The sequence below is a fragment of the Lepidochelys kempii genome, chromosome 10 (assembly GCF_965140265.1).
Source record: "Lepidochelys kempii isolate rLepKem1 chromosome 10, rLepKem1.hap2, whole genome shotgun sequence".
NCBI lineage: Eukaryota > Metazoa > Chordata > Testudines > Cheloniidae > Lepidochelys > Lepidochelys kempii.
In genome coordinates, this window is record NC_133265.1 from 51,057,515 (window position 1) to 51,119,918 (window position 62,404).

The window sequence follows — 62,404 nt, forward strand, 5'->3', positions numbered from 1 at the left end:
CCACCAGTTTCACTATCATTTTTTGGAGAGGGTTTTTGGCCCCACTGAAGAAATGTTTTGAGGGGGAACTTGACCAAGGAAAAGGTGGAGGCCAGGCCAGGGAGGGAGGCCAGGAATGGGGCAGCCATAGAGGCAGCAGGTGCAGAGAGGAAAGGGGTGCGGCGGCGGCAGCTAGCTAAGGGACTGGTGAATGGCTGGACGGAGCAGGCTGCTCGGCAGGTGCTATGTGGGCAGGAGGCCAGGAACAGGCGTCCGGGTGTGAAGTAGAGGCGAGGGGCTGGGATTGGTGAGGGGCTGGATGTGGCTGGGGAGGACTTTCACGGCAGCATTTTGGCTAGACAGCGGGCTGAAGTGATGGGACTTTCCTAACTGGCCACAGCCCTGCGTGGGCCTGGCTGGGCCTGTGCGCAGAGGCACTTGCCTGGCACCCTGGATGCCCACCCACTGCGCCCTGCAGCCCAGGCCAGCCCCACCCCGCCTGGCTGCACATGGCCCTGGGCTCGGTGGAGTCGCGCTCGGGGCGAACAGGGCCCGTGCGCTGCTCTTCTGAAAGGAGAGAGACGAGGAGAAGAGGGGCCAGCGGGGGCGGCGCCGTGGGTAGCCCCCAGGGCACGTGGAGGGCGGCTCAAGGGGCCTTCTCAGCCACAAGGCGGCAGCACGACGCCCCGGCCGCGTCTTCCTCTATGATCACTGCGGGGAGACAGGCACTGAAGTTGGACGCTCTAGCCTTTCTCTCTATGGTAAGAAACCTCATCATAGGGCGCCGGCGTCGCGGGTGCTGGTTGGGTGGCAGCGAGTTCGGGTGGGAGGAGCAGGAGCGGCGCCCAGGTAAGAGATGTGGGGTCTCGGGGCGGGCGCCAGGCGCCTGTTGGGGTGTTAACTGGTGCGGGAGAGGGGAGCTGGCGCCGCGGACGGCGGGTGCTGGAGGGGGGGGCCGCTGGGGACCCGGGGGGGACCCTCAGGCGGTTTCCGGGGAGGTGGGGGTGGTACAGGATGTCGAGGGTCCCATGTCCTGCGTTCCTCTTGGGCAGTGCCCACCCGCCTGCTGTTACTCCCGCCCCCAGGATCCCAGTAACTGGCCTGGCCCTCCGTGCAGTTGGCCGCGCTCTGCGTAGTGGGTGTCACTCCCCCCCCCCCCGTGTAATTAGCCAGTTCCCCCTCTTCTTCGTGTGAACCTTTCACCCAGCCAGAGGGGAGAGAAGCATTTCTTAAAAATTAGGAAAACGTGATTATCAAACCCAAAGAAGTGGTAGGGGGACCCAGGAGTAGGTGTAGAACCTGGAAGTGTTTTAAACTCACTTTTAAAAATCAGCTTGATTTCAAGATGACAGTGCCCATTTAATCTGTGACAATACAGGAAACCGCAGATTTGAAATTAGAAAATTTAAGTAATGAAAAATGGATTTCATATTTGCTTTACTTCCACTCACCCAGCTCTGTCATATTTCTGTTGTTACTTTTTCAGGGCTATACATGTGCATTGTATTTCATCTTTCACTCTTTTCAAGTTTCTCTGCCCTGAAGTGTTTACAGCCTAAGGCCTCAATCTTGGAATGAGCTCCAAGTGGGTTGGACCCTCATTCCCATAGGATGCATATTGCAGGATCCATTGTCCTGGTCCCATGAATCTGTACAAAGTCCAATTGATTTAAGTGGAGAGGTATATGGTACTGGATCCTGATGCAGGACTGTGACCTTGGAAAAATAATATCTTACTGCATATCAGAACATGATATGATTACTAGAGGCTTCTTATTGCTGACACTACTTTATATGCCACTGTTTGAATCCCAGGTAGGGCTCAGTGGCAAGTCTTGCTTTGGAAGGTTAAATAGTACTTCTGCCCTTTTAGTTCATTCTTGTGGTAAACCTGGGGGAAGAAAGAGGAAGGGTAAACTGTCTTGTGAAGATTTATTTGTATTCTTATTTGGGCTGTCAGTCGCAGTTAACTCACGCAATTAACTAAAAAAAAATAATCACAATTAAAAAAATTAATCGCACTTATAACAATAGAATACCAATTGAAATTTATTAAATATTTTTGGATGTTTTTATACATTTTCGATATTGATTTCAGTTACAACACAGAATACAAAGTGCACAGTGCTCACTTTATATTATTTTTTATTACAAATAAATGCACTGTAAAAATGATAAACAAAAGAAATAGTATTTTTCAATTCACCTCCTACAAGTACTGACATGCAGTCTCTTTATCATAAAAGTGTAACTTACAAATGCAGATTTTTTGGTTACATAACCATACTCAAAAACAGAACAGTGTAAAACTTTCTACAAGAGCCTACAAGTCCACTCAGTCCTACTTCTTATTCTGCCAAACCTCTAAGGGTTTGTTTACATTGACGGGAGATACTGCTGCCTGCTTCCAATTTAGTGTCACCTGGAAGTGAGAACAGGCGTTCGTGTGGTACTTTTATAGCCAGCATTGCAAGGTATTTACATGCCAGGTATGCTAAACATTCGAATACTCCTTCATGCTTTGGCTACCATTCCAGAGGACATGCTTCCATGCTGATGATGCTCGTTAAAAAATGTCAATTAAATATGTGACTCTTCTCCTTGGGGGGAGAATTGTATGTCTCCTGCTCTGTTTTACCTGCATTCTGCCATATATTTCATGTTATAGCAGTCTCAGATGATGACCCAGCACATGTTCGTTTTAAGAATACTTTCACAGCAGATTTGACAAAACGCAAAGAAAGTACTGATGTGAGATTTCTAAAGATAGCCACAGCACTCAACCCAAGGTTTAAGAATCTGAAGTGCCGTCCAAAATCTGAGAGGGACCAGGTGTGGAGCATACTTTTAGAAGTCTTAAAAGAGCAACACCCTGATGCGGAAACTACAGAACCCAAAACACCAAAAAAGAAAATCAACCTTCTGCTGGTGGCATCTGACTCAGATGATGAAAATGAACATGTGTCAGTTTGCACTGCTTTGGATCATTATCAAGTAGAACCCATCATCAGCATGGATGCATGTCTTCTGGAATGGTGGCTGAAGCATGAAGGGACATATGAATCTTTAGCACAACAAGCACGTAAATATCTTGCGTTCGCATGGCACTGTTGTAGCTGGCGTTACCTGTCCTCACTTTCAGGTGATGTAAACAAGAAGCAGGCAGTATTATCTCCTGCAAATTGTCACCAAACTTGTTTGTCTGAGTGATTGGCTGACCAAGAAGTAGGAGGAGTGAGTCAACTTGTAGGCTGTAAAGTTTTACATTGTTTTATTTTTGAATGCAGGTTTTTTTCCTAGTTAATTCTATACTTGTAAGTTCAACTTTCATGATAAAGAGATTGCACTACAGTACTTGTATGAAGTGAATTGAAAAATATTTTTTTTGGTTTTTACAGTGCAAATATTTGTGATAAAAAACAAACATAAAGCGAGCACTGTACACTTTGTATTCTGTGTTGTAATTGAAATTCATATATTTGAAAATGTAGTAAACATCCAAAATATTTAAAATAATTGGTATTCTATTGTTGTTTAACAGCACAATTAATCGCGATTAATTTTTTTAATCACTTGACAGCCCTAATTCTTATTTCTGACCTTAATTTTTTTCTTTTTGTTTCCAGAGTATTCCTATGCATATTCAGCTTATATAAAGAAATGACCACACAGGTAAATACACAGGAGTAATTAAACTAATCTCTCTAGTTTGATTTTTGACCATTTCTATAACGTGGATGTTCTTTTTCATTTCAGTACAGTATTCTCTTCAAGCAAGAACAAGGTGAGGAGATACTAACATGGTATTGTGCTGTTAATTTTTCTTCTCTAAAATCTTTATTTCCTTGGATTTAAAATGAGTACTAACAGATTGTATTCTCACTAAGTCTAAATCTATGTGAAATGTTTCACAAATCTGAGTGGGTTTTATGGTATTTTTAGCTGCAGTAATCACGGTAAATAAAATTGGATTTAATGCTGCATGGGCATGATCCAAGCACACCAAAGTCAACAAAAGGACTCCAGTTGACTTCAGTGGGCTTTGGTTCAGGCCCTATGAGAACATTCCCAATCCATGTTACTTTTTTGTAGACTGGTTCAGGTGTACTTGAGAATGTATGGATTCATAGGCAAGCCCATGATCCCTGAGGCCGTTTACTGTGACCACGGCTCCCTGGATTCTGTGGTTCTACAGCATGTGCCACAGAATTCTGCCACAGAATCCCATGCTTTCATGAGTGATAGTATTCCCAACTGCAGATACCAAGAGCTTCCTCCCTGACAACTTTTCCATTATAGTTATGAATTGTCAATACGAACATCTGCAACGTGTTTGATTTACTGAGCTCCTAGATTTCTAACACAATGAATGCTATACTGATTTATTTTTCATTTTTGAATCTGATTGGTTTTTGTTAAATGTCCCTGTTTTGTTGTGTAAACTACCTAAACCTGACGCAGAATTTCGAAGTCTTTTGGACTGAACTGCCACAGTAACCAGAAGCTTTGCTGCAGGATTTAGGTCCAGCTGGCTACATGGTTCACGTGGCCTTGACCGGGGCTTGCATTGTGCTATGGGTGGAGTCTAACATGGCTGCTGCTCAGATACCATGCTTGCTAGCAGCTTTCTATTCTGTTCTTTCCATAGTGTATATGTTCTCAGGATGACATGAGAATTATAGGTGAGAGGGGAAGGTATTGTTAGCCGATTCAGCGCATTATTAGTGCTTCCGTCTGCTTATAGCAGGAAGTAAGAACAAGCAACTGCTGTGGGTAAATATACCTGCTTGATTCCAAGAAACACCATTGTTTTCTCTCTAACATTTGTGCTCTCTTTCAGCACATGATGATGCCATCTGGTCAGTTGCATGGGGAAAGAATAAAAGAGATGGTTCTGAAACGGTAATCTCTGGATCATTAGATGATCTAGTAAAGGTCTGGAAATGGTAAGTGAGGGGTTCAATAAACATTGGTTAAACTGATTAACAATTGGAAATACAATGTAAACTAGTGCAGAAATACAGTATTCTTTCCTTTCTCTAGCCCTAGAACATCAGTAGCTGTGCACTGCACAGTAAGTAGCAGAGCACTTTGCTTTGCTGAAATGGGGGCTGGGCTTGGGAAACAAACTGGAAAAAAAGGTTGTAAGTAGTGCTACGCACAAACTGTCTGCTTTCACTCTTCACCTGCTGTGCAAAAGGTAAGAAATGCTTTTTAAAAAAAGAGAGACCGATAAAGAAGGGGGAGGTGGGAAAGCTGGAGGTGGGTGCAGTATCTGAAATTACTGTTAATTAGTTTGTTTTTGTTTGTGGTTTTTAACAAAAGGACTGATGAAAAATTAGATCTACAATGGACTTTAGAGGGCCATCAACTGGGTGTGGTATCAGTAGATATCAGCCACACCGGTACCATTGCAGCATCCAGTTCCCTAGATGCTCATATTCGTCTGTGGGACTTAGAAACTGGCAAACAGATCAAGTCCATAGATGCTGGTCCTGGTAAGATCTTGGTGCTAATTTGGTTTATTTGTAATCTGTGTAGTGTGTGTGTGTGTGTGTGTGTATACAGTACAGTAAAGAACTAACATACTAGCTGGGAGTGATTAGCTTTTTTTATAGTGTCACAACTGTCTCCTTCCTTTTGCAAAACAAGGATATGAGATTAACAGACATTCACTTGCATTCACTTTACCAGTGCACTCTATACTGGTATAAGCCAGTGTTAAACTGATGTGTCTCTATTTGGGGTTGCACTGATAACAATCTATTTAATCAGCCGGTGTGGCTGATTTTAGTTAAACTAGTGCAACTTCTAGGTGTAGACAAGGCCGTCATGTAATCTTGCTGGTTTTACTCACTGTCTCATTAGAGTTCTGAATTGCACTAAAGTGACTTTTGTTGAGAATGCATAAGGCAGAATAGAATCCAGTTATCTCATAGGTGTAGTGATCAGAAAGTCTAGTGGTGGCAAAAAACCCTATTCAAATACATAGTGATGGCTGAGATTTGCATACTAAGAAGGCCCCAGGTTTGCTGCAGGTGCACTTTGAAATTCAGTACTGTGCAGAGAGTGCTTGTTTATGGAATGCATGGCTATGTCCGAAGGTGCAAATCAAAACAAATAAGGCGTAAGCCTAGATAAGCCTTGACAAGCACTGAATTTCAATCTGGAGGGCACAAGATCTTAACCAAAGGATTGAAATACACCTGTACCTCGATATAATGCGGTAAAGCAGCGCTCTGGGGGGTGGGGCTGCATGCTCCAGCAGATCAGCGCATCAGCATGTCTGGTTCCGACACTGATCTGAGCGGCGTGTTAAGGGTTCTGGGCCGGGGCTGAGGGGTTGGATAAGGGGCAGAGGGTCTCGGGGACGCGGTCAGGGAGTAGGGGGTTTGGATGGTTTGGAGGATCTGGGGGCAGGGCAGTCAGGGGACGGGGAACGGGGGCGTTGGATAGGGCATGGGAGTCCTGGGGGGCCTGTCAGGGCGTGGGCGTGTGGATAGGGGTTGGGGCAGTCAGGGGACAGGGAGCAGGGGGGGTTGGGTAGGGGGTGGAGTCTTGGGAGGGGTGGTTAGGAGCGGGGGTCTCTGGAGGAGGTAGTCAGGGGGCAAGGAGCCAGGGAGGGTTGGATGGGTCGGGGGTTGTGAGTGGTCAGTCGGGGGGTGGGAAATGACTATTAATAACGGAAATGCTCGAGACCAAAGCAAGTTTGATATAACGCTGTAAGATTTTTTTTGTCTCCCAAGGACCTCGTTATATCAGGGTAGAGGTGTATTATAACAAGGAATGTTGGTAGATCAACCTTGTAGGGTCGGGGAATGAATGACTAAGCACATATATAATAAATCTGAGGCACGCAGCACCAGGCTAAGTAGATAACTATAAAAAGTCACCATGTAATTCTATTTCAATGAATAATGATCTGCCCGGCACTCTTTTCCCTTCTGTCTGTAAGTGCTTTCGGTCTCTGTTGCTGTAGTGCTGCTTCTGACAAAGGCAACCGTTCTTTCTTCTAATGCTTTTCAAGCAAATAGGAGGATTTTTTTTTTTTTTTTTTTGAAAGGCAGTGATAGCTACTGCTATTTAACGCACTTAATATGCTGCTGTTCTAGGAGGATGCCCTAGACTAAGATATTTCTGGAAAATGTGATCTGTGATTCAGCTGAAAAACAAACACCTTAAGCGTTTATTCTGTCAGCTTTTGTTAGCTTGGTGTGAATTTAACTTTTGTGGCTGAAGTACAGGGGAATAAACTATCTGTGAAGAGGTATACGTGGAATTAACATTGTTGGCTAAAAACTATAAACAAGATTAAATATACCAAATATTTTTTCTTTTTCCGTACAGTTGATGCCTGGTCGTTGGCTTTTTCACCAGATTCCCAGTATCTTGCAACAGGAAGTCATGTGGGAAAAGTGAACATTTTTGGTGTTGAAACTGGAAAAAAGGAATATTCTCTGGACACTAGAGGGAAATTCATCCTTAGCATTGCATATGTAAGAACTTCTCTTCTGTTAAAATATCATCCTTGTAATCTGCTGTAAATCACTCATTTTCTAACACTGTAGTAACAACCTTAACAGGAACCTTTATTTAAAAAACAACACCGACTTCCTTCCTACCTATCCTCCACTTCTAGGCAATAACCTCCTAAAGCAAGCACTTTACTTCTGCTTATAATTGCCATTGCCCTTTCATGTATGTATAATGATCCTTTGCTCCAACTTAACTGATGAATTGGACCAGCCTTAAAGGTAATACAAGCTTTCTATAATGCCCTTGCTCTTCCAGCAAGGATATCCGACCATTACAGATACCAATTAAATCTCTGAATTCCACATTAGGAGGTAACTTTGTTGATGGTGAAACTGAGGCATAATAAGTTTAAATGACTTTTCCTAAGTGAGACACAAAACTATTGAAAAGCACACACTCTTGACTGTAAATTATTACAATAGAAAATCCCCTGTTGTACATTAGAATGAATAGTGCATCTAGTAAAATAAAGAGGCAGATGGACATTAAGGACAACATGCAGTCTGAAAACTGTCTGGAAAAGTCGCTCTTGCTCATGCGCTACTTATGAATATCAGTCTTAGATCTTCAGATTTTTCTGAGCCCACCATACTAAATATCTTGCATGGCAGATTGTTTTGATGTCATCTTGTCTCTTTGCACCTTCCCCATCCTCCCAATACAAAATAAGAGTCGTTATAAAATGTGTAATATATGTATTGTTATAGAGTCCAGATGGAAAATATTTAGCCAGTGGAGCAATAGATGGCATCATCAATATTTTTGATATTGCAACTGGAAAACTTCTGCATACGCTAGAAGGTAAGTCTTGGAATGTTTGCAGTGTGCAAGTTATAGCTTTAGTCCAGGTTAAAATGTTAGTTAAGAAACACTTTAATATTGTTTGATGGGTTGAAATGTCATGTTAATTTGTCCATCTTGAATGTTCACTTGCAAGCTTACACTGATGGACAGGTTTCCAAGCTAGTCCACCTATATCTGTGCTCTCATTTAGGCACCATCATTTTTATGGTTCTAAATCAGGGTGGGCAAACTTTTTTTTTTTTTTTTGCCCTGAGGGCCACATCGGGGTTGCGAAACGGTATGGAGGGCCGGGTAGCAAAGGCTGTGCCTCTGCAAACAGCCTGGCCCCTGCCCCCATCTGCCACCTCCCACTTCCTGCCCCCTGACTGTCTGCTTCAGAACCCCCGACCCATCCAACCCCCCCCCACTCCCTCTCTCCTGACCGCTTCCACCCTGAACCTCTGCCCCAGCCAGCCAGCCCCTGGGACCTCCTGCGCCTTATCCAACCCCTCCTACCCCTGCTCCCTTACCATGCTGCTCAGAGTGGCAGGACAGGCTTATTGGAAAGCCTGGGAGGTGGGTGGGCGCAAGCCGCGCTGCCCGCATGGATGCGGGGGAGGGGGAGACAATGGGGAAGGGACCGGGGGCTAGCCTCCCCAGCCAGGAGCTCGGGGGCCAGGCAGGACGGTCCCACAGGCCGGATGTGGCCCGCGGGCCGTAGGTTGCCCAGCTCTGTTCTAAATGCTGAAGTATGTGCAGGATCCAATTGTAAATCTTCAGCATGCACCATGGATGTGTTTTAGAAAGGAAAACCAGTTATGCTTAACTGGATTCTTCCTAACAAATCAGTTTAACTTTCCCCAGTGCTAGCAAATGAAGCTGGTCTCTCAATGCTGCCTTACTCCTTCCCCCTCCCCCCCCCTTTTTAATATCGTTAGTTCCCATGGCTAGAAGAGTTCTGGAACGTTGAAACTCTCTAACAGGGATGAAGAGATACTCTTAAGTAGTTTATGCAACTCTCTTTTTAATGTAGTCTTAGAAAATATGTAAAAGACTGAAGATAAATGACACACAGGGCACAATATGACTTCTGATACCACGGTGCTGAATTTTTTTCTGTAGTTCTTCTAAGTAAGAACCATAGCTGTAAAAACATGATAATCCTGTGTGGAAATGAGTATGCTCTGCCATGACAGAGACTAGTGCTCAGGAACCCTCCAGATTACTTGTATATACTTATACTGACTGTATTGAGAAGAGTTTTGGGGGCAAGGGCGGAAGTAGCCTAAGAATGAGGAGCTTTAACAATTGTTCAAATATGTAAATTGAAGAGTATCTCGTTGCCTTTTTTTTTTTTTTGAGGAAAGATATTATCTTGACTAAAACTCGCTTTAATAATTCTTCTTTCCAATGATAGAGTATTTACAGATCAACCATGCCTATTTTGAATTTTAGGCCATGCGATGCCAATTCGCTCATTGACGTTTTCTCCGGATTCCCAGCTGCTCGTTACAGCTTCAGATGATGGCTATATCAAAATCTATGATGTGTAAGTTGTTTCACAAGACATGTGATATAAAACTAATATTCTAAGAGGCTGTAATGTCCCAGGACAAAATACTCTTGGGGGAATTCTGCGCTACAGCGCATGTGTATATTGAATGAGCCCTGCAGATTTCTAACTTTTTGCGCAGAAAAAAGCTGCTGCCAAAATGTTGCTGCAGTGCTGCCTTTTGCCCACCAGACGGCGATGTGGCAATAGAATAAAGTTGCAGCTCTCCACAGTGATGGGGAGAGCTGCCTTCCCAGCGCTTGTCAGGCCAGGTCAGGAGACGGGCTGTGGGGTGCAGGAGGAGGGGGGGCTGTCAGATGGGGGCTCATAAGGGCTAGTGGGGGAGGACTGACTGGGACAGAGGCTGAATGGGAGAGGAGGCACGTAGGGAGGGAAGTGCAGAGACATGGGGACAGGGGGAGGGAGGGCAGAACTACATAGGGGCAGGGGAGTGGCTAGGTGAGGGCACAGAGACACATGGGGATGGGCAGATGTGCCTGACTAACTGGGAGAGGCTACGGGTCATCCAGGGTCTACATGGGAGAAGCTCCCTAACAATTCCTCCCTGCCTTGTGCCCCAAAAACAAAACACCTGTTCCGTACTTTTCCCACCCATACCCAACAGCCTTCCAAGTTCACACCGAGGCTCCTTCCCAGCAATTTACTTCCCTCTCCCTCAGCTTCTCCGTTACCCTGACTCCCACAAGCCTTTGCTCTGCTTCTGAGGTGTGTGGGAAATACGGTTCTGTATTGTAGTTTAAATGAATTATTACGCAAAGTTCTGTATTAATATGCTCAGTAAGGAATCTATTTGTTAAAAAACGTGTCCTGAATCTTTTTTGCTGTCTGTATTGTTACAGACATACTTGCTGACAGGTATTTTGAAATAAATGACCAAAAATAATTGAAACTGGTGTGATTATATTGTGTTGTTTTGACAAATAAAATATGCAGAATTTTGCAAAATGTTAAAATATTGTGCATAGAATTTTTATTTTTTTGTCACCAGAATTCCACCAGGAGTAACAAACCAAGCATTCTGCTGTATGGAATTATCTTAAAAGTGTGGTTGAATAACTAACTATTTTTTAAAAATCTGACATTTTAAACTGTAAAACACTAAATCCTGTGAACTTGGACTCTTTTAAAAAGGTGCAAGGGTAGATGGCGGAACTGGCTCAGAAAATTGATGCCCACTCACTGTATTTGGTAGTTCAGTATACCTACTAGCCTCGTTCTTCTCCTGCATACATTTTTTTTTCTGGTCCACCTTTAGAATTTCTGCTTCATGCCTAAGATATGCTGCCTCATTCATTGTCTTTGTCTTCACACTTCCCTGAAGCCCTTGGCTTTCTCCCTATCGCTGCCCTCTTTTTTTGCACAGCCTATCACTCTCCCGACTCTCTGTGGCAATACGTTCTTCCTCCTGCTATCTGGGCTTTCTTTGATTTCCACCAGTCTGGCTTTTGTCCTTTCCGCTTTGCTGAAACTTCTCTCAAAATCACTACCTACCTTTTCCTAGCTAAGTCCAAAGGTATTTTATGCTCAAATCCTAGGCCTTGTTAGTTCAAGCACCCTGCCTGACTCTCTCCCCAGTGCGGGAGGGGCTGTGTCTCAGATAACTGTGACCTAGGCCCCCAAGAACTTACCTGGAATTAGCACATGAAATTTTAATGCATTTTTTTTTATTATATGGTGTCTAACTAAACTTTTTGTCTCCTGTAGACAACATGCAAACTTGGCAGGCACACTAAGTGGTCATGGATCCTGGGTATTAAATGTGGCATTTTGTCCAGATGATACTCATTTTGTTTCCAGGTATTTAGCATTTTTAATGAGTGAAAGATCTGTTATAAATTACTGTGGGCCAGACTGATATCCTTACTTACATAGAATAGGTTTCAGAGTAGCAGCCGTGTTAGTCTGTATCCGCAAAAAGGAGGACTTGTGACACCTTAGAGACTAACCAATTTATTTGAGCATAAGCTTTCGTGAGCTACGGCTCGCTACGTCGGAATAGTGCCTTATACAAACAATCCCATTGACATCCAGGGGGCTTTTTGTGCAGTTGAGGTACTTCTGCATGTAAATAAGGGTATCACAAGCTGGCCCTAAATTTTTGTAAAGTAGCAAGTAAGTGAACATACCTAATTGAAGGCAAAGATACTGATTCTTAAAATGCATGTTAATTTATTTTAACGATTGTAGCTTAGCTTCTCATTATTTAATTGATGCATCATCCTATTGTACTATAGTATATTGTAAAAATAGTATCTTGGTAATAACCCTTGGAACAGTACAGACTAGTAAGAGTCTACTCAGTTGTGCTTTCTTTAGCTAACCAATGTGCTTCAGAGAATTGGTGATTGCTGTGTTTGGAATTCTCATTTATTTTTCATGCTGTTCATATTAAAATAATTGCAAATTGAGGCCAATGTTTCTAGAACCTGCTGGTAGATCTTCATTTATTCTGTTGTCTTCCCCCTAATTTTGAGGTTTTTTTAATACTGTAGTATCAGATCTTTGGTCTTTTAATTATACTATAATCGAATTGCTACTAATTCAGATATTGATCTAAAATATTTTCCAGTTCATCTGACAAAAGCGTAAAAGTTTGGGATGCTGGAACAAGGACCTGTGTTCATACCTTCTTTGATCATCAGGATCAGGTATATTAAGAATGTAGGACATGTATAATTCTCTTATCCGGTCTTCTTATCTAGATTGATTTACTAGTATGAAAACTTCCCTTCACTTAGGGCTTGTCCATACAAATGCTTAGTTTGCAGCAAGCAGGCATGTGAACCCTGCTGCAGTACACCAGAAGTTCCCTAGTGTGCTTTAATCTGCTCCAGTTTTGAAACAGGCTAGAATGGGGTTGATTTACACCCTGGCTTGCTGCAAACTAAGTGTTTTGTATTGGCAGGTCCTTATGTATTTTAATTGAAATCCAGGCTCCATTGAAGTCAAAAGCCCATTGAAATCAGTGGGGCCAGGATTTCACCACTAGTCCTTGGGATAGTGCATTAACATTTTAAAGATTTGATGGTATTTGACAGTTGCTATCCTAGAATCTATTCCCCCTAGCTCCCAGGCTGACCTTTTCTAAGTACTGTAATACTTTTTACAACCCCAGTCAAGAGGCACCCTCTAGGGTGGTGAAATGGAATCTCATCAGTCTGTATCAAATCAGTACATCTTTGCTACACTCCTATTTTGGTTCATAGCAAACAGGGTGAGTGTGCTCTGTATGTAAAGGAAAAAATATAGACTGTTAAAGGGAGTGGGTTGGTGCCTTTCCCCTAATTATGTAGGAAGAAATCCTGAAAGCTTATTTCTTCTTGAGGTTTTTTTCTCAAAAATCAGGGTTATCAACTCATTTGCTGGGAGGCCTTCTTGGAATAGGCGCTCTCACTGGAGTGGTAGCTGTCTTTGAGACAGCGTGGGGGCTAAATCTTTCCCAAACTAACCTCTTTCCTCCCAAACATTTTGGGCTTTTGAATGTAAGTGTTAACAAAAACAAACCAAAGAGAGGGGTGTATTTAATTAAAAACAAAATCATTAAAAACAAACCAACCCTATCTTCCCTATTAGTCAGTTTTCACTTCCTTGGTAATTTGTGCTGTCATCGCTACTAATTTCCCCCAGTCTTTGAGGATAAACAGGGTAGATAAGACCTGGATATCTAATTTTTAAAAAAGTAAAATAAATTATTCTTTTTCTTTTTGATAACTGTCTGTATTGATGTCTTGCTCTCAGGAGACTAACACACAGTAGTGCCCTTCCAGGTGTGTGAGAGGAGTGTTAATGAAAAGTGGTGGTGCAACTGACAAAGACTTCCCAAAATAGACTGAAGACAGAGCCCTTTTGGCAATAGCCCGCTAATGTGCTATTTTTAAATTTTTATCTTAGACCTTGTAACATGATAGGAATAGTTTAAGGACTGACCAAACCTCTATAGGGTTTGTATTAGTACTTAAGTCATTAGATAGCTGTCTGGGTTTACTTCTGCTGAAGGTGGCCATCTTTCAGCCTGTGCACCCCTCCATTTCCTTTCAGCCTTGCATTTCTCATGCTTGGTTTCCTTCCTCTTCCCCTTCCCGAAATTACTATAAACTAGTTTGGCTTGGAATGGAGTAGGTTACCACAGCTACTGAGAGAACCGAACTTGTTGAAATCGATTCACATTAGAATGACCATTGTACATACCTTTCATTCCTCATTCATCCAAGTTATTGGAGCATAAACTGCATATTCAGCTAGATGGGTGCAGTGGGAAGATTATTGGGTTTTTATAGTATTTAAACAATATCAGGGTTCAGAAGATGAAAAATGAGGCTAGTGCCTTTTTCAGACCAACGGCAGTCTCCTACCGTGCCTAGGTCATCTCAACAGCTTTACACTAGTAGTGGAAGTAATATATTTAAATACTATCCCCACTACTTGGTGCCTACTGAAAATGTGAAACAATGGCATCTTGTTACCCACTTCAATGAGCTATTGTTTGCACTCTTCTGTTTGCAGGTCTGGGGAGTGAAATACAATGGAAATGGTTCCAAAATTGTATCTGTTGGAGACGACCAGGAAATCCATATCTATGACTGTCCAATTTAAATATGCTGAGTCAGGCGTATTGGTTAATTATGTATGTACAGGTTTTCAGGAGAACTGCACTTCTCATATGTTGCCACTTACTTAAAGATGCTTCTGATTATTTTGTTAATGTGATAATATATTTTAACAATGCTGAGATGAATCTTGGACTCTATTGACACAATAGAAAAATCAAAATATACATAAGGTTTATATGTATCTTTATCACTTTACATTTGGCATGAAAGAACTCTACATTTTAAAATAGAAGTTACTATTGTAGTTGCATATAACTAAACTACTGCTTTCTCTTAAGCAGTCTCAGGTACATATTTCCAAATACATACTGTTCCAAGGTGAAGTAACTGCTTACTTAAGCTACCTCCATATTTTTCTCTCCAGAACTATATAAATAGATTTGAATCTGAAATTGTTGACTGGCTCTGGCTGAGACTTAATTTAAGAAACATTACTGGCTCTTAAACCATGTATATGTGTCAGATATGGCAGCCAGCATGCTGGTTGCTAAACAGTTGTCCTGGTGATGTGGGACAGGGTCATTTAAGTTGAACATATTCTAGCACCTGTGCTCAAGGCACATGGTTCACTAGTCATGATGTATCAACTTTAAATTAAAAACAACCACCCCAAACTTAAATTTATATTCTCTTTTTACTGGAAGTGTATTAGCTGTAAAAGTTATAACCCATTTCCTAGTCCTGTCTCCTGACTGTGAACTGATTCTTGAGGGGGGGTGGAATTCAATGTGACACATGGAAAAACATTTCCTCAGTGTTCCAGTTAAAATTCAACTTTTTTTTTTTTTTAAACCCATAAAACCAAACTGTAGAGGAGAAGTTTCCTTTCATGTCAGTGCTTAGATGACCTGTTTCTGGGAGCTCTTGTAATACAGTCTCATTGTAGGGCATATAGTAGGTAAGCTATTGATGCAGAACCTCTGGATTGTTTCAGCTTCAAATTTCCCTCCTGCAGTAGGTTTTACTAGAGTTTTTTTTTCAATTCTATCTCAATGCAGAACAGTTATATACAAAGTAAACCATTAATTTCTTGCATTCTAAGGTTGATGCTACCATTTGCTACTTCTATAAAATACAGGCTTAATTTCACATTTTCCTCTATCATATGTCCTCCAGACAAGAAGTATGTATGGTCATATCCTCTGTGTTAACTACCAGTTTGAGGAAATAATAAACATTTAAAGGTGAGATACTCTAACAGTTCCCAGCACTATGTAAGACACATTTTAAGGGTCCCTGTTTCCCATTAAGTTTTTATCGACACTAATGCTGTGAGTGGCAAAATCTTAATAAAATAACTTCCATAATTTGTGTTCTACAAATGTTACTCTTCCTCCCCACTCCATGTAAAAACCCTCTTCCTAGCTCTAGTGCAGGATTAGGTATAGGTTTTTAAGTTTAACATCTATTCTGCATAGTCTAATAAGTAGCAGCCTATGCCTGTACCGTGAACTGCAAGCAGGCTATCCCAAATGTGTAAGACAGCTACCTAATTATAAAATGGGCCAAAAGTAAAAGTTATACTATGCTTCATGTAGTGGTAGACAGGTATTTACAAGCGAAGTATGACACTCTGTGGTCAGTGGTAATGTTCAAAGGGGACTTTTTTTCCTCTTCCTAATGCAGGGGTGGGCAAACATTTTGGCTAGAGGGCCGCATCTGGGAATAGAAATTGTATGGTGGCCATGATCACAAAATTGGGGTTGTGGTGCAGGAGGGGGTATGGGCTCTGGCATGGGGCCAGAAATGAGTTCAGAGTGCAGGAGGGGCCTCTGGCGTGGGACAGGAGGCTTTGGGCTGGGATTGTGGGGTTCAGAGGGTGGGAGGGGGATCAGGGCAGGGGTTGGGGGCATGGGGAGAGGCTCAGGTGTGCCGCCTCTAGGCAGCACTTACCTCAAGCAGCTCCCGGAAGCAGGTCCCTTCTCTGGCTCCAACATGGAAGCATGGCCGAGTGACTCGACATACTGCCCTATCCACAGGCACGGCCTCTGCAGCTCCCATTGGAGCGTCAGAGGGATCCATTGGAGCATGTAGGAGCTGAAGCGGGGCCATGCTGTGGCTTCTAGGAGCCACATAGAGTGGCCCCCGACCCTGCTGCTCAGCTGGAGTGCTGGAGCCAGGCAAGCATGAGACCCTGCTCCCCAGCTGGAGCTTATGGGCTGGCTTAAAACGGCTGGTGGGCCAGAGCTAGCCTATGGGCTATAGTTTGCCCACCCCATCCCACTGCAAGCAAGAGCTGAAGGTTCAAGTCTTTATTCTGCAGGTTGAAGTCATATGTAAGATCAGCTCTTTTCTTGTCTGAAGCTAGGAATTCCTTTAGTGGAAAAAGCAGGTAAATAGAACTGATATAGGGGGTTATGTTACAGAAACTAAATCAAATTGTGTACAAGGGTGTTGCCTTTTATACCATGTGGGCATATGGCCATATGTTTTTATGTGAACAGCAGCTATATGCTGATCCCTAGTGCCATCTCAGATCTTGCTGATTCTCTATACAAATACCCTTGGATAGAGATGTATACTGCTATAAACACAATAAGTCCTATCAGCTGCATAAATAAAAACAGCTAGCTACTTTGAACTTAAGCATGACTGGTGTCATTCTGTGTTTGTAAAATTATGTATGAGGCCCTGCACATTGCTGTTACAGTTACTACAGCACATCAATGAGAATTTGAAAAGCTCAGCTACAGGAAGCACCCATTTTTCCATTCAGCAGTAGTACATAAATCCTACACTGATTTAGACAGTGGAGCTATCTCATGTGACTAAACTGCTAATACAGACCATCTCGACTACTTCTAGAAATATAATTGACAAGTGCTGATAGCCCCTGTGCATTTCATCTGAATACAGGCTGGAGATTTTAGAACCAATGGATTCTGAATAGGGACTTGTTTGATATAATCCCCCTTCAGAAAACTTATGACTTTACTGTAGGCTGCTGTAATCTGAAACAGTCCTAGCTTTGAGAGAGTAAATGAGCTAAGAAAGGACCTAAAACATAGGATAGGGAAACCTCTGCTACCTGAAGCTGGAACAGTAACACTAATGTTTTACAGGATTATTATTTTAACTTGGTGCTGGAATAAAATCTAAAGAGATCACTGTCAGACAAGCCCCTGTAGTTACTCTACAGCCTAAAGTACAAATAGAACAGATCTTAAGGTGGAAGAGTACATTTGACAGTATGGGGAGAGGAAAAAAATATAGGTCCTATTAAAAATACAGGACATAAGTTCCCTTGGCCTGCTAGTGTAAGTGGCAGGTAAACCTAACTTCTCCACTCCTTCTAAAGGTACTGTGAATTACAGAGAGGAATGGGGGAAGTCTCAGGGCCTCTATGCACTGTTTGAGGCAGGGTCATGTACTTGGTTTGTGGAAAAGAAAAAGCTGAGTTCTGGCTATAATGGCCCCTCTAGGTACTTATTCTGGTGGAAGTGCTCTTTTTCCAGTTTAGCTTATCATTTTGGCAAGTGTTTCAGCTAAACTGACATTACTTACCCGATTAAGTGTATTCATCACAAGGAATTATAGTTGTAAAAAGCTTTTCCTAGTAGACTAACTTATAGACATACCATGCCTTATCCTATTTGAGTTTTTGCTACTTAGCCATACTTATGCTAGGTGGTAAGACAGGCAAACAAAGCTGGTGCTCAAGTAAATGATTAATGAAAAGCTTGTTTTGTGTAGCAGTATGTTTGCCTAGAATCCATTATACTTCTGGACATTGTTGAGGAGGTAAAAACATAGTATTACTATACTAAACAGTCTAAAGGCTTGTTTAAACTAAACCTTAAAGCCCTAGCCTGAACTGCCTAGCAACAGAGGAATAAACTTTGAAAAGTTAACATGGAGACACTAAAGCAAGTTCGTTCTGAGATTGGCTACTGGACATAACACAGCCTCAGCTCAACATTTAGTTCTGGGCTGGCATACAGAACAAAGATTTATAGACTTATAACAGGCTTAATGATGAAAGGAGCATAAGACTCTACTTTTCAGACAGACTTCTGCTTGGTCCTAAGATGTTTTTATTGTAGGAAACAAGCTAACTTTACCATATGAAAAATATTTACATAAGACACACTAAGCTGGTATTGCAAGAGTCTTACATAAAATAGTAAAAATCTGCTTCCTGAGCGGTACTTCACTAAAGCTGTGGACCTTTATAGCAACTAAAAGATATGCACAGTCCATTTTCTCAGCTGCATAACTAGGAAATGTTAAGTTACATATAAAGACTATGAATACTTAAATATGAATTGGTTACAAACATATGGGCAACACAGCAACTCAATTTGCTGAAGACAAAAAAAAAAAAAAAAAGAGGTAGTGGCTATTGAAGCCATGCAGTTTTCATTGTGAAAATTAACATTCCAGATGACTCATCCATTCAATTTCATTTTAAGACGTCTGGCATTGCACTCCTGTTCTGGGACCTTCTTCATCTTCTTCATATACTTCTCTACTATTACGGCAAGTTTGCTCTCTTGGATCAAACTCTGTAAGTTCAACCTGATCCATGTCCTCTGTAATCATTACTTCTTCTCGTGGAGGAAGCAAAGCTTCCAATATAGGCAGTTTCTCCATGGGAAGCCACTGATGCTCTGGAAACATGACCTACAAATAAAAAATGTTTTCCCTGTAAGTAATTCCTTGCCTTACATTTCCATTAAACATGAAGGTGAATAAGCAGTGAACTTACCATAAACTGTATAATTAAATAGCCTTTGTCCAGTGGAGACTTGTAGATAGGCATCCCTTCATTAAGGATACATTTTAGAGCACCATGCTTTATCACTTCACCTGCCCACAAAGAGGGATCTGGAATCAGTATACATTTTGGTATCTTTACATTTGGGTTTACAGCCATAAAAGCAAAGCTTTGTAACAGGAAACATTCCTGGGTTTATGATTTTCTCTTCACCATTGCTGCGAAAGCCCATACAAACACAAGGGGATGCTGACTGTACACAAAGTGTAATGAGAAAAAAATGAAGTCTGTTCTCCAGTCTTAAAAGTAACCCTTAAAGAACAGTAGGTGAAAATCCAAGGGGGGGTAGAGGTGTGTGTGTGTGTGGGGGGGGTTAGTTGGTTTCTCTTTAAGGGATTTTCTTGCAGAAAGTGTTTCAGCTGTATATGGACTCAGTAGCTTCCTGGTTCTTCACTCCAATTTTTAACTTCATAGATGTTTGACTCCCATTTTAGTTTTAGCAAAATTATAAAGCAATCAAAACCAGGATCTTATACTGGAAAGTGTCAAGCAACCTCATCTACAGGCAGTGCTATCCACTCCACCTGTAATAAAGGAAGCCAACAAGTTGGAGTTGGAAATAGAACGGGAGCAGGAACTCTGACAGAACTAACTCAATCAGATCAGGGTTGACTAATTTCTAAAATCCCATTCCTGTAACAAATTCAGTGGAACCTTAAACAGTGAAGTTTGACTTTTGCCAACTAACAAGCAATTTCTAAAAGAACAAGTAAAATTCTGAAAGCCTACCTGGTCTAGAAGTTATAAAAAGGACTCTATTATCCAGTGTTTCAATAGTCCTTTTGAAGCCACATAAAGACTCAGAGAGGTGAATTTTCATTTTCATAATTAAATCATGTCCTCGTCTCTGAAAGACACTATGATCCTTCTGATCCAGCACAATTATAACATCACCAGGTTCCAGGTCAGGTTCCTGATCACCTTCTCCATGAAATACCAACTTTTGCCCATCTTTCATACCTATAAAGGGTAATTTAAATTAATAGGTTTACTCTATACCGGTTTTGTTAGATACCAATACTGTAACATGTTTTAAGATCTCATTTTAACAAAACTAAATTTCTGGGACAAATCTTTACACTTCAAAGATTTACACTAAATTTGAGATTGAGCTACTATTTTAAGTATTCTTACCTTTATCAATGTGAACTTCTATGATCTTTTTCTCTCTGACAACTTTACATCCATTGCAATTGTCACATCTGTCCTTTGGGTTTATTCGTTCACCTTGGCCTTTGCATTCTGAGCACATAGTTTGAATTTGCTGTACCATACCAGGTCCAATCTGCTGAACAAGAACCTGCATTCCTCTTCCTTTGCACATGGGGCATTTTTCAATTGCTCCTTTCTTTCCACCATATCCTTGAGGTAGAAAGAAAATCTGAGGTCGACACCTTAGGGAAAGCTATTCCTTCATACCATTCTGCAATAAGACTGCTTGAACCCTAGTTCTTAGCATTAAGAGGGAAGTACACTTAGGATGTACTGCATGTGAAATCAGACACATTTGGTACATTCCCAGTTGCACACACTTGATTTCACCCTCCCTTCACATTTTAGCAATTTTCAGTGAATGATCAGCATATTTATCATGTCTTGGAAATGTAGCCATTTGGCATTCCAGCAGCATTCTAAAACAAAGCTGTCTGCTAGAATTTTACATAATTGTCTAGCGTCTTAACACTTGAAGATTTATGCTAGTCAACAAGGTCAGACAATTACGTAAGCATATGATGTTTAATGGACATATAAAAGAAGATTTTAAGAACATACATGGTTGGTTGTTTAATGTTGTAGAGAAGCGACCATCTTAACATCCTGTATTTGAATTTTATTATTGCTCCTTCGGGAACTAAAATCTAGGTTCTATTCACTAATATATGATAAGGCTACTGTTTTACTTGAAAGGAATGGCCTTATTTGTTGATAAGTACAGTGTAAAAAAGGTTTTCAGACCCTTTCATTGATGGCTAGGTGCCATGATAATGATGGGCTCTACAGAGATTCGTGTAGCCACTCAGTGCTTCTTTCCCTTTGTCTGTACCTTAAAAAGCTGAATTTTATATGATCCACATTACTGAAGTTCATACCTTTACACTTCTCACAGATTACATTCTTTTGTAGTGCCAACTTCCTTGTAACTCCATTATATAAGTCTTCAAGAGAGACACTCAATTGATGCACAACATTCTTGCCTTCAAGGAAAAGAGTTTAGAAAAATTAAAGGCCAATACAAACATTATTAATGGCAATTTCTTATTATAGGGTCTCTAAACAGACTACTTGTTAGTATATGTTTAGGCTAACTGAGGAATCTCAGTTTGTTACAAATTTTAAAAAGCCAAATTCAATCCTGGTGTAAGCAAATGCAACTCCTGACAGCTTCCATGGAGTTGCATCCACTTACATGAGAACTTAATTTGGCCATAAATTAGGCAGCCATTATTAACCTCATTTTGTAGATTAACTGAGACAGCAAGACATTATTGGGGCATTGTAAACATGCGATCATGTCAATTTAGAAGCACTTTAATGCTAGAGCTGCCTTCATATTCCCTCACCAGTTTGTGGCATAATTTTAAAAAGTTTCTCTCCCCTATTACTAAACCCATAAAAATGGGGGATAGGCAGACAGTAAAACGACCTATACAGAAAGTGCCATCAAAAGCACAGCAAGAATTCTTAGTTTTTAAATTTTGTTCCCCCTATCCCCTCCAATCTTTTGTTTGTAGTGTTAGATGTTACATGTAACGCTTTGAAGTGTTATTTTCAAGTTGATAGTACCCTTTTAAGCAATCTGTCCAAGGTGTATCAGCAAGTCAGTTGCAGACCTAGAAATAGGTCCTGACTCCCAGTCCTCTGTTCTGGCCACTAAATCGTCTCTCCTCTAGATTATCCATGACCCATTTAACATAATCTAGCCATGTCACTGATTTTTTTTTTTTAGTATCAGCTACATGATATAAAATTATTTCTATAATCAACAGATCAGCTCATACTATACATGACCTATGCCGTTGCTATTAACAATATCCAAACTAGATGCATTTTAATAAAAATAGCAATACTGCAGCACAGGTGTCTTACGCACTGGTTCATAGTAAGTTTCTAGAACTTCTCTTTAGAGCTATGTACCTCTTCTCTCTCTATTCATTCGGCCTCCACCACCAAAGAACATGTCAAAGATGTCCATGGGTGAAGAGAAGTTGCTGCCACCCAAGCCTCCTTCTTTAATAGCCTGCTCCCCACCCTGGTCATAGATGTCCCTTTTCTTTGGGTCCGACAGAACTTCATAAGCCTGGGATATGAGCTTAAACTAAAAAAGAGAAAGAGAAAAGCTCTGAGCAACTATGACCAAGAGCAAGAATAACCTAGAAGTGAATCTCAAGAAAATTTGAACTGCAACAAGATTTTTCTGCAGTACTTGTAATCCTTTTGCGGCAGAAAGCACTGTCAACAGAAAGTTAGTTAAAATGTACAGATACCACCTGTGTTTTTGCAGTGTTTTCCCCAACACATATTAAGTGATTTCTATGCTGCACTAAGAGATGGTAAATACAAGTTACAACAAAGTCACATCAAGCCTTCTCAACTGTCTGCCACCAACAGCTATACATTCTGTTTGGGTGTTGTTTGCTTCCATTAGTTTTATTACAGAACACTGAAGTGCCATTGATAACTACTTCACTCACCACTGCAAGGATAGCAATGAAGGATTTTATATCCAGTTAAACCTGCAGGATTTAACTGTAATATTTTGGTCAAATTAGGTTTAACAAGCCTTTTATGACAAAAGGAAGAGGTACTTCACTGACATTAAGTGGTCAGAAAGTCAGTTTTATGTCTTGTCTAGAAGTGGACATATCCCTTGGTTTCAAGGGAAATTTTATTATATGAATCCAGATTTATAGTTCTCCTATTACTATGCAACAGGCTGAAGACAAAATGATGAACAACTGAACTTTTTTCTAGTGACCTGACTCATATGTCAGTTCTTTTGACTATTATTTTTATGATCTGTGTTCCTCATGATCTGCTGCTGTATATTGTTAGGGGGCTTATTCCTTCATCCGCTTACTTCCCTGGTCCTTCTCACATGAAGAGAGAGCAACAATACCCAAAGTCCAAAGGTGCAAACAATTCAATATTTATTGGGGTGAACTTCCAGCAAGCATGATTCCAGTTTCCTTCCTTAGTGCCCCCTTCCCAGCTCTGACACCACAGAGCCTTACACCTGTGTCCCTGTTCCCATTCCTGCCCTTAGCCAAACATGATTCCAATTTCCCCACCCCCATTCCCTGTTCCCATTTCCCCTTTTAGCAAAACATGAGTCCAATTCCCCCCCCCACTTCCTGATTGACTGCAGACTATATAGTAAAACTTGAGTTCTGCTTAGCTATACCTTAACCAATCATTTTCCTGAAATTTAACTAACCAATCCTAACATATTGTAACATGATTATGTAACCAATTATATCCCACCACCTTACACCCAGCAAAATTAATTATACAGCAGACAGAAACAATCACAGAACCAGACAGAGATTATACAGACAAACAATAGCAAAGTGGGAACTATAATGACAAAACAATACAGAAGTGAGCATTTCACATCCCAGCTATTGATAAGTGTGTTCTTGCCAGACAGGATGCTATCAAACTAAGTTTCCTTTTACATTTTCTAGGCACTTCCCTTTCTCTGGAGATGAGAGGCACTATCAGGACAGGACTGTATTCCTAACAGCCCAATAGCACCTTATTTCAATGTGACTAGTTTGGAATGTGAGGTGGTGACCGGTTGCTTCCCAGCTTATGGCTGCTTCTGTTGCTTAGCCAAAGGCCTTAGCCTAAGAACAGGGCCTCAGACTGTCACAGTAAGAGATCGACCTTACACTGGCAGATAGTGATTTTGATTCTTTCTTTTATACCTCTAACCAGCCAAGTGATAAGAATACACCTAAATTCTTAGAGTATAGGCCTTTACAGACAGGCCTGACTATCTATATCCTAACACGTCACCTGCAGTTCTTTTCCCCTGACCAAGACTCCACTGTAAGGCAGTTAGAGTTCCTAAGTAAAGAGGCTAATCTTGCATTCTTTTTGACACAAGGTTATTTTCTTAGAGAAAAGACTGTCTACACTGTTTCTGAAAGGGTTTTTAATACCTATGGAGCCAGAGGTCTTAGATTACAACGGTACGTGCATTAATAAAATGGCAAAATTCCAAAAATGGAAGACACAGCAGACCACATTACAGTAATTACATGCTAGACCCTGCTACTTCAATTTTTGTTCTGCACACTGCTCTTTAAGACTAGAGATACTGATTTCACTTATGCCCTTTGTTAAAGCAATTTCCAGAAGCTTCACTAAATTCATAAACCTACCACTCAGAGTACAGCTAGTTTTCTGAGCATGTAACTACACTGCTCTTGTCATCTCATCAAATGATGTTTGAGAAAGGCGCTTTCCTTCTGACCATCCACAAAAAAAATTCTTCTGTAGTTAATTCCACATAGAGAGCTGACATGGCTCCCTCTGGACAATTAAGTCACACATCTCCATTGTCTTTTTTTGCTGTTGCCATCACAAGCACAGCTCCAACAATTGTAACAGTAGTGTAGTACAGCAATACTGGTAGCAGTGCTTTACTTATCATGCCATTTAGCACTGCATGACAGTGATTAAAGTGCTCATAGCCGTCATTTGAGTCTTGTTTACAGCAGAACTAACACTGATGAACTGAATTTCTTAGCAACAGGATAGCACCAAAAAGTCCCATAAATCAGAAGAGACTGTAGGAACAAAAATGGTGTCAATCTACTTCTTCCACAAGCTTGTGACAGCTGAGCTAGCAATCCTCCCTCCCCCTTAAAGTTTATGAAAGCATATGAGATTATATGCTCCAAAGACATGAGCAAAAAAGTTAAGTCTCAAAAGGGTCTGGAAAATGCATTATGCTTAATTGGAAATACTCTTTACCGCAATAAGAATACTACATTCATTCGTTCAATATAGAACAGATATAACAGAAGAGAACCAGAACTAAATAATCCTTTACTCTGCATTTGTCAGGGTGGATAAAAATCAATGATTCAATTAAAAAAAATCAGATTTTTTAACTTAAATCTGATTTTTTTGATAAAATTCTTTTTGAGGAAAAAACCTATCTAAAGATAGTTCTAATTAAGATACATTATAGCTCAAAAATATTTCATCATGGACTAGGATTATAAATACTAATTCTATAGTATGAGAGAATATATTCATGTAATGTTTAAGAAAAGTTTTGTAAATGAGTTCCAATAGTTTATGGATTAGGGACCCAATTTTACAGAGTTCCAGGGGCTTCTGTATAGATTATTTAGGTTAATCTTTCTATCTACCCAATGGGACTCAGTGCTCAGTGTAGAAGATACTATCAGAGATGCTTAGTTTTGCAGTTCTCAAAATGTGGATTGGTATCTCCAGAGATAACATGCTTGTTAACAGCAAATATGTTTTAAAATAAGTAAATAATAGATAACAGTGAGAAATAACAGACCTCAACCCCATTGTCCCTCTGAAAATTTGTGTACAGAGATTCAATCCCTAACCTCTCTCTAAAAGTGCAAAGTTTCAAAAAGTTCAATGACTAGAAGATTGCTGGGAGCGGAATAGATCTGGACAAGGAGAAGTCTGGAGATAAATGTGAGAATGGAGGGACAGGCAGTAGAAACAAAAGTGAAACTGTTTGAGCAGCATATTCCAGAAGTCTTGAGGTCTTTCTGAGTGTAGCCTTCATTGATTTGAGATCTACCCTACCATTCTCTCACTAGAAAGGAAAACCTGTAATGGCAGCAGGCTGTAAAAGAGACCCAGTTTGGGAATAAGAACCATTCAAGAAATATATGTTTTCTGATGATGTTTTAAAGAAAGTCACACCAGTGAACTGGTGGAAGTCACTTAAGCACTTGGATTCAGAGACTGTTGAAGTGATAATCTCACTTTTAACAGCAGTAGCTTCTTCTGCCGGTAGAAAGAATATTTTCTTCCTTTGGACTAATTCATTCCAAATTGAGAAATAGTTTGGGACCTGAAAAAGAAGGAAAGCTTGTTCTCCTTTTCCAGATTATGAACAAACAGGAAAATGAAGATGAAGGAGTTAGCTGCAGAAGACAATATTTTAAGTTTCTCCTGTTGACCTGGCTGACATATTCTATTTAATTTTTGGGGTTTTTTTAGAATTTCATTTAACTATTTTAGTTAACAGTTTTAACAAAAACAAACCTGATTTTTAAAAACTTGAATATTTAACTAAATTCAAAAATTCATATGCTTGTTTTGTTAAAATATTATGTTTGCTGTTGAAGAAAAAAATCCAGAATACATAACATTATTGTTTTAGTTAAATAAAACAACTTAAATGTCTGTCTGGTGATGTTCTCCTCCTAATACAGCATGGCAAGAAAATCCTCCAAATGTTAATGTAATTAACCTGTTGAATTGGAATGGAGATAGCTATGTATGAAGTCACTGGGAGGTGAACTACTTCAATTAGCTTTGGTAAATGAAATAATCAAACAACCATTCATTTTTTGATATAGTTGTAAAACTAATCTGAAAAGTTTTCAAAAGAAATCACTTTAAAAATGTATAATGTGTACTTTCTAAAAATGAAACCTGCATCTACCTCCAAGTTGTGAAGAATATGTATTAAGGTTGTAACAACCAACAAGAATGCACATTTATGTAGAAATCCATGATTAAATCGAGTCTTCCTGACCAGTGATTTAAATCAATTCCATTTAAACCAAATCTACCCTGGCACTTGTAGAAAGCATCTGCTATTTAGGAGACCAATGGTCACTCATCTGCACATGACTAAATATAACTAACTTGCTTTTCATGGACCAATCAACAATCCTGATACCCAAGTGCTCCTAATTGCTCTTCTTTTGATACCATAGACATCAAGATACTGGGCAGTTGAGCCCCGTTTAAAATGTAAGTGGCATTATTCATGGAACTCAAGGCAAAGTCCTAGACACAGCCAAGTAAGTGGTCCTGTGGAAAGATCTTAGTGTAGAAATGCAGAACCAGGTTAAAAAGCTAGTTTTCATGTGAGCCACAACCGTTTTGCTCATCCTAGAAGCTTGCCGAAAGCAGCACTTGTTATATGTCGAAACTGAAGCATGGTTTTCAAACGAGCTTTTAATTACGACTGGCTTTTCTGAACACAGCGTCGGAGGCCGTCCTCATGCGGCAAAGCCTCACCAGCTGGAACACCAGCAGCCAAGCAAGTCCCTTTGCAGCCGGCTGGCGATCGGAAGGCGCTAACGTGAGCGGTCCGGCCCCGGCCCGGCCGGCTGCTAGGGCAGAAGGGACAGCACCCGCCAACACCAAGGCTCTGGCGCGCCAGGGGAAAGCAACCCCGCGCCGCACGGCAGGTGCTTTTTACACACCGCCCCCTCCCCCCGGGCTAAGCAGCGTCTCTCTTGCCGGGCCCTAGCATGATCAGGGAGACTTTACACCCCGCCTCCGGCTCTGCGAGACCCGGGGAGCCCCTGGGCAGGGGGGCCGAAGGGTTCATGGCTGCGGCAGGCCCCACCCCCCACAGGCGGTTGAACCGTAGTGCCGCCAGCCCGCGCGGTGCCCGCCGAGAGCCGGGCGCGCTCCATCACGTACCCGCTCGCCCTCGCTGGGGTTCTTGTCGGGGTGATACTTCAGCGCCAGCTTGCGGTAGGCGCGCTTGATCTCGTCCGAGGAGGCGCTGGGCTTCACCTGCAGGATGTCGTAGTATCCCGTTTCCTTCACCATGGCGCCCTGGGCGGGAGAGCGACACCAGCGTTAGGGGGCTGCGGGCCGGGGACCAGCGCTCCGTGACACGGCGCTGCCTCGCCCGGCCAGCGACCAGCCCCCACCCCGACCGGGGGCCCGCACGGCGCTGCCCGGCCCCGGCTGGGGACTGCCGGGCAGCTGGTGCCTAGGGCATAGGACGCCGGCCGGGAGGCGATCGGCTCCCTCAGGTCAGGCACCGGCTGATCCTTCCAGCCCCCAGCAGACATAGGGGCATCCCTGACCCGGCGCCGCTGGGACCGGCCGCTCTTACCGCTATGGCACTCACGAGCCCCCGCACGCAACTGATTTAGTACTAGTTCGTAGCGCAGCGCCCGGCCAGCTCCGCAGCTTTTATAGCGGCAGCGCCGAACCTTCTGGAATGACGCCACCCTATGTCACAGTTCTGGAACGGTCTAGAATGCCTGCGTGTGACGTCACCGCCCAGCCCTTGTAGGAGGAGGAGCCGGGGCGGGACGCGCTTTGCAGCAGCCGCCTGCTGTTACTAGGCAACCGCTGCTGCTACCGGCGCTCACGGTACTGAAAGGGGCTTAGCTGTGCCCCCCCTCCCCCCATACACCGCACATTCAACGCCCTTCCCCGGAGAAACACTGTACACGGCCACTTCCGCTCCTCCCAGCCCAGACTGACCACGCCAGACACTCCGGTACTCAAAAAGAAAAGGAGGACTTGTGGCACCTTAGAGACTAACCAATTTATTTGAGCATGAGCTTTCGTGAGCTACAGCTCACTTACACACAGTCCCAGCACACCCTTCTGCTTGCTTGCCCACCACACCCCGAGAAACCCGCAGCAAAGCCACTTCCAGTGTTTTCCTCCCCACAAGACAGCACAGGCCTCCCCTCCACCTGAGACTTCCCCACCCACCTCCTCCTTCCACCTGCCCCAGGCTGCCTTCCCCTCCCAGATAATATGCTCCTGTCACACCCCCCACACACCGTCATGCCCTGCTGCTCTACACACACACACTAGGGGGACCAGAGAGCAAGTGTGAAAAATCAGGACGGGGGGCCGGGGGTAATAGGTGCCTATATAAGATAAAGCCCCAAATATCGGGACTATCCCTATAAAATTGGGACATCTGGTCACCCTAACACACACACTGTCACACCCCATACAGGACACACACCCCTACCTACCTACCTCTTTGCTTCAGTCTTCACGGCTGAGGACGTTAGGGAGATTCCCAAACCAGAGCTGTCCATTGTAGGTGACAAATCTGAGGAATTGTCACAGACTGAAGTGTCATTAGAGGAGGTATTGGAATTAATTGATAAATTTAACAGTAACAAGCCACCGGGACCAGATGGCATTCACCCAAGAGTTCTGAAAGAACTCAAATGTGAAATTGTGGAACTATTAACTGTAGTTTGTAACCTGTCCTTTAAATCAGCTTCTGTACCCAATGACTGGAAGATAACTAATGTAATGCCAATATTTAAAAAGGGCTCTAGAGGTGATCCCGGCAATTACAGACCGATAAGTCCAACGTCAGTACCGGGCAAATTAGTTGAAACAATAGTAAAGGATAAAATGGTCAGACACATAGAAGAACATAAATTGTTGGGCAGAAGTCAACATGGTTTCTGTAAAGGGAAATCTATTAGAGTTCTTTGAAGGGGTCAACAAACATGTGGACAAGGGGGATTCAGTGGACATAGTATACGTAGATTTCCAGAAAGCCTTTGACAAGTTCCCAAACCAAAGGCTCTTACGTAAATTAAGTTGTCATGGGATAAGAGGGAAGATCCTTTCATAGATTGAGAACTGGTTAAAAGACAGAGAACAAAGTGTAGGAATAAATAGTAAATTTTCAGAATGGAGAGGGGTAACTAGTGGTGTTCCCCAAGGGTCAGTCCTAGGACCAATCCTATTCAATTTATTCATACATAATCTGGAGAAAGGGGTAAACAGTGAGGTGGCAAAGTTTGCAGACAATACTAAACTGCTCAAGATAGTTAAGACCAAAGCAGACTGTGAAGAACTTAAAAAGATTTCACAAAACTAAATGATTGGGCAACAAAATGGCAAATGAAATGTAATGTGGATAAATGTAAAGTAATGCACATTGGAAAAAAATAACCCCAGCTATACATACAATATGATGGGGGCTAATTTAGCCACAACTAATCAGGAAAGAGATCTTGGAGTCATCATGGATAGTTCTCTGAAGACATTCACACAGTGTGCAGTGACAGTCAAAAAAGCAAACAGGATGTTAGGAATCATTTAAAAAGGGATAGAGAATAAGATAGAGAATATCTTATTGCCCTTATATAAATCTATGGTACACCCACATCTTTAATACTACATACAGATGTGGTCTCCTTATCTCAAAAAAGATATACTGACATTAGAAAAGGTTCAGAGAAGGGCAACTAAAATGATTAGGGGTTTGGAGCGGGTCCCCTATGAGGAGAGATTAAAGAGGCTAGGACTTTTCAGCTTGGAAAAGAGGAGACTAAGGGGGCCTATGATAGAGGTCTATAAAATCACGAGTGGGGTGGACAAAGTGAATAAGGAAAAGTTATTTTCTTGTTCCCATAATATAAGAACTAGGAGCCACCAAATGAAATTAATGGGCAGCAGGTTTAAAACAAATAAAAGGAAGTTCTTTTTCACTCAGCGCACAGTCAACCTGTGGAACTCTTTGCCTGAGGAGGTTGTGAAGGCTAGGACTATAACAGGGTTTAAAAGAGAACTAGATAAATTCATGGGGTTAAATCCATTAATGGCTATTAGCCAGGATGAGTAAGGAATGGTGTCCCTAGCCTCTGTCAAAGGGTGGAGATGGACGGCAGGAAAGAGATCAATTGATCATTATCTGTTAGGTTCACTCCCTCTGGGGCACTTGGCATTGGCCAGTGTCGGTAGACACTGGATACAGGGCTGGATGGACCTTTGGTCTGACCCAGTATGGCCGTTCTTATGTACCTCCAGGAAGCACTCCGCATCGGAGGCAACCCTTACCTGAGATATCCCTTTCTCTTCACATCAGAAGAAACACAACTCCTGACTCTTTCTGACAAACCCATGCCCAGTACGCTCCAAATTTCCTTCCCTGAGACACCCCAGGTTGCCCTCTCACCAGAAAAAAAAAATCCTTCAGCATCACAATGCCCTCTGTCTCACCACAATGTACTCCTGCTAATCCCTCAGACCACAACACAACCCCAATGCCACCCTACCCGAGACACACACTGCCGTTCCTCCAACATCCTTCCTCACCCACACATAACTCCCCACTGAGACACCTTTAGGTCACCCCCCTTCCCAAAGACATACCTGTCATTTCCCCCTCCAAAGCCTCCTTGACCTCAATGCAAAACACAACCCCCGCTGCTTCCCCATGAACCACTTCACACCTTTTTCTGAGACAACCCCTGGGGTGCTCCCCGAAACACACTCAACACTGCCTTTTTCATGATTTATCCACATCATTGAGGTACTCCTCTGCATTCCTCACAGTGCCCCCTGTGGCTTCTTCCCTGCCCTCCCATGTCACCTACCCCCTCAGGTCATTATACCACTGCCCTGACACTGACCTCTCATACTGCCAGGAGTCGATCTCCCACCTGCCACATCAATACCCCACTTCTGTCACTATCCCACTTCCACCAACTGCATTGTCCATCCACCTCTAACCTCGCCATCTCAACTGTGCCCACGACATCACCTTCTCCCCTCTGACATCACTCTCAATTCCACCGCTCTTCTGTGCCTCAGTTTTGTGATCTGTTTTGTGACTGGCTTTCTTCTGGCATCCACCCCTAAAAACAGGGTCACACGCTTCTCACGTGTAAATCCAAACACTGAATGTTGAGCTGCACTATTTATAGGTTAGTAGCAGCAGAAGGAACTGTGAAGAGGAGGAACTACTTCTAATTCCAAAGTTCCACCATTCAACAGTGAACTGTTCCTAGAGCAGTAATGGATGGAAAAAGAGGAGGTGAGCATGAAAAAAGGAGAGATGGGTGGGGGTGGGAGGGAGCTACCCCTTAAAAACATAATTAAAAAAAAAAGATACAGTGCACAAGACAGAGTTTTGATCCAGGAACAAAATAATCAACATAAAGATGAAGTTAATGGTTTCACAAAGCACATGGAATGTCTAGTAAAAAAATTCTCCTGATAATAATTCCCAATATATAAGGTGCAGGATTGTCTGGGCTGCGACTCTTCCTGCTGAAACACCCTCCTCCACCTCCTACTCTGATCAACCTCTAGTTTGCCCTGAAATGTCCCTTGTGCCAGGGACTTCTTTGGGAGTGTCACAAAGCTGTTTGGGGTTATTCTGAACCAGGGAGTATTCACTGGTGGGGCCATGCAGCATCAGGGAATCAGCAAATCAGGTTCTTATGCCAAATTCTGCTCTCTGTTACACTGTTGTAAATTCAGAGGGCCTATACTGAAGTTGCTCGTGTAGAGCAGAATGTATAGTCATAAATGAATGTACATTAAAATATTTGAAAAATCACGGTCTTACCCAACTCTTCAAAACTTCAGGATTGTGAGTTTTGTAGAAGGGATGTTTGTGGAAACAGCACTGTTCAAGAGAATACTCATAGAAATTTGTAAACCTGAGTTTTCACACCAAAAACCTGCTTCTATGAGTTATGCTCAACCAACCAGGAAACAGAAGAATACCACATGACCTGTATGTCCAATTGAAATTAACCAATACAGCTTGACTTTTGAATATCAAAAACTCACAACAAACTACTCATAAATGCTATACAGACTAAGCATTATTCATAGATATTACCTATGGTTTGGCCTGTATAGCATTGTAACCCCCCTTCCCACTTGGGCACTTCCTTGTAGGAGATGGCTATATATTTGATGCGGTAGTTGGCGCACCTGTCTGAGGATAAATTGTCTTGGAGTTAAGGCACAAAACTTGTAGTCAGTAGATCTGGGCCCTGTTTCTGATCCTTTGTACGCTTGGCCTGCTCTATGCAAACTTTTGGTGGCACTTGTTCAAATCCACCCCGCACTGTCTAGGCAGGAGTGGTTAAACAAAGAAATGTGTGTTTACCTCAATTTACATATAAATAGTAAACAGGCTCCTTGAGACAATCGGGAGACAAGGCAAATCAGCATTTCAGCATACACAGAGGAGAAGAAAGAGCATGGAGCCATCTTCACCACCTTCTTTACCGTTTGAATAAACTTAGGCCTTGTCTACACTGGTAAGTTTCTGTGCAGTAAAGCAGCTTTATGCGCTGTAACTCCTGAGGTGTACACACTGCCAAGCCACTTAGTGCGCAGAAACCGTGCAGTTGTAGCGCTTTAAAAACCCACTGTGGTTAATTACAGCGCTGTGATTGGTCTGTGGGAGGTGTCCTATAATGCCTGTTCTCACCTCTCTGGTCATCAGTTTGAACTCTACTGCCCTGCCCTCAGGTGACCAACCATCATCCCCACCCTGTAAATTCCTTTGGAAATTTGAAAGTCCCCTTCCTGTTTGCTTGGTGATACGTGCAGTGGTCTCAACGTATCTTTCCAGGTGGCCATGAATGCTCCACGCACCAGGCGATCCCCTGCTTGGAGCAATGCCGAGCTGCTGGACCTCATCAGCATTTGGGGAGAGGAGGCTGTCCAGTTCCAGCTGCGCTCCAGCTGTAGGAATTATGATACCGATGGAAAGATATCATGATGCATGACAGAAAGAGGCCATGACTGGGACACATTGCAATGTAGGTTCAAGTGAAGGAATCATAGAATATCAGGGTTGGAAGGGAACTCAGGAGGTCATCTAGTCCAACCTGCTGCTCAAAGCAGGACCAATCCCCAACTAACTCATCCCAGCCAGGGCTTTGTCAAGCCTGACCTTAAAAACCTCGAAAGAAGGAGATTCCACCACCTCCCTAGGTAACCCATTCCAGTGCTTCACCACCCTCCTAGTGAAAATTTTTTCCTAATATCCAACCTAAACCTCCCCCACTGCAACTTGAGACCATTACTCCTTGTTCTGTCATCTGCTACCACTGAGAACAGATCCATCCTCTTTGGAACCCCCTTTAAGGTAGATGAAAGCAGCTATCAGATACCCCCTCATTCTTCTCTTCTGCAGACTAAATAATCCCAGTTCCCTCAGCGTCTCCTCATTAATCATGTGCTCCAGCCCCCTAACCATTTTTGTTGCCCTCCGCTGGACTCTCTCCAATTTTTCCACATCCTTCTTGTAGTGTGGGGCCCAAAACTGAACACGGTACTCCAGATGAGGCCTCACCAATGCCAAATAGAGGGGAACAATCATGTCCCTCGCTCTGCTGGCAATGTTCCTGCTTATACAGCCCAAAAAGCCATTAGCATTCTTGGCAACAAGAGCACGCTGTTGACTCATATCCAGCTTCTCATCCACTGTAACCCCCAGATCCTTTTCTGAAGAACTGCTGCCTAGCAACTCAGTCCCTAGTCTGTAACAGTGCATGGGATTCTTCCGTCCTAAGTGCAGGACTCTGCACTTGTCCTTGTTGAACCTCATCAGATTTCTTTTGGCCCAATTCTTTAATTTGTCTAGGTCCCTCTGTATCCTATCCCTACCCTCCAGCATATCTACCACTCCTCCCAGTTTAGTGTCATCTGAAAACTTGCTGAGGGTTCAGTCCACGCCATCCTCCTGGTCATTAATGAAGATATTGAACAAAACCGGCCCCAGGACCGACCCCATGGGCACTCCACTTGATACCGGCTGCCAACTAGACATGGAACCATTGATCACTACCCATTGAGCCCGACAATCTAGCGAGCTTTCTGTCCACCTTATAGTCCATTCATCCAGCCCATACTTCTTTAACTTGCTGGCAAGAATACTGTGGGAGACCATATCAAAAGCTTTGCTAAAGTCAAGGAATAACACATCCACTGCTTTCCCCGCATACACAGAGCCAGTTATCTCGTCATAGAAGGCAATTAGGTTAGTCAGGCATGACTTGCCCTTGGTGAATCCATGCTGACTGTTCCTGATCACTTTCCTCTAAGTGCTTCAGAATTGATTCTTTGAGGACCTGCTCCATGATTTTTCCAGGGACTGAGGTGAGGCTGACTGGCCTGTAGTTCCCTGGATCCTCCTTCTTCCCTTTTTAAAAGATGGGCAGTACTTTAGCCTTTTTCCAGTCATCCAGGACCTCCTGGGGGGGGGATAGCTCAGTGGTTTGAGCATTGGCCTGCTAAACCCAGGGTTGTGAGTTCAATCCTTGAGGGGGCCATTTAGGGATCTGGGGCAAAAATTGGGGATTGGTCCTGCTTTGAGCAGGGGGTTAGACTAGATGACCTCCTGAGGTCCCTTCCAACCCTGATATTCTATGAGTTCTATGAGTCCCCCGATCGCCATGAGTTTTCAAAGATAATGGCCAATGGCTCTGCGATCACATCCACCAACTCCTTTAGAACCCTCAGATGCAGCGCATCCGGCCCCATGGACTTGTGCTCGTCCAGCTTTTCTAAATAGTCCTGAACCACTTCTTTCTCCACAGAGGGCTGGTCACCTCCTCCCCATGCTGTGCTGCCCAGTGCAGTAGTCTGGGAGCTGACCTTGTTCGTAAAGACAGAGACGAAAAAAGCATTGAGTACATTAGCTTTTTCCACATCCTCTGTCACTAAGTTGCCTCCCTCATTCAGTAAGGAGCTCACACTTTCCTTGACTTTCTTCTTGTTGCTAACGTACCTGAAGAAACCCTTCTTGTTACTCTTAACATCCCTTGCTAGCTGCAACTCTAAGTGTGATTTGGCCTTCCTGATTTCACTCCTGCATGTGTGAGCAATATTTTTATACTCCTCTCTGGTCATTTGTCCAACCTCCCCTTCTTGTAAGCTTCTTTTTTGTGTTTCCACTATCGGAGATTGACTAAGCGCAAACAGGAGAGGAGGCCCCTGGTAAGTGGATCTGATTTTGGGAATCGCTGAAGTGAGTTGTTGGGGGTAGGAAGGTTGCAGAAAACAGGCTTGTCTCCCACCGTATGCCTAGTCTGAGCGGCAGAACAGGCTGTTGATTGACTCCCTCACTTCACGGGAATCTCCCTCAGAGATCTCTAGGATACTCTCATGTAGATACTGGGCAATCTGTTGCCACATGTTCTTCAGCAGAACTGCTTTGTTTTTTTCCCCATTAGTGGTAACTTTCCCACACCACTGTGCTGGGCTCATTGCTGCACATAGGCGAGCCCCATAGGGGCCAGGGCGGAGGCCACAGGCTTGGAGAAGACCCTCCCTTGATTCCCTGCTCATCGTCAGCAGCGAGATATCTTCCATAATGATCACATCCTGTGAAAAGTATGGGGACAGGAATGATTATCAGGCCCCCACTACAGTGCTGGCTCTCCCCAAGAGCCACATGCCCAGTGTACAGCAGCAGGGTCCAGAAAGAGTGATTTACCTTGCTCCTGCGGCTACTCACCATTTTGGGGGTCTTGTGGCTCACGTGCGCTTGCCTGGAGTCAGCCAGTTAGTGACAGGTATATGAATACTGGCTGTGTTTTAAAGCACTGAATCAGTGTTGTCTGTGTTGCAAACAATACTGTTTCTGTAAAATGTTGCATTTAACCTTCACAGAGATTACTTTGGGAGCCCAGCCTCCCTCCCTCATACAATTATGCTAAATCCCCTTATTGCATCATGTGTACCAATCACCTCCTAGCATTACAAGCACTGCAATCCCGAGCATAGCAACAAATATTAGTGGCTTTCAGCTTCAAATTGCTGCCTCAAGGCATCCCTGATCCTTATGGCCCCGTACTGTGCCCCTCTAATAGCCCTGGTCTCTGGCTGTTGAAACTCAGCCTCTAGGCACTGAGCTTCTGCAGTCCAGCCCTGAGTGAAGCTTTCACCCTTCCCTTCACAAATATTGTGGAGCATACAGTACACAACTATAAGCATAGGAATATTGTCATTGGCCAGGTCCAGCTTCCCATACAGACATCGCCAGCTGGCTTTTAAATGGCCAAAAACACACTCAACAGTCATTCTGCACTTGCTCAGCCTGTTGTTGAATCGCTCCTTGCTGCTGTCAAGTTGCCCCGTGTATGGCTTCATAAGCCACAGCATTAAGGGGTAGGCGGGCTTAGGATCACACTGGGCATTTTGACTTCCTCTACAGTGATCTTCTGGTCTGGGAAGAAAGTCCCAGCTTGCAGATTCCTGAACAGGCCAGTGTTCCGAAAGATGCGTGTATCATGCACCTTTCAAGACCAGCCTGCATTAATGTCTGTGAAACGCCCACGGTGATCCACAAGCACCTGGAGATCCATTGATAAATATCCCTTGCAATTAATGTACTTGGTGGCTAGGTGGTCTGGTGCTAGAATAGGAATATGCATGCCATCTATCACTCCTCCACAGTTAGGGAAGCCCGTTTGTGCAAAACAATCCACAGTGTCATGCACGTTGCCCAGAACCATAGTCTTTCGGAGCAGGATGGAATTAATGGCACTGCACACTTCCATCAACACAAGTCCAACGGTCGACTTTCCCACTCTGACCTGGTCAGCGACCGATCGGTAGCAGTCTGGAGTAGCCAGCTTCCACAGTGCAATTGTCACACGCTTTTCCAATGACAGGGCAGCTCTCATTCTCATGTCCTTGCACCGCAGGGCTGGGGTGAGCTTATCACACAGTCACATGAATGTGGGTTTCCTCATCCAAAAGTCCTGCAGCCTCTGCTCATCATCCCAGACGTGCATCACATGTGATCCCACCACTCAGTGCTTGTTTCCTGAGCCCAAAAGTAATGTTCCACTGTGGTCAGCACCTCCATGAATGCCAGAAGCAATCTTGTGTCAAAGCTACTTGTGTGGCAAGATCAATGTCGGACTCCTCTTGCCTTTGTAGTTTAAGAAATAACTCCACTGCCACTTGTGACGTGTTAGTCAGAGCGAGCAGCATATTGGTCAACAGTTTGGGATCCATTCCTGCAGCCTGAAGAGGCAGGGCGTGCAGTATACAAACCATTGAAAGATGGTGCCAAATGTGGACAGAAGCACAGAGATTGCTGGGATGTGAAGCAATGCATCACAAGTCATTGGGATAGGACCCAGAATGCTCCACGACCCCCTCTGCCTTCCCACAAGTCTTAGCGGCAGAAGAGAAAGAGGTACTCTGTGGGATAGCTGCCCAGAGTGCACCACTCCGAATACCACTGCAAGTGCCGCAAGTGTGAACACGCTATTGCGCAGGCAGCTGACAGTGTGAACACACAACAGCGGTTTCCCTTCAGCGCTCTGTGAGTGACGCTGTAACTGCCGGTGCTGTAACTTTCCCTGTGTAGATGTGCCCTTAGCTTTGAGGGGTAATCCACAGAAAAACCCACTTCAAAGGTGACTGGAGTATAAAAGTGAGGCGGGGCAAAAACACCCCAGGTCATCTCTCCCTATTCACTTTTCTCTCTCTCTCCTCTTTCCCGTGCTCAGTGGTGAGCTGGAGCCGGTTTGCACCGGTTCGTACCTGTTCGCATGAACTGGTTGTTAAATTTTGAAGCAGTTTTAGAACCGGTTGTTTACCTGCTTCCCTGCAGGGGGCGCTGAGGCTTTGATGGACTCCAGCCAGGAAGTGATGTAATTCCTCCTCCGGCCGCCGGGGGCGCTGCACTGCGGGAGCCATGTGGGCTGCCGCCTGGCCCTGGGCACGAGCCCTGTTGCTGCTGCTGCTCCCCTGGCCCTGGGGCTCCCGCTGCTGCCTGGTGGGTCCACGGCTGCTCTGCTGGGCCTGGGCTGCGTCCTGCTGCTCGGGCTGCTCCGAGCCACTCTCCCGGTGAGTACCCACCACCCTGCCTGCAGCCAGCCCCTGTCTCCAGCCACCCCCTGCACCCCCTGCCCGCAGCCATCCCCCGTCTCCAGCCACCCCCTGCCCTGCCTCCAGCCACCCCAGCACCCCCTGCGCACAGCCAGCCCTGCACCCCCTGCCCGCAGCCAGCCCCCATCTCCAGCCACCCCCGCACCCCCTGCCCTGTATCAAGGCACCTCTGCCGCACCCCCTGCCCTGTATCCAGCCAACCCCTGCTGCATGCACCCCCTGCCCTTCTGCAACCAGCCCTGCACCCCCCGCCCGCAGCCAGCCCGTCTCCAGCCACCCCAGGACCCCCTGCCTGCAGCCATCCCCCGTCTCCAGCCACCCCCTGCCCTGCCTCCAGCCACGCCAGCACCCCCTGCCCAAAGCCAGCCCTGCAGCCCCTGCCCGCAGCCAGCCCCCATCTCCAGCCACCCCCGCACCCCCTGCCCTGTATCAAGCCACCCCTGCCGCACCCCCTGCCCTGTATCCAGCCAACCCCTGCTGCATGCACCCCCTGCCCTTCTGCAACCAGCCCTGCACCCCCCGCCCGCAGCCAGCCCCTGCCTCCAGCCACCCCCGCACCCCCTGCCTGTATCCAGCCAATCCCTGCTGCACGCACCCCCGCCCTGCTGCAGCCAGCCCTGCACCCCCTGCCCGCAACCAGCTCCCATCTCCAGCCGCCCCCGCAGCCCCTGCCCACAGCCAGCCCCCGTCTCCAGCCAGCCCCCGTCTCCAGCCAGCCCCGCACCCCCTGCCCTAACTCCAGCCAACCCCTGCCACACTCACCCCTGCCCTGTCTCCAGCCAGCCCCTGCCGCACTCCCTGCCGTGCCCGCAGCCAGCCCCTGCCGCACCCCCTGCTGGAAGCTAGCCAGCCCCACACCCCCCCGTCTCCAGCCAACCCCTGCTGCACCCTCCTTCAGCCCTGCCCGAAGCCAGCCAGCCCCATACCCCCTGTCTCCAGCCAGCCCCGCACTCCCCTGCCCTGCCTCCAGCCAGCCCCTACCTCCAGTCAGCCCCTGCCCTGCCCACAGCCAGCCCCGCACCCCCTGCCTCCAGCTAGCCCTGGCCCACGCCCCTGTCTGCAGCTGGCCCAACATCCACTGGTGCCCTGCAGTTCCCAGGGCAGTAACCCTGCACACCTGCTTCAATGAGGGGGGCAGGGAACAGCTGGGCCCCACACATGTGCACACCCTAGGGTGACCAGACAGCAAGTGTGAAAAATCAGGACAGGGGGTGGGGGTAATAGGTAATTTAAGGTAAGATAAAAATAAGGTAATATGGTAACCCTACTGGTAGAAAAAATACATACTGGGGCACATCCCTTCAACCAGAACTTTTTATAGGGAACTGGTTGTTAAGATTTTGGCAGCTCATCACTGCTCGTGCTCTCTCTTTCATCTAAAAAGACAAAGGGACCAGCCCTTGGGCTTTGGGAGAGATCCTGATCTGAAATCTGGTCAGCAGTGTGGCCACAGAGGGGAACACTGCAACAGGGGTAAAGTTTGGAGGACACTGCTCCTCACCATTTTACTGGGATTGTTTTCTGTTTGGCTGGCTGGATGTGCTGCATAGTCTTTTGATGAGTATTGTAATTGGAAAGTATCCCAGTGCACTGCTGGAAAGTGGGAACTACTCTAACATACCTCACTGATTTAGGTGCCCTTTATTTTAACAAAGGATGCTCTTAAGTGCACTTTGCATAAGACATGCCTCCTATTTGACCAGTCATGCTCATGTCTGGATTTATGCCTGGTTTTTGAACTCAGTTACACCAATTTAAATCCAGAGTGTCTTCATTAAAGTAAACGGAGGTAATCTGGATTTACACTGGTGGTAACAAACAGAATCTAGCCCAGAATCTCCCTTGTTAAACCTTCATAACAAAGGCCATTTACACTGTTGCAAGATGTCTGAATGCCTAATCTTTAGCGATGTTGGACACCTGCAACTCCCATTGACTTCAGTGGGACTTGCTGATGCTCAGCATTTCTGAAAATCAGGTATTTGCTATAATAATGTACAGACTCAGTTATGCTTTTTAAGATTCTTTTTACACAAGTACAGTATTTGGAATAATAGATTTTAAGGCTAGAAGGGACAACTCTGATCATCTAGTTTGAGTATTGTGGTCTTTGAGGGTAAATGAAGGAGGGAATGGTATTGAGAGAGTCTGTTAATTAATGTAAATTATTTGCACTTTAAGACTATACATATTTTTTTAAGAATGTTAAGATCTTTAATTTTAATTTTTTTAAAAAAAAGTTTTGCAGTTTGTTTTTAGGGTAGGGATGCAGACATTCTTTGTCTGGCAACACTAGAGAGAATAAATTTACAGAGTGAATAATATATTAATGAAATTAATTCCTGGGAAATGGGAAATTCCTGCAGATGTAAAATAGCAAGCAGGTCAAGAAAATAATTGTGGCTTTAAGCCAGAAAACAACAAGGAGCAATAATTTCAGGCTGTCTATTAACAAGCAAAAGGAAGGTAATATCAATTGTTTTTTACTTAATGTAAAGCTTTGGATACATAATAAGTTTCTTTGTATACTAGCAATCATGATTTCATCTGTTTTGAACTAGGGACTGCAAATGTTTTAGTAACGAGACTGATGAGAGTACCCTTCTGGTGCTTGGGGAGGTTCTGTGTATTCTGTTTAAATTCTAGTTTTGTAAATTGCCAAAGCAATATTCAGTGAACATAACAGAAGTTTCCTTTTGCCTCCTGAAGAATACGGATTCTAAGGGGTCTGTTTTCCTTTATCAGCTACTGAAGAATGTTTGTGTCACTAAAATCTAATGCCACATAAATGCCTCTTGATGTTGTTATCCGCATAATGTAGGCCACCCACCCCTACCCTTCCATGGGCTTGAGGTGTAACCCAATCAATTTAGGACACCCACTCCTACCCTGCCTGGGCTCGGGGTGTAACTCTCTATGGGTTGGCGGGGCCTTTTCCCAATGAAAGAGCCTTTACACAATAATATCCTTAACTTGTACTTATTAGCAACTGATCAACAGAATACACACGCTAAGGATACAATGCTCACCACTTCCGATAAAGCAGACAAACTTTTCCTGATGGTCAGTCAGGACTGAGTCATCTGGGCCTCCGTGTTCTGCATGGTGTGATCGGCAGGGTGTGAGGGTTCTGACAGCTTTGATCTTAGGTTGTGTCCTGGAGCTAGGTTCCAAAGAACTTCTTTTTAGACTCAAGTTTATATAATTAAACTTAGGTCCTGCTTATCTGTACCTTAATGAATCATTTTTACTAAAGTATTATGAAACAATATTTTAACCAGTCCTGGCACATTACAAAACAATTCTTTAACCAATCCTAGCACATCACCTGCTACATACAAGAGTCAATTCAAATATTGTGAAACCAGTTACAAAACAGTCAGAAACAATTAAAGATAAAATAAAAGGGAATTGTGACTTGCTACCTTTGGGTCATAGATAGGGCCCTACCAAATTCATGGTCCATTTTGGTCAATTTCACAGTCAGAGGATTTAAAAAATCATAAATGTCATGATTTCAGATATTTAAATTTGAAATTTCACAGTGTTGTAACTGTAGGGGTCCTGACCCAAAAGGGGGTCATGGGGTGGGTGGGGGGTTTGCAATGTTATTGTGGCGGGGTTGCGGTATTTCTGTGCTGCTGTTGCTGGTGGCGCTGCCTGCAGAGCTGGGCGGCCGGAGAGTGGCAGTGGTGGCTGGGAGCTCAGCTCTGAAGGCAGCACCACTTCCTGCAGCAGTGCAGAAGTAAGGGTGGCATGGTATGGTTTTGCCACCCTGAGTTTTGCGCTGCTGCCTTCAAAGCTGAGCCCTCAGCAAGCAGCTGCCACTCCGTCCACCCAGCTCTGAAGGCAGCAGTGCAGAAGTAAGGGTGAAATGTATGGTATCGCCACCCTTACTTCTGCACTGCTGCTGGCAGGGTGCTGCCTTCAGAGCTGGTCATCCAGCTAGTAGCTGCCAGTCTCTGGCCACCCAGCTCTGAAGACCGCGCAGAAGTAAAGGTAGCAATACTGTGACCTCCCTACAGTAACCTTGCGACCAGTGTTCCCTATAATTTTTTACATCCATATGCAGAATGAATTTTGTAATGTGCACCAATATGGAGGTGTTGTGTGACACATCACCTTCATATTGGTGCACATAACAAAATTCATGTGGTGGGGGTGGGGCTGAGGGGTTTGCAGTGTGGGAGTAGGCTCAGGGCTGGGGCAGAGGGTTGTGGTCTGGGGGGATGAAGGCTCTGGCTGTAGGTGCGGGCTCTGGGGTGGGGCTGGGGATGAGGGGTTCAGGGTGTGGGAGGGGGGCTCAGGGCCGGGGAAGAGGATTGGGGTGGGGGTGCAGGCTCTGGGGTGGGGCTGGCTTTGAGGGGTTTGGGGTGTGGGAGGGGGCTCAGTGCTAGGATAGAGGGTTGGGGTGTTGGGGTTGATGGCTCTGGCTGGGGGTGCAAGCTCTCTGGTGGGCTGGGGATGAGGGGTTCAGAGTGTGGGAGGGGGCTCAGGGCTTGGGCTGTGGGCTGGGGCTGCGGATGATGGATTCAGGGTGCAGGCTGCCCCCAGGCTGCAGTGGGAAGAGAGGACTCCCCCCAGCCCACTCTCGCCACAGCAGCTTGGGCTGGGGTAGAAGCACCTCTCTCAGGTTGTGGCAGCTGGGTTGGGCTGAGGGAGGGGCTCCTCTCCCCCGGCCACAGTAAGTGCGAGGCAGCTCTGTGCTGGGGCCAGCAGAGAGGGGCACCTCTCCCCGCCACGGCAGGTCTGTGCTGGGGCTGGCGGGGAGGGGCGCCAAAGCATGGACCTGCCATGGCAGGGAGAGGCTACTCTCCCTGCTGTTGCAGGTCTGTGCTTTGGCCAGTGTGGAGGGGCGCCTCTCCCCACCGCAGCCCTGAGCACCTGAGTGGGACTTAATATGCAGCTGTGCGGTCACGCAGCTTAGAGGGAACTTAGCTTGCAACCCCCTCCCCGCAACCCCCTTTTGGGTCAGGACCCCCAGTTTGAGAAATAGTGGTCTCCCCCATGCAATCTGTATAGTACAGGGTAAAAGTACATAAGAGACCAGATTTCACAGGGGAGACCAGATTTCATGGTCCATGATGTGTTTTTCATGGCCGTGAATTTGGTAGGGCCCTAATTATAGATTTCCCAACTTAAACTACTAAGTGTTTCTTCCAGACAGAGTATTATCTTGCAAAGTTTTTCTTAAAACTGTTTTAAGGTCTGTCTGTTTATTTGGTCACTTGTTGGTGCAAGCCTTCTTAGGCCAGGAATGCTTTCTTAACAACCAGATATTCTATTGTTTTGTACAGTTTAGATGGAACGTGACTCCCCACTTTTAGCTAATGGCTGCTGCTCCTTACTGTAGAAAGGCCTTAGACTATAATGTTGCTGTTGCAGAATGTTTTGCAGAATTTATAGTCCTTCTCTCCTGTAGAATTTATTATTTTATAAATAGCTTTTGAATATATTCATTAGTAGTCAGACACAAACCCTTCCTAGGCTATTAAGAAGCAAAGGTCATATTACATGTTACAGGTAAGTTATTTTTATAAATTAATGTATTGGATTTGCATTAGAACTTACATACTTTAGGCATTTTTAATGTAACCAATCTCTGATGGTACCTCCACTAGATGTACATTTTTCATTTGTTCTATTCTTTTTCCATTCCTCTTAGAAAAGTTTAGATATCTGGATTGGTTTTCACCTTTCCCCAGGCAACCAGAGACCTATATGAATAATTTACTACACAAATGCAATATTTAGATAACATGGGCTAGCAGTATAACCAAGTTATGTAATCATTTCACTGAAAGACCGTAAGACCAAAATTCAATGTAGAAAATCGCAATTTAAAGTGACACTCTAAGGTACAAACAGTAGGCTTTGTAAAAACAAGTTAATGTCCAGACCTAAAATTCATAGAACTGTTGCAGGATTTTTTTCATTCCAATGGAAACAGCTTTTTAAAAAAGAGAAATTCCCATCCAGTTTTTGCAACACAGAGATTCCATTAGAGCTAAAAAATGAAATTAACTAAAAATGGCTTTAAGGAAAACTGAAAGTGACTAGTTTGTTTCATTGTCTAACACCCGGGAAAGACACAACATAAACATCATAAACTTTAAATTAATTTTGATTTTAAAAATCCATTCCATTTTAATAAAAATCTGTTTGGTTGAAAAATCTAATGTAATTAGCTGCATAGATAGGTCATTTTGCAGTATACTTTAACTATATGGTATTTGGCTATGCGGTGCCCCTTTAGGTTAAGCACGAATTGCATGAAATATGATAAAGCTGTCTTACCATATAAACTCAAGTTGTCTGTGTTCTTTATGGACTTTCTGTTTCTGGTTAAGTTGTGCAGGTTTACTGAATAAAATAGAGAAAAAAATCCACAGAAAATCAAAATGGCAATCAAGGGCACAGTTCAATGCTGAAAAATCACATTGCTAGTAATTAAAATACTGTACATAGCAGCTATGAAGTTATATAGGCAACTAAATGCAGAAATACTTTAATTGCATATTTTGTAAATTTGAAGACTGAAGGACACATGCTATTGTTTTTTTATTAAGAAAAATTCCCCATTCATTAAAGTGGGGGAATTTTGCTTAAAAATCAATGGTTTGATTGGCCTTGAGATAGTACACTTGTTTGACAATGAATGAGAAATCTATCACTGACTTTAAACTGGCTGGATACTCTAACAGATAGCTAGGGACTGACCATGAAGATCACTAAGAACTTCACTCGATAGTTAATTTCAAGGGTCAATATAAGTTATAGAATAAGGATTTAGAAAAGTATGTATGTGTAATTAAAGATAACCATACATTAGCAGTTAGATATAGATAAACGTGAATTCAAACTTTTAAGCAACTTTTCATCAGTAACAGTCAACTATCAGTAAGATGCTGTGACGTTATCCGATTAGAGTATGACCATGCAAATCATTGTTGCTACCACTGTTATATAATTGCAACGAATCTTATCCAAAGTGTGATGCATGGCCAGAAAGGGTAAAGCAGCTTGCAGGCTAATTGACCCAGATTCAACCTTTAGGGACATATTGGTAGATAATGTTTGTGTTTTTGTGGGTTTACATATATATTGTTAGAGGTTAACAATGTAATCAAACAGTCCCTGTCTATGCTGTATTCTGTTAATTCAGAGATCAAAAGGAAGTATTCACATCTAAATGAACTGTAAACATAGGATATCACTGTATTCATCTCTCTTTGAAATGTATAGCAAATCACCTGAGAATGGTGGAAAACGGGCAATTGCCTTATGTTAATCCATGTAGGTAATTACCAGTGATGCTTAGGAAATAGGTCTACTTCAAAGTCTCCATGATTGCCTGTTGTTCACCTAAGGACTCCAACCTGTCAAGAGAAGTCCTGGAACTGTATAAAACCCCCTTGGATCCTGATCCTTTTTATCTCAGATTGGCTTGACGCTTCATGCAGGGGAAACGTAAGTCATAAGGCTGAGATCTCCAGTCCTGTCTGGATCACTCTGAGTATGAACATTGGACTATAACTATGGACTAACTCTTTGCAGCTACAAAGTTCACCATCTCGACTATGAATCTAATCTTAGAACTGTACTCATGTCTGTATGTATATTGATCTTTTAACCAATACTCTCTCTCTCTTCTTTTTAAATACATTTTAGTTTAGTTCAGGGGTTGGCAATGTTCGGCATGCAGCCCGTCAGGGTAATCTGCTGGCGGGCTGCGAGACATTTTGTTCATATTGACCGCCCGCAAGCATGGCCCCCCGCAGCTCTCAATGGCTGCAGTTCACCGTTCCCGGCCAATGGGAGCTGTGGGAAGTGGCGGCCAGCATATCCCTGTGGCCCGCGGTTTGCCGATCCCTGGTTTAGTTAATGAGAATTGGCTGTAAGCTTGTATTTGGGTAAGAGCCAAAATATTCATTAACCTGGGAGGTAATGTGTCTGATCCTTTGGGACTGGTAGAACTTTTTTATATGATGAATAAGTTTTTCAGTAATTCTCATCATATTTGACTTGGGTATCTGGCTGGAGGCCTGAGGCTGGGTTGCTTTGAGGGAACTGTGTTGTTGGCTTCTGGGTAACCAGTGAGGTATTTATAGAAGCTGTTTTGTCCTGTCTTGGTAAATCTAAGTATTGGAATATCCACCAGCTTTAGGGATTGTCTGCCCTATTCTTTGCAGTTCACCCTAATTGAGTGAACTCAGCATAGCTCCCCTGGGATTCCAGTCACAGATGCTCTGGCAGATAGCTCATTACAGGTATCTTTAGCTAAAAAGTGTTTGGATGTTTTACTTCCCTTTACTTTATTTGACTAAGGCCTGATCTACACTAAAGCTATAAGTCGACCTTTAAGTTACGCTACTTCAGTTATGTATGTTCCTGGTTTGTGATATGGCAGCCAATGACAGGAACTCTGGATAAACATGGCTATTGTGGCAGACGCTCCAGACCTTATTGGAAAGCTTCATTCAACTCAGAGTACTTGCAAGATCACAGAGCTATCAGTATTTGGATTTTGTAATTGAAGTCGATGTAACTTAGGTTGACTTACAGCGGCGTTTACACCATGCTGTGTGGACGGGAGATGCTCTCCTGCTGACTTACCTTCCGCCTCTTGTGGAGGTGGAGTACAGACGTCAACAGGAGAGTGCTCTCCCATCCCATTGACACAGCTGCATCGATCACAGCAGTGCCGATTTAGATGTAAGTGTAGACAAGCCCTGAGAGAAGGTCAGTTCTTGGTGTGACTCAGGTTAAATTTGTGTCTTTCTTCAATGTAAGGTATTTATTCTGTCAATCTTACACTCAGATAAGAAGAGGTGATTCCACATTTTTAGAAGTAACAGGAAAGTTACATAAGGCCAGTTTCTTGAACCTACTCTACTGCAATAGTTCCCAGTTCAATCATTCTCCTGTATCCCTTCTCTTGTATCCCTCCACCTACAAGCTACAATCATCACCCTCCCACCTAACAGAATAAATAAAAATACAGGGAGTCCTTAGACTTATGGCACAATTCGTTCCTCAGAATTGCATTGTAAGTTGAAACACAAGTTGAAACTGCTTTTCCCATAGGAAGCAGTAGTATGAAGCAAAAAGAAAAGGAGTATGTGTGGCACCTTAGAGACTAACCAATTTATCTGAGCATAAGCTTTCGTGAGCTACAGCTCACTTCATCGGATACATACTGTGGGAAGTATAGAAGATCTTTTATACACACAAAGCATGAAAAAATGGGTATTTACCACTACAAAAGGTTTTCTCTCCCCCCACCCCACTCTCCTGCTAGTAATAGCTTATCTAAAGTGATCACCCTCCTTACAATGTGTATGATAATCAAGTTGGGCCATTTCCAGCACAAATCCAGGTTTTAATAAGAACGTCGGGGGGGGGTTGGAAAAAAACAAGGGGAAATAGGCTTGAATAGAGACTGGGAGTGGCTAAGTCATTATGCAAGGTAACCCAAGTTAATTGTATCCAATTTGCAAATGAATTCCAATTCAACAGTCTCTCGCTGGAGTCTGGTTTTGAAGTTTTTTTGTTGTAATATCGCAACTTTTATGTCTGTAATCGTGTGACCAGAGAGATTGAAGTGTTCTCCGACTGGTTTATGAATGTTATAATTCTTGACATCTGATTTGTGTCCATTTATTCTTTTATGTAGAGACTGTCCAGTTTGACCAATGTATGTGGCAGGGGGTATTGCTGGCACATGATGGCATATATCACATTGGTGGATGTGGAGGTGAACAAGCCTCTGATAGTGTGGCTGATGTTATTAGGCCCTGTGATGGTGTCCCCTGAATAGATATGTGGGCACAGTTGGCAATGGGCTTTGTTGGAAGGATAGGTTCCTGGGTTAAAAGAAAAGGAGTACTTGTGGCACCTTAGAGACTAACCAATTTATTTGAGCATAAGCTTTCGTGAGCTACAGCTCACTTCATCGGATGCATACTGTGGAAACTGCAGAAGACATTATATACACAGAGACCATGAAACAATACCTCCTCCCATCTCACTCTCCTGCTGGTAATAGCTTATCCAAAGTGGGGGTGAGAACCTGGATTTGTGCTGGAAATGGCCCACCTTGATTATCATACACATTGTTGTAAGGAGAGTAATCACTTTAGATAAGCTGTTACCAGCAGGAGAGTGGGATGGGAGGAGGTATTGTTTCATGGTCTCTGTGTATATAATGTCTTCTGCAGTTTCCACAGTATGCATCCGATGAAGTGAGCTGTAGCTCACGAAAGCTTATGCTCAAATAAATTGGTTAGTCTCTAAGGTGCCACAAGTATTCCTTTTCTTTTTGCGAATACAGACTAACATGGCTGTTACTCTGAAACTGTTCCTGTGTTAGTGGTTCTGTTGTGTGGTATGTGGTTGCTGGTGAGTATTTGCTTCAGGTTGGGGGGTTGTCTGTAGGCAAGGACTGGCCTGTCTCCCAACACACCTCTGGGCAACATACTAATCCACAGAGACCTCCCTACCAACACTACAAAAAGAAGGATTCTAGGTGGACTCCTCCTGAAGGTCGAAACAACAGACTGGACTTCTACATAGAGTGCTTCCGCCGATGTGCACGGGCTGAAATTGTGGAAAAGCAGCATCACTTGCCCCACAACCTCAGCCGTGCAGAACACAATGCCATCCACAGCCTCAGAAACAACTCTGACATCATAATCAAAAAGGCTGACAAAGGAGGTGCTGTTGTCTTCATGAATAGGTCGGAATATGAAAAAGAGGCTGCTCGGCAGCTCTCCAACACCACTTTCTACAAGCCATTACCCTCTGATCCCACTGAGGGTTACCAAAAGAAACTACAGCATTTGCTCAAGAAACTCCCTGAAAATGCACAAGATCAAATCCGCACAGACACACCCCTGGAACCCCGACCTGGGATATTCTATCTACTACCCAAGATCCATAAACCTGGAAATCCTGGGTGCCCCATCATCTCAGGCATTGGCACCCTGACAGCAGGACTGTCTGGCTATGTAGACTCCCTCCTCAGGCCCTATGCTACCAACACTCCCAGCTACCTTCGAGACACCACTGAGTTCCTGAGGAAACTACAATCCATCAGTGATCTTCCTGATAACACCATCCTGGCCACTATGGATGTAGAAGCCCTCTACACCAACATTCCACACAAAGATGGACTGCAAGCCATCAAGAACACTATCCCCGATAATGTCACGGCTAACCTGGTGGCTGAACTTTGTGACTTTGTCCTTACCCATAACTATTTTACATTTGGGGACAATGTATACCTTCAAATCAGCGGCACTGCTATGGGTACCTGCATGGCCCCACAGTATGCCAACATTTTTATGGCTGACTTAGAACAACGCTTTCTCAGCTCTCGTCCCTTTACCCCCCTACTCTACTTGTGCTATATTGATGACATCATCATCTGGACCCACGGAAAAGAAGCCCTTGAGGAATTCCACCATGATTTCAACAATTTCCATCCCACCAGCAACCTCAGCCTGGTCCAGTCCACACAAGAGATCCACTTCCTGGACACTACAGTGCTAATAAACGATGGTCACATAAACACCACCTTATACCGGAAACCTACTGACCGCTATTCCTACCTACATGCCTCCAGCTTTCACCCTGACCACACCACACAATCCATTGCCTACAGCCAAGCTCTGCGATACAACCGCATTTGCTCCAACCCCTCAGACAGAGACAAATACCTACAAGATCTCTATCAAGCATTCTTACAACTACAATACCCACCTGCGGAAGTGAAGAAACAGATTGATAGAGCCAGAAGAGTTCCCAGAAGTCACCTACTACAGGACAGGCCTAAGAAAATAACAGAACGCCACTAGCCGTCACCTTCAGCCCCCAACTAAAAACCCTCCAAACGCATTAAGGATCTACAACCTATCCTGAAGGATGACCCAACACTCTCACAAATCTTGGGAGACAGGCCAGTCCTTGCCTACAGACAGCCCCCGAACCTGAAGCAAATACTCACCAGCAACCACATACTACACAACAGAACCACTAACCCAGGAACCTATCCTTGCAACAAAGCCCGTTGCCAACTGTGCCCACATATCTATTCAGGGGACACCATCACAGGGCCTAATAACATCAGCCACACTATCAGAGGCTCGTTCACCTGCACATCCACCAATGTGATATATGCCATCATGTGCCAGCAATGCCCCTCTGCCATGTACATTGGTCAAACTGGACAGTCTCTACGTAAAAGAATAAATGGACACAAATCAGATGTCAAGAATTATAACATTCATAAACCAGTCGGAGAACACTTCAATCTCTCTGATCACGCGATTACAGACGTGAAAGTTGCGATATTACAACAAAAAAAACTTCAAAACCAGACTCCAGCGAGAGACTGTTGAATTGGAATTCATTTGCAAAATTGGATACAATTAACTTAGGTTTCCTTGCATAATGACTTAGCCACTCCCAGTCTCTATTCAAGCCTATTTCCCCTTGTTTTTTCCTCCCCCCAAACGTTATTAAACCATGGATTTGTGCTGGAAATGGCCTACCATGATCATCATACACATTGTAAGGAGAGTGATCACTTTAGATAAGCTATTACCAGCAGGAGAGTGGGGTGTGGGGAGAGAAAACCGTTTGTAGTGGTAAACACCTATTTTTTCCATGCTTTGTGTGTAAAAGATCTTCTATACTTTCCACAGTATGCATCCGATGAAGTGAGCTGTAGCTCACGAAAGCTTATGCTCAAATAAATTGGTTAGTCTCTAAGGTGCCACAAGTACTCCTTTTCTTTTTGCGAATACAGACTAACATGGCTGTTACTCTGAAATGGTATGAAGGGGAGATTGGTTCCTGAACCAAGGCTTGATACATTATTTTCACCACAATAGCCCAAATTATTGTACTAAATGAAGTATAGATGACTAGTATTGCAACAATTTATTTACCGTACACTGTATTTGGTAAACAGCATTAAAATAAACATATAAACTCACATGCGCTGCTCAGAATGCTGGCAATACAGGCTCAGAAACGAGGGAGAATGGCACAATGGCTGAGCAAGGCCCAGCCAATCACTGTCCAAGCTTTCTGATTGGCTGAGCCTGGGGCCAGGAGCCAAAAAAACCAAGCAGGATCCCTGCCGGGCAACAAGCTACCCTACTGCCTCAAAGCGAATCAGAAGTGACCCCTTCCAGCTCCATACCAGTATAATGCAACCAGGAAGTGATTTCAAGCAAACCGTATACAAGTTGAGTGTTGTCATAAGGGCAAAATGAGCATCATGGGGCAAAACAGGCAGCTGATTGAAAAGCGTCGTAAGTGGTGTCCGATGAAAGTTGGGCCTCATAAGTCCGAGGACTCCTGGTAATTCTTTGACCCTCCAAAATAAAATATTTGACTTTTAGCACCATTTTATTTGTAATTATCAATGTTTCAGCTGTGTTTAAGGAACAGAGGAGGAACCCTCTAGTAGCTAAATTTAATACCTGTAATTTTCCATAACTATTAATAGTTTGTTTTCATTAAACATTCAGGCACAGCTTTCTCAGATCTTCTAGTTGTATTTTCCTTTGCTTCTCAGATTAGTAGCCGGAAGCCTGCCTGTGTGATTTCTGAATACCGTTCAACATCTAACTGCTGATCAGTGCTTCTCTCCCCAAGAACTTTTCCCCTCGTAAGTCCTTGCAACATCTCAGACTAATAGCTGCCCACCTTCTTATCAAATGACCAATGGCCACCATCTCTTTATTCCTTTACTTCCCTCTCCTCCTGCTTCATGTGCTATTACTAACTCCCATCTGCTTCTAATTCACCAACTACACGTGTGCACGTAAACACAACAGGAGATGTTCCACAGTTATAATGCTGTTGGTCCATGGAAGTAGGCAGGACTGGGAGTAGGAAGAAGCTAGTTGTACACTCTTGCCTCCTACTAGTTTCTCGCTAAACTGTCACTGGACTCTGTTTTCTGTTTCCAAAATTCATCTCTCGTGGTTATCTGGGGAGAGACAGGACGCCACCCCCACCTGGGCTCTGAAACAAGCATTATTTTCACATATAACAACCAGTACCACTTTATCTTTAATCCTTGCTACATTAAATGCTCTTAGAATCCCTGTGTGACTTGTTAATGGTTTGGGTTTTTATTTTTCTCCCTTGCTATATGAAATAGGCCTCAATCTCCTCTAAATCATACCTTCTAAATTGCTGGGCCATTTGTTCACTACTGTCTCAGAGGGGAAAAAAGAGCCACCTGCTGAATTGCTAATACAACTTCCTTCAGCCATCTGTTTTCTTAAAAATGTTCCCAAGATTGGTTTTACTTAGATTAGGAGATCTGACAAAAATTACAGCCTATGTGGTATAGAGCCTGAATGTGTACTCAGTTACAATAGGATACGTGTAGCTCCACGGATTATTTCATCATGTGTGTAAGGGAGATTCGTCTTGTGTATAGTGTCCCTTTGGGTGCTCCACTCTGTGTGTGCTTGTGCCCCCTGTGCCTCAGAGGGGAGATCTTAGGTAGCACTGTATGTTCAGCCAGTGCATATGCTGTCCCTGTCTTGTGCCCTGCACCAAGGCTATAAAGCGCTACCTGGCCAACTGCCAGAGTTCCTTCCCTAACACATCAGCCTGAAACAGAGCCTCAGGAACGTCTGAACTGAAATTACCTCACTCTTATTTTCTCTTGTTCAAGATAGTTAGTGCTAGTATCCCCTCTCTCTTTTTTGTTCGAGTTTCTAAAACAATTAAAAAAAGTTTTAGAACAGTGAACTGTTACCCATGCATAGATTTTCCCTCCTTGTTTCTTCCCTCTTGGGAAGTGGAACCTGGAAAGGGTATGCCTGGCTCCCCAGGTTTAAACATTGCCTTTCCTGCTGAGAGGCTATCCTAGCCAGTGACAGACATTCCCACCATATATGCCGTCTCAGGGAGTCACACAGCCCTCAAAAGTATAATTTCTGCCTCAAATTAAAATCAAGGGCCAGAAAAAACGGAACTAATGTTGCATCTGCTTATGATGGAGAGTTCACTGACTAGCTTCCAACCCCAGCCCAGGGCCCCTCCACATACAATGAGCCCCGAGAAGGCCAACTCCATCAACTTCCTTGATGCAACACTCCTGCATAGCTTCAAATAAAAGATCCCTGGATTCCTCTCAAAAATCCTCTAGAAAGCAGGCTTCAAATCCCTTGGGTAGAGAATCTACCACAAAGAGACGATCCCTGACAAGATTGACCTCCTCAGCACGCACTGATCTCTGACTCAGTACCCATGAGGCTGCAGACTCCTCAGGTACAATTATTGCCAGCAAGTCTAAGGACTCCAAGAGTTTGGGCTCTTGAAGATTGGTACTGTTGTGTGAATGAAGCAGCAGGGAAAAAACACAGCTCCTCTAAATCGGTACTGATGGTCCCCTAGGGCCTCAGAACCTAGTACTTCAGCCCTGCATAAAACCAAACCAACTCCTACTGGTCATTCAGAGTGCAAGAGACCTCTGGAACTTGTCAGCACCATCTACCTCAGCCACCTCTGCTCATCTTACCTCAGTGGTACCACCCTCCATCCCGGTACTGCAGGAATTTTGCTTTCCCTGTACTTGGTGGTTTCAGAAAGGCTTGAGTCTCTCCTGCTCAGCACTGACTCATTCCCAGTATTGATCACCCCTCACTCCTTGGAGATGTGCATAGTACTGACAGAGTCTACCATAGCTTCCATAATTGCTCCACCTCTGCCAAATCTTGAAGAGGACAATGACGACAATTTCTCATCAGTCTCTCACATTTCTGTCCAATGCTCTCCTTTCCACGACTAGGGAGCTTTCCATTCTGAGATCTTTGCAGAACCAGTTTACTGTCATGGGAGACATGGCCCACCCAGTTGGTATGGACATCCTTGAGTGCCCCACCCATGCCTTTTGCACCACCTCAGTGGCCTTACTGGGACCCCTAGGTGGTTTATCGCTTCTAATTCTCAAGGGCCATTAGTGTTTCTCACTTGAAGAGAAGGCAGTTCCCTTGAGCTTCTCTAGAGCTCCTGATTTGCAAGAGGAGAGTCTTGAAGTACAGGAAGTGAGATTAGACAAGATTATTCCTACAACTCCCATTCCTTCATTCTCCCCCGTTGAAGCCATTGTATCTCCTTCACCGACCTTGACAAATGATTTTAAACAATTTCAGGACCTTATTAAAAGGGCAGTGGACTCCTTACAAGAAGAGGTTAAGGAGTCACAGCACAAGCTAGTAGACATCCTGCAAACTTCCTCATCTGCCGTGTTGCATTACCCATTAACAAGGACTTGCTGGACCCAGCAAAAATAATATTGCTTACCCCAGCTACAATACCTCCCACCAGTAAGAGGGTGGACAAAAAGTACTAGGTTCCCTCCAAGGAACCAGACTTTATTTTCAGACCCATCCCTGAATTCTCATGTTGTCGATACTGTAAATGAACATAGCAACAGCATCAGGCTAAATCAGTGCCATATGACAAAGATTTTCAACCTCTTGATTTATTTGGATGTAAATCATACTCATTGGCTACCCTACAATTTAGGATCACTATGTTCCAGGCTCTTGTGGCAAAGTATAACCATATTAATTTCTCCAAACTGAATGCCTTTATTGAGCATCTTCCAACAGACCAGAGGGAGAAATTTCAGGTGATCATTGCTGCAGGCCAACTCCTTGCAAGAACTTCTCTGCAGGCTTCTCTAGACACCACTGACCTAGCTGCTCATTCTGTCGCCACGGCGGTGGTCATGAGGAGGACTTCCTGGCTTCAGTTATTCTGCTTTCCAAACTGCCTCCAGTCTACAGTCAAGGACCTTCCATTTGAGGGATCAAAGTTGTTTGCCAAGAAAACTGATGAATCCCTCCACACATTAAGAGATTCTAAAGCCATCTTGTGTTCGCTGAAAATTTACATGCCTGCACAAAAGAGAAGATTCAATAAATCCCAGATGGTGGAGAGACCCTGGCTTACTCAATTCCCTTCCTCCCGAGGCATTATGAACACAGTGCAAAAGACAACAGTTGCAGAAAAGGAGACCAAATACCTCACAAGCATCCGTTTCACAACCCACTGCATCTAAACATCAATTTTGATGGGTTGGTCAAGGACCTGAGTTACCACCCCCACTCTTATCTGCTGCAACAATCAATGTCTCTTGCTTCAGTGACCGCCTCTCTCTTTATCAAAACTGGGAACACATACCTAGAGATAAGTGGGTGTCGGAGATCATTTCTGGAAGTTATTCTATCCATTTTCCCTTCCTCTTCCTGTCCCTCTTCAGGGACCTCTCTCACGAGCACCTTTTATGATAGGAAACCAACTCTTTCCTGAACCTGGTTGCTATAGAACCAGTTCCCACACAGGGAGGGAGGGGATTCTATTCCAAGTACTTCCTGGTCCCGAAAAAGAACACTCAGATTTGTAAAGGTTCAGTGGTTCAAAATGGTAACTCTTGCAGCAATAATTCCATCTCTGGTCCAAGGGAACTGGTTCTCAGCCCACAACCTACAGGACACTTACTTCCATATTGCAATTCACCCACCCCACAGAAGGTTTCTATGATTCATGCTGCGTCATGATTACTCTCAATACAAGGTGCTCCCATTCAGTCTATTATCCATGGCCAGAGTGTTCTCAAAGGTCCTTTCTGTGGTAGTGGCATATCTTCACAAAGAAGAAATTGTGATCTTCTCATACTTAGATGATTGCCTGCTCATAGCACGCTCCTTGAGTGAGGGTTTGATGGCCACACAAAAGGCCATGAACCTATTCTTCCGACTGGGACTACAATTACAGTACAACATCTGGAACTCATAGGAGCCTACCTTGGTGCAGCAGCAGCCAGAGCATTCCTTTCCTTACACAAGTTCAACACTCTGATCAATTTCATCTCAGCAGTCCAGGTCAGCTCTCAGACATTGTCCAGAAATGGCCTCCAGCTTCTGACTCACATGGCATTGGGCACCTTTGAAATAAATCAGGTGAGACTCCTCTTCAAAAAGGTGGCTCCGAACTGTCTACTTACCAAGCAAACACATCTTAAACAAACTTCTGTCTATGTCCTTGATAGTAAAAAAGTCACTGACCTGGCAGAAGGACCCTCACAATATTTTCACAAGGGTTCCCTTCTCTGAACCACCCCTAATGTTGGTATTAGCAATGGACACATCCCTATTGGGATGGAGAGCCCACTTGGGAACCCATGGTGTTCAAGGTAGGTGGTCTCCACTTGAGTCCATGCTACATATCAACTTGTTGGAACTCAGAGCAGTCAGAAATGGCTGTACATGTTTCCTCCTACAATTAGGGGCAAGCATATAAATATCATGGACAACAGCTCATGTATGTATTTTTTATATAAACCACCAGGGAGGAGCGAGATGGTCTTCCCTCTGCGCCAAAGCAATGAAACTCTGGAATTGGTGCGTTCATAACCACATCAACATCTCAGCAGTTTACCTTCTGGGTATACAAAACACTGTGGCAGACACTTTCAGCAGATGCTTCTCCCAGGCTCAAAAATGGGAAATAGAACCCTCCATTCTCCACAGCATATTTCTACACTGGGGCATCCCAAAAATAGACTTATTTGCCGTATTAAAAAACAAGAAATGCTCCTGGTTCTGCTCTAGGGTCAGTCTGTGTCACACTCTCTCGGAGATGCCTCTCTTCTCCAATGGAAGAGAGGTCTCTTGTATACATTTCCACCAATTCCACTAATATCCAAGGTCCTGCTCAAGATAAACCAAGAAAAAGACCGGATTATACTTATAGTTCCCACATGGCCAAGACAAATACTTCCCCTACCTTACTGAGCTCGCTGTTTGCCAATTAACTGTTCTCCAGCCTGTTCCTCATCTCCTCTCTCAAGTTGCCACCAGATCCATCAGTCCAATTTCCAGGTCCTCCAGCTCAAGGTGTGGCTGGTTGATGGTTTCAGGAGTTAGAAATGACCTGCTCTGAGGATGTAAATGCAGTGCTGTTACGTAGCAGGAAGCAAACTACTCACAACACGTATATCTAAAAGTGGAAGAGAGAATCAAACTCTCGTGTGACTTGGGACACATTCCTCTTACATCCTCTGCACTATCATTTGTGCTAGGTTACATCCTAGAGCTAAAAAGGTCAGGATTATCTCTAAACTCCGTAAAGGTGCACCTTGCAGCTATCATGACCTCCCATCATAAGATAGAGGGTTGTTCTGTTTTCACTTTTCTCACAACAAGAAGACTTCGCAAAGGTCTGGGTAACATCTTCCCAGAAATCAGATGCTCCACACTGGCCTCGATTTTGTCCTCAGGGGTCTTATAAGACCTCCATTCAAACCCATGGCCACCTCCTCACTTTTACACCTCTATGAAAACTGCATTTCTGCTTGAAGAGTGGGAGAGCTAGAGGCTCTAATGACATACCCTGCCTTTACAGTCTTTTTTACAGAGAAGGTCACATTAAGACCACACCCCAACTTCCTACTGAAAATATCTTTGGACTTCCACATAAGTCAACCTATCCACCTCCAGGTTTTCTTTTCAAAACCACATGGAGACAAAGATGCGACATTGCACACACTGGATGTCAGGAGAGCACTAGCTTTTTATTTAGATAAGACTAAGTCCTTCAGGAAATCTTAGACTTTCTCTCCATTGCAGACAGATCTAAGGGATCATCAGTCTTCAGACAAAGCCTTTCTAAATGGCTATCAAGCTGGATTACCTACTGCTATTGGTCTCACAATCTTCAGCCTCTTTCTAGAGTATGATCTCATTCCACGAGATCCCTCTCCACTTCCATAGCTTTCCTCAAAAACATTCTGGTCACAGAAATATGTAGAGCCACTACTTGGACATCTATCTGCTCATACATTTTGCTGAACTTTATGCTGTCACTCACAACTCAGTGTCCAATGCCATATTTGGCTTCACTGTTTCATTCTCAATTCTAGACCCAACACCAAAGCCCCATCCCTCTGTTAGGGGTACTGCTGCAGAGTCACCTAAAGTGGATTGCTACTTGAGAAAGAAGGTTACTCATCCTGTGCAGTAACTGTGGTTCTTCGAGATGTATGTCCCTATGGGTGCTTGTGACGGGGGCCTGACTCACCACCTTGGCGCCTCCTGCTGGCTGTGCTAGGAATTAGCTCTTGGTTGCCAGTGCATCTTCCTCTAGTGGTGTCTCACGGCAATCACTTCTGCTCCACCCCTAAGACCCCGCGTTGCTCCCCAGACCGCAGCATCCTCTTCTAGACACAGCCCTTTGGCTGTGCCCCACTTGGTTCTCTCCCCACTTCCAGGGGAAGTGACAGTCCTTAGTCTAGCCACTTCCCTCAATGGCACACTGCAATCTCTGATCTGGCCACTCTCCTCAGTGGTGAACTGCAGTCCATGCACTAGCCATTCCCCTCAGTGGCAAGGGGGGGGTCCATGGGAAGAAACCCAGGTCTGCCCACTACTCCACAGTCTGTCCCAGGGACCCTATAGCTAGCAGCCACGTGCTGCTGCCCTTCCAACTCCCATCACCTATTTCCCTTGGCCACTTTCCTGTATCCCTAGCACCTTCCTAGCCCTTTGTATCAGGAGCCTCAGTGTGGCAGGCCTCAGGCTAGAGCTTCCTATTGGCCCCCTGACCCTATCTCTGGTACTCCTCTTAGGCAGCCAGTCCTTCTCCCTTGCACTCCAAGGAGAGACTGACTCTGCTCTGTTGAGCAGCCTTTCTTATATGGTCCTCCCTGGCCCTGATTGACTGCTCCAACAAACCTTCTCCTGATTGGCTCTGTACAAGCCCTCTTCCCATTAGTTGGGTTTTGTTCAGCCTCCCTGAGGGCTGCTTTAACCCTTCATCTACCTGTGTGGGGCAGCCGCTCCACTACAGTGCTCCATTGCTGGTCCCCCTTCCCTCTGCTTTGGAGTTCTTTCTAGTGAGCACTGTGGCAGAGAAGGACTTGAGCATGATTTGCCCATGCAGTGCTATGTAGCCCTGATGCAGGGCACGAGATGGGGAGAGTGCATGTGTGGGCTGAGTGGACACTGCTACTTAAAATCTCTGATCTGAAGCACAGGGGGTGCAAGCACACCTAGAGTGGAGCGCCCATAGGGACACACATCTCCAGGAATCACAGAGACTAACAAATTTATTTGGGCATAAATTTGTTAGTCTCTAAGGTGCCACAAGAACTCCTCATTGTTTTTACTGATACAGTCTAACATGGTTACCCCTCTAAAACCAAGAATCACAGTTACTGCACAGGGTAAGTAACCTTCTCTTAGAATCAGTCACTTAGAGCAACCTCCCTGCTCTGTGAATGGTTGCTTCTGCAGTCCAAATCTGAACTGATAGAGTTCTGAGGGGAAAAAACCTCTAATATTATTTTCCAGCTATTAACATTTTTTCAGCTTCAATTTAGGGTGACTTAGAAAAGATCTTATAAAAAGATAGATTTGGTATCTGTAGTGGTACTGCAAGTGGGGTATTTCCCCTGGATAAATACCAGAAAAGGACATCTTGATCAGCTCTCTTATGGAAGCTGTTTGTTTAGAAGTAACCAGCATTGGAGGGAAGGTCAAAACTATAACTTTAAGATCAATCAGATGATTCTTTTTGATTCAAGACATTTAAGGCAGTACGGGATGTATGACCAACATCTTTAGAAGTCCTGGTCTAAGGAAAGTTTTAATTAAAGTACATGAAAATCTTTAATAAATAATTATTAATAATAAAACAACTGGGAGAAAACATGCCTGCTTTCACACTGTGAGTTCTACTGGCCAAAGAGATGCTGAGACATACCCTAAGTGGCTTAGTGCTGTAGACAGGGTAACTAGATGAATGAATAACTGAAGACAAATGTAAAGGTTCACTTCAGGTTATTTATTTGGAACTAACTCAGGCCTTGTCTGCACTAAAGGGAAAAGCTGATCTAAGCTAGGCAATTTGAGTTACATGAATAGTATAACTCAAATCGACATAGCTTAGATCTACTTACATACTACGTGACGTCGACAGGAGATGATCTCCCGTCGACTCCCCTTACTCTTCTCGATCAGCTGGAGTACAGGAGTTGATGGGAGAGCAATATCGACCACTGATGCATTGATCGCAGCAGCATTGGTCCTCCAGTAAGTGTAGACAGGTCCTCAGGCCCTTCAGCACAAAGTAGCTTTGTCTTCTAGGCCTTTCTTGCCTCAGGTCAGGTGCCACTCTGATCTAACAGAATGTTCTTTCCCTCTCCAGTTGTCTAGATTAGAAAAAACTATCTGTTTTTTCCCCCGATTTACATACCCATCTCCTTTTTCTTCCTCATGATGCCATATGTAATTTAATAATTATAACTCTATAATACCTTTTTTCTTTGAAATATAACCTTCATTAATTAGGGTCAACAGTAAATAATACTCAACTCCAAGGAAGTTTTGTGGTCATTTATTTATTTTTAAAATTCAACTTATCATAGATGCTGGGGGTGCTACAGCAGCCTCTGGCTTGAAGTGGTTTCCATTAAATACAGGGTTTACAGTTTGGCTCAATGGCTCTCAGCCCCCCCCTATAAAAAATTGTTCCATCTCCTCTGCAACTTATTCCCAAATAATTCCCAGAAATCACAAGGCACTCTTCAAAAGGGCACTGCAGTTCCTGCCTCAGAGGCCTGGTGAGGCAGGGAAGCAGGTTTTAGGAGGAGACGTTACAGGAAGTGAGCTTTTGAGTGTTTGTAGGTGTGGCTGGGTATGCTTGTGCCTGGGAAGGCAAATTTTGTGAGGGAAATGATGCTTCTTCTGACTAATGGCTACTAGGTCATCCCTGTGTTCCAGCTGCAGTGACAGGGCAGTAGAAATGGGTGAGGGTAGGGTTGTTTTTTTTCTAGGGGTGGGAGATTCAACTAGGGAGAGGAGTTGCCTTTTTTGAGCTGGAGCCCCCTTAGTGTAAAAGAAGTGGGTGAGGGGTTGTGCTGATGGCACAACATTGTCTCGGAGGTATCCTTGAGTTTTGCAACCTAATCAGAGGGAGGGATAGCTTAGTGGGTTGAGCTTTGGCCTGCTAACCCCAGGGTTGTGAGTTCAATCCTTGAGGGGGCCATTTAGGGATGTGGGGCAAAAATTGGGGATTGGTCCTGCTTTGAGCAGGGGGTTGGACTAGATGACCTCCTGAGGTCCCTTCCAACCCTGATATTCTATGATTCTATGTCCTTCCATATTGCGTCCCAAATAGCTCAGATTTGTTCACTTTCAGGGCATGTGCAATGTGCATTTGTTTACCAATGGGCAATGACACAAATGGGACTGAGGTTTTGAAGGGAGTTTTTTTCTCTCACTTTGATGTCATTGTTTGTTTGGGATTGTAGGGAGCTGGGATAGCCTTCCTCCGAACCAGAGGGTAAAGAGCTACTCTCTCTGCCTGACTGGGCGGAGCCAGGCCAAGGTTACTCCATCCACCCCCTCCCCGGAAGGGGAGGGTGGAACAGGAAGTACAAAAGGCAGAGCCCTTAGCCCAGTCAGGGCAGCACCA

General features: G+C 44.1%; 2 protein-coding genes across 3 annotated transcripts; one reads left to right on the plus strand and one right to left on the minus strand.

Moving 5' to 3' along the window:
- Positions 1 to 749: 749 nt before the first annotated feature.
- Positions 750 to 14,600, plus strand: SKIC8 (SKI8 subunit of superkiller complex). The gene is made up of 11 exons (XM_073303549.1): positions 750 to 828; positions 3,606 to 3,651; positions 3,736 to 3,763; positions 4,820 to 4,925; positions 5,305 to 5,477; positions 7,327 to 7,475; positions 8,223 to 8,316; positions 9,754 to 9,847; positions 11,576 to 11,668; positions 12,441 to 12,519; positions 14,375 to 14,600. Exons 2-11 carry the CDS (start codon positions 3,640 to 3,642, stop codon positions 14,462 to 14,464), a joined length of 918 nt encoding a protein of 305 aa, XP_073159650.1. The 5' UTR covers positions 750 to 828; positions 3,606 to 3,639; the 3' UTR covers positions 14,465 to 14,600.
- Positions 14,601 to 14,647: 47 nt separating this feature from the next.
- DNAJA4 (DnaJ heat shock protein family (Hsp40) member A4) lies at positions 14,648 to 28,464 on the minus strand. Of its 2 annotated transcripts, XM_073303547.1 has the most exons (8): positions 28,350 to 28,464; positions 27,926 to 28,063; positions 22,394 to 22,574; positions 21,349 to 21,453; positions 20,393 to 20,620; positions 19,988 to 20,218; positions 19,190 to 19,290; positions 14,648 to 19,104 (listed from the first exon to the last, which is right to left on the minus strand). In XM_073303547.1, the coding sequence occupies exons 2-8, from the start codon at positions 28,055 to 28,057 to the stop codon at positions 18,889 to 18,891; spliced, it is 1,194 nt and encodes a 397-aa protein (XP_073159648.1). In that variant the 5' UTR covers positions 28,058 to 28,063; positions 28,350 to 28,464; the 3' UTR covers positions 14,648 to 18,888. The 2 variants fall into 2 exon arrangements, with proteins under 2 accessions (XP_073159648.1, XP_073159649.1); XM_073303548.1 differs by having other exon boundaries at positions 27,926 to 28,464.
- Positions 28,465 to 62,404: the final 33,940 nt, after the last annotated feature.

Excerpts from the sequence above, each read along its gene's own strand:
- SKIC8 (XM_073303549.1), top strand. Across the intron at positions 3,764-4,819 it reads TCTCTTCAAGCAAGAACAAG|CACATGATGATGCCATCTGG; the intron begins GTGAGGAGATAC and ends GCTCTCTTTCAG. Across the intron at positions 4,926-5,304 it reads CTAGTAAAGGTCTGGAAATG|GACTGATGAAAAATTAGATC; the intron begins GTAAGTGAGGGG and ends TTTTAACAAAAG.
- DNAJA4 (XM_073303547.1), bottom strand. The coding sequence starts at position 28,057 with ATGGTGAAGGAAACGGGATACTACGACATCCTGCAGGTGAAGCCCAGC. Across the intron at positions 21,454-22,393 it reads AATGAATAGAGAGAGAAGAG|GCAAGAATGTTGTGCATCAA; the intron begins GTACATAGCTCT and ends TTTTCCTTGAAG. Across the intron at positions 19,291-19,987 it reads TTTTATAACTTCTAGACCAG|GTGAAGTGATAAAGCATGGT; the intron begins GTAGGCTTTCAG and ends CTTTGTGGGCAG.